The 72,089-nt window shown below is 34.3% G+C and overlaps 4 protein-coding genes across 11 annotated transcripts in view; 2 read left to right on the forward strand and 2 right to left on the reverse strand.

Annotated features, from left to right (window-relative positions):
- The first annotated feature begins 26,004 nt into the window (after positions 1-26,004).
- LOC133801510 (VQ motif-containing protein 4) lies at positions 26,005-27,168 on the forward strand. The gene has a single exon (XM_062239735.1). The coding sequence runs from the start codon at positions 26,175-26,177 to the stop codon at positions 26,943-26,945; it is 771 nt and encodes a 256-aa protein (XP_062095719.1). The 5' UTR covers positions 26,005-26,174; the 3' UTR covers positions 26,946-27,168.
- Positions 27,169-32,759: 5,591 nt separating this feature from the next.
- LOC133800411 (protein RALF-like 4) lies at positions 32,760-33,116 on the reverse strand. Its single transcript, XM_062238369.1, has one exon. It carries the CDS (start codon positions 33,114-33,116, stop codon positions 32,760-32,762), a length of 357 nt encoding a protein of 118 aa, XP_062094353.1.
- Positions 33,117-34,972: 1,856 nt separating this feature from the next.
- LOC133801512 (putative F-box protein At3g23950) lies at positions 34,973-37,721 on the reverse strand. 3 transcript variants are annotated; one of them, XR_009876885.1, is made up of 3 exons: positions 37,530-37,706; positions 36,014-37,292; positions 34,973-35,222 (listed from the first exon to the last, which is right to left on the reverse strand). XR_009876885.1 is itself a non-coding variant. In XM_062239738.1 (2 exons), exon 2 carries the CDS (start codon positions 37,262-37,264, stop codon positions 36,134-36,136), a length of 1,131 nt encoding a protein of 376 aa, XP_062095722.1. In that variant the 5' UTR covers positions 37,265-37,292; positions 37,592-37,721; the 3' UTR covers positions 35,917-36,133. The 3 variants fall into 3 exon arrangements, 2 of the variants coding, with proteins under 2 accessions (XP_062095722.1, XP_062095721.1); XM_062239738.1 differs by lacking the exon at positions 34,973-35,222 and having other exon boundaries at positions 35,917-37,292; positions 37,592-37,721; XM_062239737.1 differs by lacking the exon at positions 34,973-35,222 and having other exon boundaries at positions 35,917-37,292.
- Positions 37,722-67,886: 30,165 nt separating this feature from the next.
- LOC133801513 (nonsense-mediated mRNA decay factor SMG7-like) overlaps positions 67,887-72,089 on the forward strand; it is a 5,386-nt gene continuing 1,183 nt past the window's right edge. The window contains exons 1-6 of one of the 6 annotated variants that reach the window (XM_062239740.1): positions 67,887-68,041; positions 69,183-69,329; positions 69,438-69,998; positions 70,121-70,243; positions 70,331-70,539; positions 70,966-72,089. The exon at positions 70,966-72,089 is cut by the window's right edge and continues 1,183 nt beyond it. In XM_062239740.1, the coding sequence (XP_062095724.1) occupies positions 69,267-69,329; positions 69,438-69,998; positions 70,121-70,243; positions 70,331-70,539; positions 70,966-72,089 (2,080 nt within the window). In that variant the 5' untranslated portion in view covers positions 67,887-68,041; positions 69,183-69,266. The other 5 variants (XM_062239742.1, XM_062239739.1, XM_062239741.1 and 2 more) reach the window with 5 other exon arrangements.

Below are 72,089 nucleotides of genomic sequence, written 5' to 3' on the forward strand. Positions count from 1 at the left end.
TGATGCACGATCCGAGACGGTCTTAGGGAGCAGTTTAGCTAGAAAGTCACAACGGGGTCGAATACCCGGCTTGGGAAGAGCCTAAAGGTATTTTGGGAACGTAATATGTGTTCGAGATTTATCAAGTAATGTCTAGCAGTTAAGTAATGATTTGGACATGTCGGGATTAAACAGGGATTTACAGGAACACTCGAGGAATAAGCAGGACATGGCTAATGACGAAATTGCCCTTAGTGGCACTTGAGGGTTAAGGATAGGCTCATGGGTATATTAGACTTTTTGGCTAAGGGATAGGCTTATGTCTAGGCAGCTGGGATTCTAGGAGGGGTTAGAAACAAACAGAAGGAACTTTCTTTCTCTCTCACGTGTAACTCTCTCTCTCTCTTTCTTGGGTGTTTGTGAATTTTTGAGGAATCTTGAGGATTTGGGTTGAAGAATTGGTGGTTTGCAAGCTTGAGGAGTTGAGGAATTAGTTCAGGTTGAAACTATCTCAAAGGTAAGTGTTATCCCCAAAAATTGGAGTTCGATGACGTGGCAATAGAAGTGACAAATGGCAAGGAATGGCTAGGTAATCTGGCTTAGGAGTGACCCGGTAGACCAGCGAAGATTTTTGACTGACCAGTCAAGTGTCATGACCGACCAGTCATGACCTTGGCCGACCAGTCATGTGCTTGTCCGCCCAGTCAGGTGCTTGTCCGACCAGTCATGTCCTTGGCCAACCAGTCAGGTGCTTGTCCGACCAGTCACTGGTCTTGGCCGACCAGTGAAGGTTTGGCCGACCAGTGAGGAATTTTGGTCCTTTAGTTCTCCTCCTGAGTGTGATGTGGGGCGACTAGACAGAACAGTGCTACGCAAAGGATCCCAGTAACAGTTTCAACAAGAATCGGTCATACATGTGCGGGAATCTCTCAGATTATCCCACAAAAATAGTGTATTGTTGTATTATGAATATTATTATTAACTGAATATAGTGAGAATAGCGAAATATCCTGATTATGGGGGACATCATTTGTACGATCATGAGCCTATAAATACAAGGCCCATGGCATCATAAAGGGGATTCGATTCTAATTTTCTGAGAGAATATTTGTATCTGGAGAGAAATATTGTATTCATTTCATCTACACTAAAGAAACTCAGTTGACTCAAGTTCATCTGATCTTGAGTGCAGATCTATAATCATAACTCTAAGTGGACTAGGCTATTACCAACACATTGGGGCTGAACCACTATAAAAATTGTCTGTGTCGTATATTTCTCTTGAAGGTTTTTGTCGTTTTTACGTCTACACGTCGTTGGCAAAAAACGTGGTCAGCATTTTGGTGCTTTCATTGAGAGCCTAAAGAGAAGAAGCACACGACTATCATATCGAAATGGCGCCCAAGAATACCAATGTGGCATCCAAAAATTCAGGCACGTCAAATGAGCTTGCTAGATCTGAAGAGCCTGGACCGCAAAACCCAGAGACTGAGCCCAGGGTGTTTCTCGAGGAGACCACTCCAGAAGTTGAACAACTCCAGGAAGCAATAGGCGCTTTCCAAGAGGAGATGATGCAATTCAATGCTCGGCAGGAGTCTTTCGCTGAAGAGATGGCCAAGCGGAAAGCTGTGTTAGAGCAGCAAAACCACGATATGGAGGCCAGAAGCGAAGAGCTCATACAGCGGCAGGACGAAGTCGACCGGAGACATCGTGAAGCAACACTTGCTCTAGAAGCGGCTACCCAATTGGCCCAAGCCAACGCTCAAGCCGCAGCACAAGCAGCCACCCAGGGAGCAAGAAATAATAATGCTGATCGGAGGACCACTGACAAAACCAATTCTCATGGACCGGACAGAAGCAAGAGTAAACCCCCTGGTCGGGAATATGATGGGGTCCGCTCTAGAATTGCATCAACACAGAGGGAGAACTCTAGAACTCCCTCCAGGAGCCAACGATCAGAAACTTCGAGATTAGGAAGTCACCGATCGGGCAGTAAAAGGACTCCACCCAAGCAGGATCAGACCAGGACTCCTCGAGATAAGAGGACTTCACAATTCAAAGATGGGCATGGTCGTGATGAGGCCGATAGTCATCACACCGACCAGTCAAAGGAAAAGGAGGGTCATGACCAACAAGGAGGAAAAGACTGCTCGGGACGTACTAAAAAGCCTCCACTGCACCCCAGCCAGCAGTGTAGTAGAAGAGAGCAAGTCCCGCGTAGTAAGCCCTTTGGAAAATCAAAGAGTACGGTGTTCGATCGGGCAGGAGAGCATGCTTCCTGGAAGGATCTAAGGGATGTTATCACCAACAAGAGGAGGACCGTCCCGGTCGAAGGGCAAAATCTGAACCGCCCTGCCAGTCAAGTAGAAATACTTGACGACAGTGCACCAGATGGTAATGCCCGACCAGGCGGTCAAGACCCTGGAACTTCGTCAGTTGCACCAGCCATCCAAGCCCAGCTTGACGTGCTAACAGCTGCAGTGCAAGGTTTGTCAAAACGACCTTCCAGGATAGATGCGATAGACCACCGGAGTGGCAGCCCATTTTGTGCCCGAATTAGAGCAGCCCAGCCGCCGGCAAAATATAAAGCACCGGTTCTGCCAGTATATACAGAAAAGGCAGATCCCATCAGACATGTTGGGAAGTTCGAGGACCAAATGGAATTTCTCGGAGTAAGTGACGATTATCGGTGTAGAGTTTTCCCGACTACATTGTCGGATACTGCCCAAGAATGGTATTGGAAGTTTAAGTCGAACTCCATTACCTCTTGGGAAGCATTCAGGAAGGAGTTTTGTAGACAATTCAACACTGTCCGGACTCCACCAGTTTATGCCAACCACTTGGCAAATATCAAACAAGGAAAAGATGAGTCTTTAAAGAATTATATATAAAGATTCATGAGAGAAGCCAATAGACCAACTGATGTAGGAGACGAGGGGAAGATGATTGCAATATCCGCTGGGATAACTTATCGGAGCCCTTTGTGGGATAACATACATAGAAATCCAATTTCAACACTTCAACAATTTCTTGACCAAGCAGATAAGTATATGAAATTGGATGATGCAATCGAAAAAGAGGAGAATGGCATAAACAATTCGGGCCGATCAACTGACCCTCCTAAGGATGGTGGCAAGAAACATGGAAATAATGGGTCTGACCACCATGAGGAAAAGAAAGCAAAGTTGAGTTCAAATGAAAAGCCAACCAAGTATGAGCCTCAGTTCACTAATTACACCACTCTCTTGGCCAGCCGAGCAGAAATATATCTTGTTAGTCATGAAGAGGTTCCCTACGAGAAACCTCCACCCATCAGGAAGGAGATGAGGAAGAGAGATATGAATAAGTTTTGTCGTTTCCATGGAGATTATGGTCACGACACGAATGAATGCAATCACCTCAAGGATGAGATAGAATTTCTTCTCTGGTCGGGCAAGTTAAGGAAGTACCAGGTAGAGACACCCCAAGGAGAAGAAGGCAGCAACAATCCTGGGTTCAAACGACAAAGATCTCCACCCTTGCAGCCCGAACCTGTGGACTTTACCTTAGACACTATATGTGGAGGTCCACACTTGGCTGAGGAAAGCAACGAAGCAAGGGAGAAGTATGCTGAGCGGGAGTGCTAGGATCAGGAGCCACTGGAATGGCGAGCGTCTGTGAATATATTATTTCTAAATACTGCTTTCAGAGTGGTAGTTTAATTTCAAGTTGTTTAACTTGTTATTTAAATTTTGGTTTATGAGCTGGTTATTTGTTGACCAGTCATCTATTTTTGAACAATTTTTGTTGTTTAAGACTCGTTATTAGACACGTATTGTCCTTTTTTAATTTACGAGTAATAAAAGAGATTACACGCAACGTGGTCGATTCTTGCTACAAATGTGCATGTGTGTTAATTATTCGAACAATGTTCAACTGGTCGGTAAAATCGGACAGTGTTCAGCTGGTCGATACATTCAAGCAGTGTTCAACTGCTCGAATATTTTCAATATATTCTATGTGTTTCACGAGCAATTAACTACTCGAACAAATTCGGTCAAGTAGCAAGTGACTAGAATCTTTCAACCCTCGATCGATTGGGGGGCACATGGGGTATGCTGGTATATAATTTAACACAAGCAATAAGAGAACGAGTTAAGATATCTGTTTTTAGGCTAACTTGTAAATTTTCGAAGTCCAAAAAGGTCATTAAGCTAACTTGTTTGACAAAGCTTAAGTAACTTTGAATTTTTTTAAATTTCAAGTTAGAAGCAGATATTCGTGTGACAATAAACATTATGATCATAAAATGTTAGAGCAATAAGAGTGTGAGAAAGTATACTTAGTATGGACTTATGAAATGTCTAGAATTTCAAAGTTAGAAAACTAAGTACTCATGCGAAAATATAAGGCATACATCAGAGTGACTTTACTATCACAAAAAACTTATAACTTTATAAGTCTAAAAAGACTTAGAATGTTTTAAGTTAACAAAGAAAAGTAAAGTATAAATGCCAATAGCTTGACTGTACGAGAAAAATATCAAAGCTGCTAAGCAACAATTGTCTTCACAAGAAAAAAGAGTAAACTACTGGCCAGGTACAAAGTCTAGCTGATCAGATGCAAAGTTTTCCTGGTCGGGAGAACAGATACAACTTCCCTGGTCAGCTGAGCATGTATCACTGGTCGAGTAGGAAACTCTATTGTTGGGCATGACTAACAATGATGAGTCCCTGGAGTGAATCAAACAAACACGAACAAATGCATGCAAAGTAAATACTACATAGTGAAAAAATGTCTTTGAGAAGAGAAGTCAATTTTTCCCCAAGATTGATTGAGAGAAATCAATCTCTCAAAATACTTTTGGGAGATTCAAACAAGGTGTTTTAATGGTTTTTGGAGAGATAAGTTTTAGGCATATGCTTGAGTAGCTTTGCCATATGCCCGATCGGTTGGGTGATGATCGAGCAGATGCCGAGTGTGCCGAAGCAGGCTCGCGCGCGCGTCCGAAGGCTGATGTCCAAGCAGCTGGGGGTTGCATCCGAGCAGTGTGTGGGCTGCATTCGAGTAGCTGGGGCTGCATCCGAGCGGGTGTGGGCTGCATCCGAGCGGTGTGTGGGTTGTCCGAACAGCTGGGGCTGCATCCGAGCGGCGTGTGGGCTGTGTCTGAGCAGCTGGAGGCTGCATCCGAGTGGTGTGTGGGCTGCGTCCGAACAGCTGGGGGCTACGTCCGAACAGCCTAGAGTGCGCATCCAAGGAGCTGCTGTCTGCGTGTCCGAGGGACCTGGCACATCTGTAGAGTTGTGGTTCGTGTGTCCGAGGAGCCTGGCAGGCGTCTGAGCAGTAGGAAACAATACACCCAAGGGTTAGCAGTTAAGAAATTATTTGGGTCCCGGGGACTAAATAGGCTTTTCAAATCAGCTATTCAAACAAGCTCAAAGAATGGAATTTGAAGAAATCAAAAGAAAAGTTCGACCATGGGTTTATTACAAAAATGAAAGTTACCGACTGGACGGAAGTTTTTGGATGACCTCAAAAACATTTTACTAGAAGAAAAGTTTATCATACGAGTAAATCGTATAATAAACTTGGGGGGAAAATGTTATCCCCAAAAATTGGAGTTCGATGACGTGGTAATAGAAGTGACAAATGGCAAGGAATGGCTGGGTAATCTGGCTTAGGAGTGACCCGGTAGATCAGCGAAGATTTTTGACTGACCAGTCAACTGTCATGACCGACCAGTCATGTGCTTGTCCGACCAGTCAGGTGCTTGTCCGACCAGTCATGTCCTTGGCCAACCAGACAGGTGCTTGTCCGACCAGTTAGGTGCTTGTCCGACCAATGAAGGTTTGGCCGACCAGTGAGGAATTTTGGTCCTTCAGTTCTCCTCCTGAGTGTGATGTGGGGCGATTAGACAGAACAGTGCTACGCAAAGGATCCCAGTAATGGTTTCAACAAGAATCGATCATACCTGTGCGGGAATCTCTCAGATTATCCCACAAAAATAGTGTATTGTTGTATTTTGAATATTATTATTAATTGAAAATAGTGAGAATAGCGAAATATCCCGATTATGGGGGACATTATTTGTACGATCCTGAGCCTATAAATACAAGGCCCATGGCATCATAAAGGGGATTCAATTCTAATTTTCTGAGAGAATATTTGTATCTGGAGAGAAATATTGTATTCATTTCATCTGCACTAAAGAAACTCAGTTGACTCAGGTTCATCTGATATTGAGTGTAGATCTATAATCATAACTATAAGTGGACTAAGCTATTACCAACACATTGGGGTTCAACCACTATAAAAATTATCTATGTCGTATATTTCTCTTGAAGGTTTTTTATTGTTTTGACGTCTGCACGTCGTTGGCCAAAAACGCGGTCAACAGTAAGAATCAGAACTGGTTTTTTGTTGAATTTCTCTGTTTTGTTGGAGTTTTGGAGGGGGGGGGAGGGGTTGGAACCTAGATAATTAAACTTGGAATGTAGTAGGATTTTGTTTAGTTTCTTTAAGTTTATGTGCTGCTATGAGTTTGGTATAAGTGATTTGGGGCTGAATTCTAGCTTTAGCATAGGTTTGAGTCAAATTGCAGGGGATTTAGAAGTATGAAAATGGAGGTATTTTCTGGGTTTCAAGCTCGAGTCGCAGCCTTATTCATCAGGCACCGCAGCCCGCTTGAGTTTTTAGGCCAGGGGACTTTGGAAAAAATTGCCCAGGGGTCACGACGCAAGGTTTGGGCGTCGCGGCCCGTGTCTCCCAGCAGAGAGGCATTATGGCCTCTGACTTGTGTGCGCCACGACCCTTAAGGGGGGCTGGGTCGCGGTTCAAATGCAGAATTTTGGTAGTTTGAGGGTTTTTAGTTCGGGAACTCAAATGTTAAGGCTCGGGAAGGATCCTACTACCCGGTTTAGTAGAATCCAAGGTCCTAGAGGCTAGGTTTATATTCCAAAGTTATTTATTTGTTTAGGACTTGATGGATGGTTATTATGAATGCGTTATGACTAGGTTTTCAATGAGGCTCGGATTAGAGGACCGTGCTTGGGATCGCATTGACTCAAATAGCTTGGGACACAGGTAAGAGAAATGTTGGTACCCATAGAGCTACGTTGTATGTGTTGTTTATAACTGCTATGCCAAACATGTAGATGTGATTGACTGGCAAGAGCCGGGAGCGGCAAGGGGCCAGGATCGGCGTTAAGCATGCTGAATGCAAGCCGTCAGGGCGAGACCCTCTAAGGGTGCTGTACACACCCATTCGATTAAGACCGCGGACTAGGTGCCTGGAAGCGCACCTTGAGCAGAGGAGACCGCTGCCCTAATATTATACTGCTAAGATGTTATGCTATCGTGCTTATGTGTTGATATATTGCTATGATGCTATGTTGTTGTACTTATGTGCTATTATACTGCTATGATGTGATGTTGTTGTGCTGTCGTGCCATCGCGTATTCCAATAACAGTTTGTAAATTGTTTACTACCTCGAATTAAGTATTTATTTATTGGGATAAATTATAGTATATTTGCTTTAAGGTTCTCTTGTCGGGTATCGGCTCACGGGTGCTCTGTGGTGCAGGTAATGGCAAGGAAAAGATCGACCAACCATGAGTTAGAGGGCATGGAGCGGTACGTACATGTTTGGCCTACCCGGCCGCCACGGCTGGGGTATTTTGAGGAGCTGGTTATAAATGTTGATTTTGTCGCTTAGGCCGACTATAAAGTAACTTTTTGAGTGTAAATATGTTTCTAAATAGTTTTTTTTTTTTATCCCAATGTAACCCTTTTCATAATTTAATGGAATGACCGACCTTTTACACCAAAATCTTATTTAAACGAGTTTATATTTTAATTAACTACACTTTTTGGTCTAATACCTCGATTAGCGAGCTAGTGGCACATTTTAAAATCACATGGTAACGACTCTAGGGAAGTAGGGCGTTACAGATTCAACCCCACTATCTAAATTAAAAAAGAAAGCTAAATTCAATCCTCCCACTTGTACATCCTCGGGGGATGACTCTGTTGAAAAAGAAGAATCCATTCCAGAAGAGATCGAGCCTTCTATGTCTGAGCCAATCCATGAGAAACCAAAAAATGATCTTCTTTTAGAAGAATCAGAGGATGGATCAGAATCCGAGGAAGACCCACCAGAAAAAATTCCTATTGCATCAGATCCTAAAGGCAAAAGGCCAATGGCCTTTCCCGAGTTGTCTACCAAAAGCAAAGACGCCCAAGTTTGTTCTTCAGGTGTATGTCAAAGTGTATTGGTATAATTTTAGTTATGTTGAAATTGCTAGAGTTCTCAATCTAATCTCTATAGGCGATGATGATTTTGTTGAATTTGCTAATGACCAAGTTCTGTATGAATTGGTTGGCCAAACTATGGTGTGGGAACCAAACACTTCACTCAAAGTCTCTAACCTCACGCATTTTTATGCGGTCCTTTTAAAATTTGCTATGAGCAATTGGCTTCCCACCACACACTCCTCAACAATTACTCAATACATGGCCTTCTTTCTTTTCAAAGTCGGGACAGGTATATCTATTAATCTTGCATTTGTGATTTTTGATTAAATTGTCTCCTTGGGTAGTGCAAAGCGAAAGGGACAACGCTTGCTATTTCCTCGTGTGATTTACAAATTGTTGGACACACAACGTCCATTCAAGCTGGCTTATCAGTTTGTGGTCTCTCCTTTGGCTGGATCCACCTACAAGGTCAAAGATGACAGCAACACCACCTCGACTAAAAAGACCAAAGGAATTTCCTTGACTATTTCTTGGTCCGGAGATGTCGAGACTGATTCACTTACTGTTTAGACCAGCCTTACTGTTGTTTAGATAGGAATTTCCAATATTTCCGAGTGTTTCATGGCCATGGAGCAGACTTAGTGCCACATTTTGGCTTCCTTGGAAATTCTCATTGCCTCCACTGCACCAGCTCTCTGACGGTTTCAGTTACTCTCTCTTTATTTTTATATGATTTTAATAAATGTAAAAGAACACTAAAAATGTATTTTTCTTGGTTTCTTTATTCTTCTTTGGCATTTTTTCTAGACAGTGAGGGAGAGAGAGCGTATACTATTTTTTTTTGTTATTTCTTGTTTTAGTTTGAACTATGTTGGTTGCTCGTTATTTGTGTGCTCTGTTTATGTTTGAGAGGGGGAGTCTTTGTGTGTCTCTTAATCATGTTGATTGGATTGAGTATTAACATGTTATTTGAAGGTTTTTCTTAAAAAAAAAAATTAGATATGTTTTGTCTATAAAATTGCCAAAATGGGAGATTGTAAAATCCTAAATTGGAAAATTTATGGAAATATCTTATTTTATCTAAAAATTGATTTAAATTCTGTTGTATTGTGATATTTTGTTTTACTACCTCAGAATATTTGGTGGGATTTGCAAATATTCTTCATTCATTCATTTATCATCACAATATCTTTAAAAATGAATGTATATCTTGTTTTTATGAGGAAAATATTTTGTGATTAATTGAATTCATTTATAGATTTTCTTGTAATATTTTTTGTACTCTCCAAGGTTGGTTTATAGTAGGAAATAATATTCTTGGGTGTTTATTGCACTTATTCTATTTTAGGAAATTCTATTATGACACATGTATAAGTTGTCCCTGTGGATTTCACGGCTGTCTGCAGATTGACAAATCTTCATCAATCAAGAATATTGTCAAATATTCTTGCATTTATTGTGGATCCTCTCTCAACCTTTCTTAACACGAAAGTGTCTCTATAAATATGATGATAGGGTTTTGAAAATCATTGAACTCTTTGGTGTAATGGTTTGAGTGAATTGTAATATTTTGTGAGAGTTCTTTGTCTTTGTACAAGATTACCTTGTTCATGTGATCTTGTAATAAACCAAATGTTTAGTTTTTTTTTTTTGGTGTGTCTATATCACACTCATGTTTTGAGTATATGTTGTATTTTAAACACAACTCTTAATGTTTTTGGGAGAAGACTTCCTCAAGCCTTGCTTTGGGAGGAAGCAAGCACTCGCTAATCATTGAAGGGAGTTCAAGTGGTTAGGCGTTTCAACCAAAACCAGATTTGTGAAGAGAAGTACAACAAAATTGCGTCAAATCTTAAGAGATAGTCTTGTTTTGTTTAAGTTAATATTTTTGTACTTGTGATTCTTTACTAATTGGTTTTATTTTTCGAGCATGGTCCCCAAGGAGTAGGTTATCCGAAAGGGTTTCTGAACCTTGTAAAAATTCGTTGTGTTCTTTATCTCTTATGCACCGTTTTTCATTGTGTTTAGTTTCTTCGCGACCAATACTCATTCTGTCATGACAGAGCTGAAATCTGTTTTAACATTCAATTTTCATTTCACATTTTAATCAAACTTAATGATTTAATTAATTTGGTAATTATTAAAAACGGAATTTCAATCTCCAACCACACTTGTGTAATCTATGCTGGAGTGGTAAAAAACGTTGACACCTACCTGGTTTAGCGCTAATACTATTTGACCATTTGACCAGACTTGTCTGATTCTTGTATCTAATTGTAACTGTTATGGGAATCCTGGAATTATGTAGGTTGTCATTAAAGTACACCCCACTATGTCTATATTCACTACCTCGTCTTGATGTTGATAATATTTTGACATAGATGAAGTCTTTAATCTGAGAAGGATTGAATCTTTGTTGAGGTCAATGCTAAAGACATCCTAAATTTGTTGGGGTAAGTTAATAAATTTAAAAGTTGGACTTCGGGAGTCGAACAAGTAAAAGCTTCTGACTACTACAGTATGTCACATTCACACCATTCATCGTTACCTTGTGTTTAATTTTTTATAGAGTACAATTATGATCAAGGTTGAAAATTTTACAATTTACTACCATTTTGGGATAATTTTTTTTCTTTTGTATTATTTTGGTTACTTCTTTTTTACAAACTAAAGTATGATTTATTGTTTTAGTTACCTTATTTTTTTTGTAATTTATTACTTTGATTATCTTTTTGTAACTTTTTGTTCTGGTTACTATTTTTATAATTTACTGTTTTAGTTATTTTTAAAATTATTGCTTTGATTACTTTTTAAAAGTGACTTCTCATTTTGGTTACATTATGGTAACTATTTTTTTTTGTTACTCTTTGAAATATCCCTTATTGTTTTGATTGCTTTCTGGTAACTTTTAGAATTGAAAACAACGTAACGAAAGTCGAATAATACTTTGATATTTTAGTTACTCTTTTTAAAATGTACTTTATTGTTTTGGTTACTTTATGATAACTTTTATATTGAAAATAGCTTATCAAAGCGAAAGTAGCATCATCACCAAAAAAATACTTATTCTTTTATTACTCGGTAAAATGTCTAGACAAGCAACAGGAGCAATAGGAGGAAGAAGAAGAAAGATCGATAGCGATCAACGAATGTTAGAGACATAAGAGGAATGGAGAGATCAATGTCGATGGAGGAAGAGATAGAAAAAATGAGAAAGAAATTGGAAAATGAGAATGTCTTGTAGTGTATGAGGGGAGGATGGGGAATAAATATTGTTGGGTATTAACTTCCAGTAGAAACTGAGTATTAAATTTATAAAAATTCGGGTCTATACTTTTTTGGACTCTGTGTTTTTTTCCATTATCTGTTTGGATCCTGTGTTTTGACAAATTATTTTTTGGACCATATGTTTAGTAAAATAGTTAAAATAGAACCCTAAACTCAATTTTGATAAAGAAAAAATTGAATATAACAACACAGTTTTTAAGCAGAATTATTTTATTTTTGTTCTGAATTATTAGTTTGGTAAATTATTTGTGATTTTAATTGAGAAAACATTGACCAAAATCGGGTTTAGGGTTCTATTTTAACTATTTTACAAAATATAGGGCCCAAAAAGTAATTTGTCAAAATACAGGGTCCAAACAAGTAATGGGAAAAAACACAGGGTCCAAAAAAGTATAAACCCTAAAAATTCAGTGCATGTATGCAAATAAAATATTTTCAATTAGTTTGTAAATATTTTGTTGATAATGTTTCATTAGAGCACTATGAGGAGTTCATCTACTACATCTTTTAAAATACATTATTAAATTCTCATTTTCTCAATTTTATATCAAAATTTTACAGTACATCATATATCAGCTTTTCTATATATTTCTTTACATTATTTAAATATTATATCCTCAAAAATTTATTAATTAAAATAATGAAAAAGAATAAAAAAAACTAATAAATTTGGAAAAATAAAGAAAGAAAAATGAATAAAAAAATAGAAAATAATGTTTTAAAGGAGTTCTTCGAAATATATAAATGTAGAGAAGAAAATAAAGAAATTTCATTTTTGAGAATTAGTTTAAAGTAATTTTAATAATTTTCTCTATAATTACAATTATTGGGAATGCATTGTAATTGTAATTGATCTTCATTTTGTCTTTTATCTTGGGACTCCACCATTATGGGCTTTTCCATAGCTATTTTGTACATGGGTTTTCTATAACACTTACATGGGCTTTGTATAGCTGCTTTTGACATGGGCTTTCTTGGGCCGAAGTTCATCTCAATCCTATCATAGAAGTATTATTTCCATTTCCTTGTGTCATAGTCTACTAATACTACATAAGCAAATAAGATCAAATCATTTGGAAAAAGTTTAGAAATCATGTTTTGTTTTTTCAGGAAGGTAATAATTGGTTTGGTGGCATTAAATATATGCATGAACACATACAAAATAGTTATCCAAAATCCAAAAAATTTTAAGCTTGTGTTGATATATGCTATTCAAGTTTTTCTATTAAAAATTTCTCTCTTTTTTAAATTTTGTTTTTGAAATTATCATTCTCATATTCCAAGTTTTATTGTTTCATTTATAAAGAGCCGTAGTGGTGAAGGGAGAGAGAGCAATGGTGGAATCGAAAAGAGATGGTGATGGAGGAGAAAGAGAGCGATTAGTGAAAGATAGTGATTTTTATTTATTTATTGTTTTAATTATGTTTTATTTTATTAATAAAAATAGTTTCTAGTTGCTTCATGTGTTTATAATCTAATAATTTTGTTTATAATAAACTAATTAGCATAAATTGTCTTATTTGGAAAAAGTTTGACTAAATTCCAACTCAATGGACAATTTTTAATCAGATTACAAAACACAATGTTTTTTTTGTTTTTGAGAATGTTATCAAATAGTCTAAACTTAAATTTCAATGAACGTAACAACAACGTTGGTAGTTTTTGAGAAAGTCTTAATCGGATATGTCATTAGTAACTCAAAGTGACCAAATCTGTTAGCAAATTAGTAACTATTTTAGTTACTATAAAAATGTAAGGTGAATTAGTAACAATATATACAGGGAGCGACTACAATGCATCAACTTTTTTAACAACATTAGTGCATGTATTTTATATTTTCGGCACCTGGATAGATATAATATCAAATTTTTGTATATGATAGTGTACATTATAGCTAACTAGAACATCCTACAAATTATGGTACTGAAACTAGGGTTCAAACTATCTGTTGCACGCGTGCTTGTTTTTTTGTGTACACATATAAAATTTGACAGTTTGAACCCTGTTATCAATTTTGTAAATTATTCAGAATTTTTTGAAAATTTGCGGGATATTCTAAATAACTACAATGTACACCGTCATATAATTTTTTTGGGGACTATATCTATCTAGGTGCTGATAATAGAAAAATGATGCAACGATGTTGTAAAAAAAATTGATGCATTGTAGTCGCTCCCTATATATACATACCACATTTTAAAAAGGGTTTATACATTTTTTGACCCTTTATTTTGTCACATTACCTGTTTGGATCATGTGTTTTGATAAATTACTTTTTGGACCCTATGTTTTGTAAAATGATCCCGATTTTGGTCAATATTTTCTCAACTAAAATCACAAATAATTTACCAAACTAACAATTCAGAATACAAATAAAATCATTCTGCTTAAAAACTGTGTTGTTATATTCAATTTTTTCTTCATCAAAATTAAGTTTATGATTCTATTTTCACCATTTTAGAAAACATAGCGTCCAAAAAATAATTTGACAAAATACAGGGTCCAAACAGGTAATAAGACAAAACACAGGGTCCAAAAAAGTATAAACCTTTTTAAAAAAAAACAATTCTTTTAGCAAATGCTTATCTATCTTAGTAACTTTCAGAGCAACTATAAATTACAATCTTTTGAGGGGGTAAATTTTTCAAAAGACTACTATGAGAAGACAAGCAAACAAGAACACATAATTGGAAGTAATAAGGTACCAAGCAATTTAGTGGCACTAAAGTTTCTTAAAAGCTTGTCTAGTTTTGTAAATGGATTTCAAAGAGGGCAACATAAAAAAAAAAGTGTATAGGTAGCCAAACAAAGTGGTACTACATTCGAGTGGTTTCAACTTTCAACCAAGTTCCTCTTTTTAGAAATTTTTGTCATTATCTTTTCTTAGAAGAAAGAAAAGTAGAAAAGAAGTTTTATGGCATCGAATCTAATCTATGCATGAACTGATCCAAAACAATAACAAAAATTGTTTTGTCATTTAGTTAATCAAGGCTTACAGGTTGTACTGGTAGAGTTGTTCAGTCTTTCAATAACTCTCTCCATTTCTCATATGAATAAAATCTAATGCCCATTAGTAATGGCTTAACGAGCTCTCTGAATACTAACAATAAACAACTTGCCAACGGTCATTTAACTCACTATATCTTTTTGTTTTCAATTAAAGTTAGTTATATGCATTGATGAATAATAAATGAGTCGTATACTAAGTAGTTCTATTTTTTTTTTCGAATTAATTATTAAGTAGAGTTGTAAGATCACAATCTCAAAAGATCCCAATACTATTTTCGATCGAGAATTGTTAAGGGTAACCTGTGATACCTAACACCACAAGGAATCTCACACACTTCATGTGGTGATGGACAATTTAAGATGTCAAATAACGATATTTTTTTTTTTATTCGACTTGAAGTAGCACTTCTTACATTTCTTGGGATCCTTTTCTGACGGGCTGCACCAAAGATACCATAGAGCACTAACTTGTAATAAGAAAGAAGAAAAGAAAAAGTTGCTTACAACCATAACCCCATTTGACATTCTTCTTAAAATTCCCACTGAAACTCAGTTGGATTCAAAATATGCAGCAAATAACATCAGATAAATACATCACACGCATTTTGTCGAACACTTGGTGTACAGCTTGTCAACTCATTATTTTCTTACTTCTAAGAGAGACCCATTTCTCTGCATCTCAACCACATTCACTCAGTAGCCCTAGCTTTATAATGGCTTCTTTTGTTTTTCTTCCTAAGTTGCAGAAATGAATGAATGCATTACATCAGATAATGATGTAAATGCTTAAAGAACTCAGTACTTGTTTGGTAAAGTCCCAGTCATGGAAATTGATGTTTTTATCAAAAGTACCTAGTGGAGGGCCCTCGAGGCATCACAAAAACCATTCTCACTTGTTGTCATGGTATACAGACTCTCATGAAGCCTCAATGTATTTTTTTTATTAACTACATAAATATATAGGGTGCGAATTCAACACATTCATTTTTTTTGCAATACCGATGCATATTTTTTCTATTTTCAGTACTTGGAAAGATATAATTTCAAATTTTCTTATATGATTGTGTACATTATAGCTATCTAGAACATCCTACAAATTTTCAAAAAATTCCGAATAAATTATGGTACCGAAAACATGGTCTAAAATGTGTGTTGCACGCGTGCTTGTTTTTTTGTATACGCATGTAAAATTTGACAGTTTGAACTCTGTTTTCGACTTCGTAAATTATTCAAAATTTCTTAAAAATTTGCAGGATATTCTAAATACCTAAAATATACACATTTATATAAAAAAAAAATTGAGATTATGTCTATCCAGGTGCCGAAAATAGAAAAATGATGCACCAGAGTTATAAAAAAAAAAAGAGGGATGCATTGTAGTCGTTCCCTAAATATATAAATATAGGGAATTCTATAGTTGGGGTGCTACTTAAGCCCATACTAGTATAGGTGTCTTTGTTTTCGGTACGTTGAAAAATTATAACCCAATTTTTTTATGTGACGGTGTAGTTATAGCATGCATACCACGAGTTATCGAAAAATTATGAATAGTTTATGGTACCGAAAACATAATTCAAATAGTCAATTGCATACAAATCTGTTTTTTTTTTTATCCGGATGAACTCTGTTTTCGACACTGTAAATTATTCATAAATTTCTTAAAAATTAGTAGTATACCTATTAATAACTACCAAATACACCGTCATATATAAAAGAAAATCGGTTACAATTTCTCAACACACTGAAAAACAAAAATGTTCCTACCGATAGATACAAAAATAGCGACCCTACTATAGAATTTTTCGACAATATTTGTGGTCCCTCCTTACCACCTCTCATAGCACTACAACTATTACTAATAGCTTTTAGTTAAATATGAATGAGAATTTGATTCACCTCTCACTTTCACTTTTCTTGAATTTTCTCTTCTTGTTGGGATCCTACCATAAATATCAACTTCAATGTGGGCATCCATTACTCTGACTTGTGCTAAAGGTTAAAGAAACCCTAATAGAAAATAGATATTCCTATATCTGTCTAATTTTAATGCAACGGCTATGGAATTTGGATCTTATTTTATTTTATAAATCTTAAATAAAAAAGTGATTTAAGTGAGCAAGGTACACTTCTAACCCAACTTTAGGTGCTTTGATTTCTCATATATTACATTATTTAATGTAAAAGTCATCAATAATTCAATTGGGTTTTTGAATATGTGCCATCTGTAGAGAATAATTTAGGGCATTGAATAATATATTATTGGTAATAATCGTTTCATTTACTTTATATCTTTAAATAGAAGAGAAAACACAGCACATTTGTGATTTTAATTTTAATTTTTTAAATGCTAAAAATATTGTCTAAACTCTAATAAAGGTATCTTTTTCTCACACTCAATAGGGCAGAAGTAGTGTAGTGTGTAGTACTAAGTACTATACTAAACAATTATTTTTCCAAATCATTATAGGATAATTAAAAGTAATATATCTTGATTACCACTAATAAAATAGAAAATGTATTTATAAAATAAATAAATAAATAAGCAAAGACTGAAAATAAGAGTACTCACACTAGCTATTTCCTTAAAAATTTGAAGAAAAATCACTAAATTTTCTTTCACTAAACTCTTTTAAACCAAAGCTTCATTATGGAGCTCATTTATATTTTTTATTTAATTTTTTTATATTTATAGCTCCTTTAAATTTTTATTTACTTTTTTTTTATTTATTAATTTTTTATTATTTTATATTGATAAACTGACATGTGATGTAATATAAAAATTTGATGTAAAATAAATAAAATAAAATTTTAGTGATATATTTTGAATAATAAAATAAATGAGGTGCTAGGATAATAGTTTAGTTTGTGGAAATTATTGTGGTCCGGTTATGAAGATTTTATATTCCCTATTGAGTAGATAAATTAATACTACTTTTTTGTTTGCCACATTAATAAATTAGTCAAGAATAATAGTTTAATAAATATAAATATATATATATATATAAGACTAAGTTATGATCTACTATTAAAAGTTGAATACATTAAAAAAAAAACATCATCCTTTGGACTTTGTAACAAGCTTAAAAAAGAAAAAGAGTTTTAATAATAAAAAGAAAGACATTGACAATATTTGTAATGACTTGAATTTAATTATTGATGGATGATATCACAAAACATTGATAATAATATGCCGTTATAATATTTTGTACTTAGTGTGACATTTTATAATTGGTTAGCGATATTTTATAATATTTATTAAATTTAAATATATAAAATTTAATATTGAATTGCACCAATAATAATACACCAACTCATTATCCAATTCTCTATTATTTAGTGGATCATGAATGGATTTGTTCATGCCTTAAAAAATAGGGAAGAGGGTAAAATGGTAAAATAGGTAGAGGGTTGGACTTGGATTTGAACATAAACCTATTTTTAGTCTGAGAAAAAAAAAAGTAATAATTTAATTAAAAGTAATTAATGAGATATTAGGAAGATTAAATGCACCGGCACCATAAAGAGCGGTATACGTAATTATCATGCGTAGTAATAGTATTATTATTTAGTAACCGTAGTCAGACTCAAGTGGTTCGAAAAGTCAATGAGAAAATTTTGAACTTTATTTTGACGATTTCTCTCGTTAGCTCCCACTTTCCCATGTTGTCCAAAATTCTAAACTCCTCCAATGAATTCTTGCCACCTGGACTTCCCATTTTCTCAAACCCCACTCTCTTTCTTGGAGCGTTTGATAATCATGACTTGTGAGGATATATGTGTGTCATCTTTGGTCTTTTTGTGGTAAAACTACAATTTATGAAAAATGTCTTGCCATTTATGGAAATAAGTTGAGGGCAAAAATAACTTGAAAGAATTTACCTAATTTTTTGTTTGGCGGCTAAAATGCATTCTGTTAAATTTTTCATTTGATAGTCGTAGATACTTGGTCGTTAGGTAACAAGTAATTGACTATGCAAGTGCTTTTGATTGGTCAAGGTAGATATTTTTATTTGAAAATTATTTAAAATCTAACAAAAATTAAAAATTCATTTTAAATATTAAAAAAAAAAAAAATCAAATGTACTTGAATTAAATTTAAACAAAATTTACAATACAAATTAAAATCAATAAATTTGTTAAAACCCATTTTGATTAATGTTCTTCTTATTCTTCTTCATGTTCTTAATATTCATTAAACTCCCCAACCAAGATGTTCATTGTGCCCGACATCATCTTCCCAATTCATTCATCTTTTTGGTGTTTTTAATTTTTTGTTCAACTAACCAACCAATCCAAACAAATTTCACAAATACAAACTCAAATTCAGCTTAAATTTCGCAAACTCAGCTCAAATTTCACAAACCATACTCAAATACAAAACACAAATCCAGAATCACAAACCCTCGACTCCTTTGTTTAATCACAGGTTAAGTCACCAAACTCAACAATACAATCTTTTAAAAAAAAAATTACATAAAACAAACACAGATTCAAGCGAACACAGAAAAATTGTAACATTTCAAACTCTGAGCAGAACTTTACTATGATGTTTAAATTTTTTTAAGCAATTATGATGTTTAATTGTTAATTTAACTTGTTAAATTATTTGGCGATAGGTGTAAACTGCCCACATCATACTATATTTTTGTGGTACAGTGTAATGCAATTTGAGGTCTATGTGGTGCAGGTATGATTTGGAAAACTGCTTAAACTGCATGCAATGCGGTCTAATAAATTGGAAAAAAAAAGCATTGCAAACTACTCTAACTATATTGTATATGTTATCCCCATTTCCTGCCTTGGGCCCGAAACCGCGATCCAGGCCCACTAGCCGAGCAATTGAGGTTGGGCCCAGCCCAAGCCCGTTTGGCAGGAAGTATGATTGACTTCGACAGCCCAAGTGTGGGCCCAGACTGGGAAGGTGTCCGGGAAGAATGATCTAGGACCTTCATCCGGGAGAGGTACACCTGTTTGGGGTTACAGTCGGGATGTATGCAAACGGTCCCGAAGCCTGGTAAACGATCCGGGCTTGCGGTAAATGAACAGGGACAGAGGTAAACGAACCCGGGTCGAGCCCTCAGGGTTGGCAGAATAAAGCATCCGTGAACCTGACTCCACCCCGCAAAGCGTGGGAGTTGTCCCCACGTTTCACCTACGGAAAAGGCCACATCGGGATTGTATGTCGCTGGTTCAGACCTGTGCTGCCACTACTCTGACTAATCTTGTCCCCTGAATCTGCCTCGTAACTCGAAACGCCCACACCAAAAGCCCAAATTTGTCAGGTGATAAATAGGCTTTGGGCTGCCCCAATGGGCTCTGGTTAATGTTTGTCTTTTATGTTTTTATCCTTTGTATTGGGCTTCCGATAGAGAAGCCAGTAATATTTATACCTTCATTGGGCCCGGGTCAGCCCGGCCCAAACCTAGTGCTCCTGTGAACCTATAAATACATGTGACAAAGCACTGGGAAAGGGATCTATTTTTGGCGTGTATACAGTTACTCTGCTAAAACAAAGAGAAAACCCCATTGTTATAGACTTTCCAAGCTCTAATACAACTGTCTCCTGGACTAAGGCTCATAAACGCCCCAACCACGTAAAATTATTGTTTACATCTCCTAAACCCCGTATCATTAATCTCCCTTAACTTTTATTAATATAGTTTTCGAAAATCTCGGTAAACATTTTAGTGCTTTCATTGAGAGCCTGAGAAAGCTAGTGTTGACATCAGACCTCTGTAACAATGGTGAATACAAGACACACCACTTTCGGCCCTATTAACCCTGAGCAGGGCAATGGAGAGCCGCTGCCCTCCCAACCTCTTCCTCAGAATCCACCTGAGGACGTTCCTCATCAGACGTCCTACCTTGACGAGTCACAAGACTATGAAGGTGGAACAGAGTACGAGGAGGAATATTACGAAGAAGAGGGGAATGAGGGGGAATACCACGACGAAGCTGCGGATCCCAAGATCCCAGGAGTGGACCCCAACCAGGAGGATTTGGAGGTGAATAGACTGAGGCAGCAAGTCGTGGACCAAGAGACCAGGATTACTGAGCAGGTAGAGGCATCTCGGCGGATGTAAGAGTCCCTCCAAGCCCTGCAGGCATTCATAGCCGCTTAGGGCCCGGCGACCAATCTCCTAGCTGGCCCGCCCCCAAGAGCGCAACAGCCCGCTCCGCAGGCCAGAACCGGAGCCCCCGAAGATGCGAGGCCAGCCCCTCCCTCGGAGCAGTTTCCTGAGCTAGGCCCAGGAAACCCGGATCGGGAGAAAATGAAGGTCGGGGGAAAGACCCAAGGGAAAAATACCCCCGTCCCAAGAGCCAGGATTCGTTCCCGGCCGCTCCCTAGGAAAGAGAAGGTGCGCCTCGTTCCAGGATGGGCCTACCCGTTCGATCCGTAAGGGACGCGGCCGCGGGATGCCAGGCCCCGGTATGCCCCAGGGCAAGCCGGACGGGAAAGGTCTTTGCACCCCAGTGCTTCGATGAACAAGAATCGCCGGGAGCGCCCGCATAACGATGAGCATCACGCCCTAGCTCTGGGGATGACACGTCCCAGGTAGACCTACGCGATGGGCTGAACGCTCGGAAAGAGCGGGCCCATAAGGAAAAGATCCTCCCCCAAGGTGGCGACCTTAGGAACAACATCAACGACAGGAGGAACGAAAGAATCCCCCTGGAGGATGGCGTGGCCAGGCAGCTCATGGAGCAACTGGCTGCTTTGAAAGAAGTCACGGACCGCTTGGTCCGCAAGCAGGAAGGAGCTTACACCAACCCCCGGGATCATCTGTCCTGGTACAACTGACTTATGACCGTGGCCCACGTTAGTGATGACGACAAGTGCCTCTGTTTTTCGATCACTCTAGGTGGTCCCGCCGAGGAGTGGTGGGAGAGACTTAAGCCAGGATCCATCCAATCCTGGTCAGGGCTGCAGCCAGGAAGCTTCAATGCCAGGTCCACAGATATGTCATGCTGGGGAGTTTCCATTTTCCTCCAAAGAGTTTATCATAAAGTTGGTTGACAATGATAGACAAGATGGGACCTCTAGGAGGGAACGTGAGTTTAAAGTCATGCGCACAAAAAAAATTAGTCACGCGTGCAACAACATTGAGTTTGCTCAATTGTTGCTCGATACTAGCTCGATGGGGTCTTCAAAATCAAGATTTTCATGAAAAAATCGACGTTGCTCGACGGTGGTTCAATGCAATTCTTGTAAAAGATATAGTTTTTCACTTGGGTGTCCGTTTTTTGTGATTTTTTTTTATTTTGGGTATTTTGTTGAGATCTATACGTTTTAGATGTTCAAATATACATTTTCAAATTTTAGACCTTGAAAACATACAAAAACATATATTGAACATGAGGTATGTTTTGCATTTGTCATTTTTTTTTCAAGATTTACATCACCCAAATGTGTATATACACATCTCAAACGTGTAGATCTTGAAAACATACCCAAAATAAAAAAAAATCACCCCAAACGGACACCAGAGTGAAAAATTATGTATCTTGCAAGAATTGCATCGAATACTATCGAACCACCATCGAGCAACATCGATTTTTTCATGAAAATCTTGATTTTGAAGGCGCCATCGAGCACCATCGAACCATGTTGATTTTCTGCAGATTTCAAAGTTTCATATTTGAAAAAAATCGCAAAAAAAACCCAAAAATTATGCCAAGATTTGTTCGAAATGCAGTATTTTAGTGTCCTAAGTAAAGAATACTTGCTATTACATTGAATTCTCTTATATTTTACCTTACCCATGGATTTTTTTTTCTAGAGAGAGAGTTGAGAGGAATGGGTTGAGGGAGAGAGAGGGAAGAGAGAAGAGGAAGTGAATGAGAAAAATTATGGGAGGTGTATTTTGGGTATTATCAAAAGATTTGACATTTTTTTGAAATGACTAGAAAGCCTATCATTTTTTTGATTTAGGACACCTCATTAAGCATAAAAACTCAAATTTCCCATAAAATAACAATTAAAGCATATAAGACACATAAAAGACTTGTGTTGTAGATGAAGATTCTACTTACCTCGCGTCGTGATAAAAACACAAACTATTAATTTACATAAAATTTACGTGATATTATTTTAATTTATAATTGTTATTATTCTCTTTTTCATATTTATTTATTTTATGTTCAAGCGTATATTCATACTGTAATTGTCTATGGTAAGATCTTTATCTAATAGTCGTGGTCATGATCATACGGAAATGTCAAAGTCATAATACCAGACCATGATAATAGGGAACAAGTTCATATAATAAAAATCCATATAATAGTCAACATAAGTGTATAAAAAGTCTATAATAGTCCAAAGTGTGACCGTAGCCTATATAAATTTTAGTATTATAATGACACATTAAAAATAGTTTATATTTTAATTTTTGGCATTGTAACGACATAGTAAAATAATCTATATATAAATTTTAGCAATATATTAACATAGTAAAATAATCCAGATATAAATTTTGGCATTATAACGACATAATAAAATAATATATATATATAAAATTTAGTATTATAACAGCATATTAAAATAATCTATATATAAATTATAATATCATAGTAAAATAATCTATATATAAATTTTAGCATTATAATGACATATTAAAATAATATATATATAAATTTTGGCATTATAACGGCATAGTAAAATAATCTATATATAAATAATAGCTAAAAACTGAATAGAAAAGTTCAGGAATGAGCTTACCTAAAAAGTCTTTGTAGGCTGGCGCTACATACAGAACTTCGCCTAGATTATAGAGATCTAGAATTTTAAAAGAGTATTAAGAAGATTTTTATGCAAAGTGAGAGAAAGAGCCTATTTATAAGAAATCATTGGTTATTATGCTGCATAGTAAAATAATAAAGTATCTAAAATATCAAGCATAGTAATTTGTTGAAGTCATCACTACACAAGCACTACATCATCATGTGAGAACCATGGGATGGACCCCGCTATGGGACCCTTGCGGACCCCGCCGTGGGACCTAATATGAAATAGTGCAATGAATAGTACCTGGTGAATAGTAACAAAAAAATGAAAACTTCCCAATCTTCTAATATTACTTAGTTCAAAATTTTTTATTCACAAACTTTTCTAACATTTATAAATCAATTATTCTCATTTGTTAGTTACTTCAACAACTAAGAATTGTTAAAATCCCCGCAATAGAAAAATTGTTTACAACAGCTATATCCCCAACGGTCATAAAACTGTTTCCAACGGTCGGATCACTATTCACCAACAGTCATAACGACTAGTTTTTATCCTATAAATACTTGTTCCTTCAACCATTTACTTGCAACAACTTCTTCATCTCTTACCCTTCTAGATAAATTCACTCTATAATCATGAATTTCTTTATATTGCTCATAACTTTAATGATTGTTTGCTTGTACTTTGCATCATTCTATGTGCATTATACTAATGAAGTCCCCATGGATATTATAGTTGCGTTTTCATTAGTTATTTTTTCACTTTACTTAATAGCTCTAGCCTTCGATTAACATTGTATTGTACTCAAAAGTATGAATAAAAAAAATATATTCTCTTATATTTTATTACTGTCATAATACATTGTGAAAATGAGTGGAACTTACAGATGCACTCTTAAGCGACACTGTAACAACCATTGTAACGCAGAGGACATTTGGCCCCATTTGGCTAAGCATCTATAAGCTCTTTTTTAGCTTATAGAATTAAAAAAAATAATTTGGAGGTGTTTGAGTAAAAAATAAAAAGTTATTTTTTAATTTAGAAGTCCTTTTGGAAAAAGCTTGGAGACCCTAGCTTCTCCCAAAATAACTTTTAAGAAGTTGTTTTCTAAATTAAAATAATTTTTATGATTCCTAATTTACTCATAAAAGATAATTTTTTTTATTAACATCCAAGCACTTTGAAAAGTTTTTTTCATTAAAAAAATATATTTATGCAATAGTTATTCAAATACAAAAAAATAAGCTACAACTTATACTTATCTTGTACTTTTAATTATAAGCAAAAGTAAAAACTTAGCCAAACAATGCATTTATCTCGTGTGGTTGATAAGTGCCTACATACCTTGCAATAGCAACAACAACATGACCTATTGAGTCATTTAACACACTAATTCCCATCTACATTAAGTTTGTAGCATCCCTGTGGTGGTGGAGACCAATTAGTCCGAACAATAATTAAAAATTAGTTGACTATTTTTAATTACTTTTTTCTTAATATTTTTTAACTTACATTATTTTACTAGAGGTGTGCAAAAATCGTCCAATTCAATTAGAATCGACCGATCCAATTATAATCGATCACTGAAAATTAGATATCCAATTATGATTGGTTCAGATCAAATCGAATTTTGAAGATCCAAATTGGATCGGATCGGTTGTTGGATGAAATATGCAAAAATCTAATAAAACCGAACCGATCAAATTGTATATATATATTTTTAAAATATATTTATTTATTTAGGATTATGCTTATAATTTATGTTGTATTTGTATGGAGTTGTATATTTTTGAACAAACCATTCTTTCTATTTATAATACTACGAATTATTTGTACAAATTAAGCTAAATAAATGCTAAAAAATATTGTATAGATCAAATACATAAACAAGGAGACACATCCAATGAATAAAACCCATCCAATCCAATAGATAATTGGATCAGATCAAATCGTTTGAGACATATTAATTTGATTGGATCAGTTATAAAAATTCTACATCTAATAGATAATTGGATCTGATATATTAGATATTCAAATTTTAGATGTGATCCAATGAACACTCTTATTTTTTTACACCAAATTTTAAAATATATTTTTGCTCATTCTAGTAGCATGGTATCGGTTGTTAGTTTTATAAATTAAATGGAAAAAAGATATATATTGATCTTTTTGTGGAGAAAAATAGATCCCAACTTTTAATAATACTTTGTTCTTGAGACTCTATTTGCCTAAAATTTTACTTTTTCCTTATAACTAAAACCATAAAATAAGTAAAATGAGTGACTTATCTTTTTTGTTTGTATAACTATCCTTTACGAGTATAATTGTAATTATGAAAGTTATTCAAATTTAGAAAATATATTCTCAAAAGGACTAAAAGCAGATTTTTTATTTTTTTACCCAAATACTTCCAAAATCACTTTTTAATTATAGAAGCTAAAAAATAACTCAAATAAGCTTAGCCAAACAGTGTCAAAAAATCAAGACATAATTAGAAAATGTATAAGATAATTTTTTTTTTTTAATAGGCATGAAAAATTGTATTTCTACAATTCCATGCTAATAATTGGGTAGGTAAAACAAAAACATTTTTTTTTTACAAAAAAATTAAAACATTTTCAAAAAAATATATTTCTTACCTTCTTTTAAAAGAAACAAAAAAGACCATAAATAAAAAGTGATGGAGCGTAATACACACGCGCGCAGCAAGAGGGCGTGGAGAATTTAAATATAAAAAAGTCCCCACCAAAACATTTCTTACCAAACCAAAAGAAAGTAACAGAGTCTCTCTCTCTAAGCTCATCTAATCTCATCAAAGGTCTCTCCTTCCTCCATTTCTCTCTCTCGTCTTCTTCTTCTTCGACTTTCTCTCTCTCCTGTACCAGAGAGAAACACAAGGCAAGATTCGAAACAAGAGAAAACCCATATCACCCATCAATGGAAATCTCACCCAGACATCAATTAAACCCAAACTCATCTTATCCTCCTCTTCCTTCACCAAATAGCCATAGCACTACCAGTACCACTAGTTCAAGCAACAGCAATGGCGTCCAAGCTTCGCCCTCAGCCACAACCACTGCAGCGCCGCCTCTCGCGCCCCATACTCCAAAACCCATCACCAGATCCGAATCAACTAACCCGTACCCGACCACGTTCGTCCAAGCTGACACCTCCTCCTTCAAGCAAGTGGTCCAAATGCTGACCGGGTCAACCGAAACCGCCAAGCAAGCCTCTTCGTCTTCGGGTAAACCCTCATCTGACCCGTCCTCGAGAACCCATATACCTCCTGTGAAATCCACGCCCAAGAAGCAGCAACAATCCGGGTTTAAGCTCTACGAGCGGAGAAACTCACTCAAAAACCTCAAAATCAATCCTCTGATCCCAATTTACGGTTCCAACAACTCTGGATTCTCTCCTCGAAAGCCCGAGATTCTCTCCCCGAGCATTCTGGATTTTCCATCTCTTGTTCTCAGTCCGGTCACTCCCCTTATACCCGACCCGTTTGATCGTTCTGGGTTGGCTAGTTTCGCCTGTTCCAGCAATGGGAACGCGAGTTTGGACGCCCAAGCCGAGGAGAAAGCCATTAAAGAGAAAGGGTTTTACTTGCATCGCTCGCCGGCGACTACTCCGAGAGACCCAGAGCCGAGGCTCTTGCCTTTGTTCCCAACAACATCGCCTAGAGCTCCAGGTTCTTCTTTGTCTTCTTGAAATAACAAATTTTAGTATGTTTTTAATTTTTATTTTTGGTGTAATTCTATATGCTATTGTTGGCATTGATCATCATGATCATGATGAAGAGAGAAGGAAGATAATATATTTGAAAAAAAAGTATTGCGATATTTGCAGAGAATGAGATATCAATCACTTGCTTTAAATGTAAAAATTTGATGTATGTTTCTTCTTTGTTATTATTATTGTTATTATTTTGTGACTTCTCATGCTTGGTTGCTAAGAAAAATTGATCAGAAATGAAAAAAAGGAAAGGGAAAAAGCAACTTTGAATTTGACATACACTATCTTGAATTCCTCTGTTTATGATCATATTATGCCTTGGTGGAAAAGTCTCTCAATGCTTTGAAACTAGTGGTGGTGTATCTAATAATCTAATAGGCCTATCTCGGTTTGGTTTAACTCTTCAACTTTGGCTATTTCTTTTTCTTTTTTCTTATCTTTGATCAGTCAACAATTGAAATCCTTAGCATTAGGGTGCTGAAGTCTTCAAAAGCAAAAATCTTAAGTTGTCAGCAAAAAGTTGCATGTGAGAATTATTAGTATTATTGGCTTGAGGGAATCATCTTGCTCCATCCATGTTGTCTCTCCACTCTTTAGTAGTGACTCCATTTTCAGATCAATTGAATTGCTTTTTAGGCATTGATTAATTAAACATGTAGGAAGAAGTGTAGATGAATTGCGTGAGAAAAAAGAGAAAGGTATTGTTTGCATCAATGGCAAAAGTAGCTTTGCTATGCTGTCATGGAAAGAGTAGAAGAATGGGCAAGGAATCTTGACCCTTTTGTTGTCTTTCCAAGTGAGGAGAAAATTGCCAAAGGTTGGCAGGCAGGTACTCTGTGTGTGCTTACGTTGTAAGGACTGTTTCCTTATCTGTTCTATTTATTAATTTTTTTTAATAGGGCACTAGAGACTCTTCAAATTTAGGTCTCTTTTACATGGTAGATGAGATCTACAATAAAGTTTGTGACCGGAGAAGAAAGTCACCACTTGATATGTTGATTTATGGGTCCCCCAAGAAATTGCCCTTTGATATAGTTAAGCTAGGCTCAGAGCACATGATTTTTTCTAAGTTGATGTTGTTGATGTTGTCATAGTTGTCCATTTCTTTGGTGGGTTCTGTTTGTGGGAGGTCAAAGTGGGCTTTAAAGAAGGCAATAAATTCAATGGTATTGATTACCAAAGATTAGTACAATTTCAGCCACAGGGTAGTCTTTTTTATTTAATAATTTTGTTGGGACCCAATAAATATAGGGAACCCACTTCGATGTGGCCATGGTCCTTAGAATACAAAACTTTGAATTGCTGTAAAAGCAATCATGCAAAGGTAGCCCTTCTTTCTTTGAATCTAACATTGTTTTGAGTCTGCTTTTTGACCCCAAAAAGACCAAAACTGTAGTGAATGGAGACACATGAGAAAGTGAAAGTTGTGTGGGGAAAGTGGGACTTGTGATGATGAAAGGAATGGAAAAAAGAAAGAAAGAAAGAAAGAAAGAAAGAGAGGGCCAGTGATTGATGAAAATTGAGAAAGCTTTGTAGAATATGTAGGCGGTTTGTGGCTTCTTGTGTTTTGTTTGTTTCTCTCTTTGTATGTCACAACAATGGCCAATGGGGTTTCTTCTTGTGGACTTTGCACCTCTTGTGTTGGTGGGTCATACAATGAGAATTTGGGATTTTCAAGTTGCATGTGCTCTAAGTCGGCTTGTTTCTCTTTATCCTGGTTTTCTAGTAAATCTGTTCTGAAAAGGAAAAAGAAAAAAGGAAATTTTTTTAATAGGCTCGGAAAAAATATAAAGGGAAATAAAATAAAATAAGGGTATAATCCAAAACACTAAAATATTGTCTTATTTCCTTTGCCTAGAAGCCCCCATGTCAAGACCAATGCTACTAAGTGTTTTTTATTTGGGGTTTAACCAAAAATTAGAATAGGTCCCAGCCCAGCAGGAAAAGGATAGGCCAATGGTTTATTCAACTTGTTCTAAGTCAGTGCTCTTTTTTCTTTTTTTAAAAGAAAATTTTCAATGCTATGTGTTTGATTTATGTATTTGGCCTTGCCTAAATAAGTGCTCTATTCTATTCCTCTCATGCTTGAAATTCCATTAGTTTGTGCAATTGTTTCAATGTTAGTGTCACCCTCATGATCTCAATCCGGATGTTTTTCTCTCTCAATATTATCCTCTTAGCTCATCTCACTCAATTCTCATCTTCTTCACTTTTGGACCCTAATGGGGTCCACTAAGGTGTGGCCAACTTTCATTATTTCATGTGAAAAGTCTTGGGCACTGCCCAAGGGCAATCTCACAACATAATTTGTGTTTCACTTTCACTTTCACCTCACTTTTCTCTCTCTCCCTCTCTCTCTCTTTTAAAGGATTATTATAAAAGGAATCCATATAATATCAACTAGAATAAGATAAAAAATGGTGGTGGGCAATGGTTGATAGGAAAAAAATCCAGACAAGTGCCCTCATGTTATGATTGATGTGCAAAGAAAGAAATTCACATAAAATGCCATAGTTGAAAGGTACTTCTCCCATTCATTGACAGACAATGCGCCCAAAATTGGTGCCACGCGTTGATCCCCACTCACCTAAAAGTATTCACACTTCATCACTATTGGCATGACCTTTTCTACTACCTATCACCACCATTGCACTATTAGAAAAATTATTATCGTTGCTTTTAAGCCAAACCTAATCATATGTGTTGAAACCAAGAAATGCAAAAATCCCACAAACTACCAAGACTATTGGGAAGATTATTGAAAATATTAAGTTAGTTTGATTGGTTTCATTTCATATTACGAATCAAAAAGCACTGAAATGGTATCTTGTATACTCTTCTAACCAAACGTTATTATTCAGCTATAGTTAGCAAGTGTACCTTTATTAAGTTCCAAAAAAGTTTGAAACCGAAATATTGATTGCTGGTCTTTTACCCTTTTCAACCACCCAAAATGGATAACTCATAATTGTGACATCTCACGTTTGGATATAGATAGGGTTTGGTCCCAATTCACAAGATTGGGGATTGTTCTACTTTCATGATATTCGTAATCGATAATGGGCGAGAGTAATTGGTGAAAATAGATCATATTTACGCTACGAAATGGTCTGAAATCCACACATTTTCGATCTGGGTGTCTGGTATTTCGAGAGGGTGTTAGGGGTATAATTTTTTTTTTATCAATTATTAAATTGATTACAATCATTGAATAAAAATTTAACTACGGAATATACAAACTCTTGTCTATAAATATATATCAAATTGTCATCATACCTTAAACTAGATTGCATATTTGCCCATCATATTACCTGATCTTGACATGAAATCGTAGTTGTGATGCCAAAATCTGAGCAAAACAAACGCCCATTTGATAAAAAGTTTGGATAGGTGACTTTTAACATAGATATAGTTATAGATATAAATATATTTATAGGGAGCGACTACGCATCCACGTTTTTTATAATACCGGTACAATCAATTTGTGTTTCTACTCCTCGATAATTTTGTACATTGTAATCATTTAAGATACCTTGCAAAATTTCAATAAATTATGAATAATTTACAGTGCCGGAAACAAAATTCAAACAATTGACTTTTACACCCGTATACAAAAAAATAAGCACACGTGCAACATAGTGCTTGAATCATATTTTTGGTACCATAATTTATTCAGAATATCTTGAAGATTTATAAGATGTTCTAAATAGCTACAATATACAATGTCATATAAATTTTTTTTTGAGATTATATCTATCAAAGTGCCGAAAATACAAAAAGAATATTGTAAAAAAAATGGATGCACTTGTAACCACTCCCTATATATAAATTGTAATAAACTCTACTTAAATAACCGTTTTATATTATTGAAAAATTAAAATAATGATTGGATGTTTTCATGTTATTATATATTATCCTAGAAAGTTTTTCCAATCTTGTTGTCCTTGGTAATAAGTTATCAAGTGGTATACTCCTAGTCCTAGAAGTGACTCTTTTTCTTTTCCAACTTAATGTGTATTTTGGTTTAGGACCTAATCTTGCGTCTTGTTAGAGTAACTAACTACAATTCATGTCAAACCAACCTTGAAGAAGACGTCATAGTCAGTTATGGCCCCATATATTAAAATTCAAAATCTCTTTCTCTTTCTCTTTCTCTCTTGTTTGGTTAGGAATATAAGCAAGTACACTTTCCATGTTCATATAGTCTACCACTACTGCTAGCTAATAATCTACTAATAATACAGATAATCACTTTTAAATTAGCACCAAAACAAACAATTAATCATTGTTAATTAGGGCAACCTCATAAGAGCTAGGGTTTCTGTTGTGATATTATTCTATATTATCTTATTAGTCAAACGAAAGAGACTAATTTAATTTAATTTCATTTATTAGCTATTTATATGTGCAATATAGTCAAATTATGAGGGCGCCTTTTTCATCGAACCATTTGTCATTATTTTTTTTTTGGAAATTTCCTGAGCTGTTTTCTCAGCTTATTAATAAATATCTTAAGTGTTTGACCAGCTGATCCATCTAACTCAAATAATTAAGATATATATTGGGGACAATTCTTATGCGGTGTTCTAAATATACTCGATTCGTGAATAGTTTTTTGTGTGATTTTTTTTTATGATTGTGTATATTGTAGCTATTTAGAGTATTCTGCAAATTTTTAGAAAATTTCAAATAGTTTATGATACCGAAAACTAAGTTAAAACATGTTGTTGCACGCGCGATTAATTTCTTTTTTGCGCTTGGAAAACAACATGTTTTAACCTAGTTTTCGGTACTGTAAATTATTTGAAATTTTCTGAAAATTTGCAGGATGTTTTAAATAACTACAATATACACAATCATAAAAAAAAATCGTGTCAAAAAATATTCACGAGTCAAGAACACTAAAAACACCACCGATAGAACTTAAAGTGAACTCCCTGTACAAAAATTTTCCTCTATAAATTTGAACACTTGCAATGAAACCTTCAAAGTGGACCCTTCTTGACATATTGAAAAAATCAAATATGTTATATATCGTAGAAAACTCAGAATATACGAATAATAATGGCTGTTTACTTAAACAAGTTCTGCCTTAATTAATACCTAATTTTTGTTCATCTATCATAGCATGGCCCCCATGTGTACTGGAACTATTTATGTACCAATAGGCACAGGTACGCAACAAAAGTTTTATTCACACATATATATATATATATATTTATAACACAATAAATTAAAAAAGCCTAGCTACAAATTGAAAATAAAAAGAGAATAAAGTACACAATAAAGGCTGAAATATATTCTCGATATCGTAATCAAAATCAAAATATATATATGCATATATTCAAATTACAAACATGACATAAAAAGACAAAAAGGCAAATATATAAAAATAATTAAAAGTGAATCGCATACATATAATTAATCAGATTGAAAATGACCCCCTTTTTGCCCACTGTAAACCAAATTAAAAAAAAATACACAAAAAGAGAAGAAAAGGCTGGAAAGAAAAGAAGAAAAAAAAAGAGACAACACATTTTATAAACACTTTAAAAAAATAATATTAAAAGGAGGCTAGGAAATAAAAACAATATTCGAAATTGATGAATATTCAAGAACAATATATAAATATAGTCATAAATATTCATCAATACTCTTTTCATGGCAGCAAATAAACTATCTTTATTAATAAAACACAGTATTAATTACTCTTTTTTTTTTTCTTTCACTCTGGTCATCTTCATCATTATCATCCATGCACGTACGTAGTTCATGTTCATGTTGATCATCTCAACCGGTGTATCTAGCGCAGTGAGTAATGGCACTGCAGCCACGCTTGTACGGGTTAGCCCTATGCCTCTTCTGGCAATCGTAGTAGGACTGGCCGCGGCGGCCGCAGGGCACGGCGTTAGCCTTGAGGGCTCCGTAGCCAATGTAAGAGCGTCCCCTGGCCAAAGCTCGGCGGCTTGCCTCGGAGTCCAACAAATTCTCATTCTCGTCACCAATGTAATCTCCAACGACGTGGCTGCCGCTCGACACGGCGTGGCTGTAGTGGTTTAGGCCCCAGCTGGGCTCCGAGAATGAGTAGGCCTCGGCCGCTATGGCCACGCCCAACAGAAGCAAAACTAGGCACAGCTTCACCTCCATATATATATATGTTATGATATATATCTATATATATATATAGCTCAATCGGTCTCTGGTCTCTGCCCTTCCTGTTGGAGGAGGGGACGAAGATCGAGATGGATATAGGATTAAGTTTTGGGATAGAAAAAGAGTGTGGAGAGAGAGAGAGTTTTTGGGATTTGAGGCTTTTTTTGTGGCTGTGTTTTGGTTTTTTTTTATTTTGATGCTAATTATGGGTTTTGTTGGGGTTGCATTGCCCGTTTGTTTCTCACATTTGTCGATTTGTTTGTGGTTTGGCGATTAAATAGATCGAATTGAGGTTGTTCTATTAGCTTATGTGTGTGTGTGTGTTCTTATTTCACGGTATGGCTTTGGCCAACTGGTTTTCTTCAACAGACGAATGACCATGCAATTATTAGCATATGGCTAGTTAAATGCATTTTCGACAATTAATTTTACATTATGATTTTAAGTGATTAATATAATAATGGATATAGATAGATAGACACTATAATGTGTACATGTGGTATATATATAGTTCAGTTGATTTTTTTAATGATAGATCTGATAAAAAAAAAAAATTGCTAAATTTGATTAAATGTTCATTTTGCATATATTTTATTTTAAACTAATCTGAAAAGTATTAAAAAAAAATAATAATAAAGAATTCAATTCTTCCAAAGAGATTGAGTACTTTTATTAAATAAAAATCTAGGTATTCTAAATTCTAATAATGAGAGAATAATATAAAAATAGTGAGAAGAAACACACTAAACAAAGAGACAAAGATTAGAGAACCACAACATGATTATATATATGAGTTCAATTTTAGAAAATAATATACAATAATTGTATATTGTTTCGGTAGAATGTACATTAAAAGAAAAACAATAATTTTAAGTGTGTTTGTCATGCTATGAACTCAATTATTGTTTAGAAAGTCATTTGAGTTTCTTGACACATGCTTAATAATTATTTATTTATTGTGATCGTTTTTCTTTTATTAGATGTGGTAATATAATTATGCTGAGTTGTGCTTATTAATTTCTTACACGTAGTATACTATAAGAAAAATATTTTTTAGCGGCAACTCGTTGCTAATGACTATCCGTGATGACTTTGAGTATTATTAGAGACCACATACGTCACCCCTAAATAAATGCCGCTTTTGTTGTACTGGTAGTATATATACAATGCTATGATTTTTTTTAATAGTATATTTTCGCAGAGGAAATCAGTACAAGAACATTGCAAAACGTTCAAAGCTTCCTGTGTACCCATAGTAGTCTTGATGATCTACTCAAGCATAAAGAGCTTAAGTTCAGGTGGAGAGAGTTCAAAACCAAGAGGAATTCCAATTTGTTCTTCATCACTACTGTGAGGCTTGATGACTAAAAATTTCTATGCATGAAAAAATAAAGTGGATCTACAAGATTAAAAAAACAAATTAGAAATGAGTTTTAATTTGTGTTATGTTGTATAGTTCTTTCCTGTAGATGCAAGTCTCAAGAGATATAATATCTTGGCTAAACCATGTAAATATGATCATTTGTTTGCTTTTTACGAAAGTTTTTCTTAAATGAAAATATGATCTTATTAGTAATCTAGCTAGGTTTGATTGGTCATTGTGTAAAAGTAGCTAATCAGACTTGCATATGGTATTAGAGCATGGTTAATTAATTAGTTGATTATCTAAATTTTTGATAGAACTCAATTTTCTTCTTGAGTGATCACCTATGCTTGATGGGTCACCCATTTGTATTGGAAAGTTTTCGAGACTATTCTACCACTGATTAGTGAATTCAGTTATTACTGTTGTGAGTGTCATTAACTGTTAATTGGTTAGTTTGGTATGGTAGTTAATATATTGGTTAATTTTTTAGGCTGCACTACTCAACTCTATAAATAATACATCTCATGCTCAACACATGGTTTATCTGAGTTTCTTTCAGAACACTTTCTCTTCTACTGTTTACAGGGTATCAGGCCAAAATCGATCCTTTACCACTTTCTTGGTTCTTGCTCTCTTCAATGGCGACCAAGACATCTGCAGACTCATCTTTGGTCCCTCCTCCATCTACTACTCCCATTCCAGTGGCTTCTTCCTCTACTTTCTCTGCCCTTACACTACAACGACAACAATTTATGGCACTTTCACAGCATAATTATACTTCTACATCTATTTTGTGTGTAAAATTCAAAGTGGAATCTGTAGTTAGTGAACCAAAGAAAGAGAAATAAATGCGGTAATAAATAAAAGAGGGACATGTTTATAATTGTTCAATCGAAAATAGATGAATTGCGTCCACTTCAGTCAGTAATATTTATGATAAACTTTAAACCATCAAGAGCAGTATTTATGATGAACTTTGAACCTTCAAGAGCAGTTACACTGAGTTTGACTCCGTTCTTGAGGCAGTTACAACAATGGAGAATAGGAGCTCTCTCAAGATGAACTATTAATAACTTGTTTATCTCCTTAGACCAACCCCTTGTACATTTTGCGGAGATGAGGAGAGCTGATGGTGGTTTACGATCAGGCTAATTTCAGGGATACTCGGATAGATGCAGGATTATATGTCACCAAAAATGGTAATCTATTATGATCACTTATGTTTCTTTCAGCTTCTTTGAATTTGTGGCACGAGCGAATGGGGAATCCCCATTCAAATTTTAAGAAAGTGTAAATCACTTCTGGTTGTCTATTTAGGCATTATATTTGTACTAGTTGTTAATTAGGGTGGCGCGGCAAATTTCTATTTCATGATAGTAACAAGTTATTGGTTGCCACAAATGCACACACAAACAGGTAAAAAGGTGATTAAGAAAAAAAAAGAATAACTAGATTCCAGCTTCTTTGGAACACTAGTTCAAGAATAAGCTTTATTAAAAATAAATAAATAAATAGAAAGTAGTACCTAGAATGTAAACGGCCAAGAACAATGGGGAAGAGCATGGGCATACAAGTACACAGAATCACTCCTTCTGATATCTGGTAGAATTTTGGCAATTCTATCATCCTCGTTTTCCAACAAATGTTATCGACTTACTTCTTCATCACACCACAAGAAAACAACACTGATATTGTCTGGATGTAAAGCCAAAACAAATACCAGCTTCGCCTTAATCTCTAACTCCACACTGTGCACCAAAGACCATGAAGCACCAGCATAGTCCTTCAATTCCCAAACTCTCAAAACAAAACAATACTCCTTCACTTTATGAATCTGAGACAACAGGAGCCTCCCCTGGCTCAATCCAAGGCGAAAATAAAGCATGGATGTAAAGGGCAATGTCAAATTAGTTTCAACTGGTAGAGCAACAAACTGCAATCTATGTTGGTCATCGTTTTCACCTATAAAAGGGTTGAAAACAACCATGCCTTGGCAACGCTCCAAAGTCTCACTGTCTAGCCAGTGCATCCTTCCTTCCCAAGCAACAACATGGTTGCGATACCAAAGCTGTCCACTGAAGTGAGCCCATCTCTTGAGTGGAGGCAGAGGCCGAGTCACTACTAGTTTGCTCCACTCCCCTGTCTCTGAACAAAAAACGCTGGACACTGGAAGCTGATTATTATGCTCACCATATCCAAATACAGCAACTTTGTACCTGTAATTGCTGCAATTATAGGGCAGGCACACCAATCCACACCTTAAACGGTTAAGGAGCAGGCCGTGAGGGGCGTTGGGAAGGCGCCGCCACTGCCTTGTGATTGGATTGCAGATGTAAAGCCACTGACAAGGTTGTTTAGACACAAGTAGTAGATTATCATAGGAAGCTCTTATGTTGACATCTTTTTCTTCAATTGGTAAAAAATTAAGAAACTTGGCTTTGAAACAAGGGAAATTCCAATTCCAATAAGATTTGTGCTCAGGAAACACTTCATATAATAGGGAATCGACACTGCCTCCACCTGATCTACTTTTGAATATATGGTTTTGTATCACCAGAGTCGTGGGAGAAACTTGTTGCTGATTGTGGTTTGTGATGAATCGATGAACAAAGCTATGACTAGAGACTAAAGAAAGCCAGCGTTTACAGATGGATCCGCAGCGGATTGCTTCTCGACAATCTGGAAGTCGAATTAATATTTCACCCAATAAATCGTCTGGAACATTGTCCATAAATTTAGATTCAAAATCGACAGGTACCTGCAATGGCTTGTTCATATCCAGGTTTGTCCTAAGTTTCTCTACCCTGAAAAAAAAATGAAAGATTTGTCACTATGATTGAAAACTATTATTTTGAGTGCAGTCTCAAACCTTTCTTATGTAAAATACATTCATCAAATAAAATAAGTCCTTAAAACAGGAAAATTTCAGCATCTAAAATGGCACAAATTTACAATTACACACCATAGAGTTTGATACATATATACATATCGTGATACACTGATACGTATGCAAAACTAAACACTAGAGAGTGGAAACTCACATATATGTCCTTAGTTTCTATTATCGACAATCTGGAGGGATAAACAGATAATAGAATCTTACTGACTGAAGAACGCAAGCTCAGAGATTGAAAGCGTGAGTTATGGTTCTGTATACCCCATATCCATGGCGGAAGAGCGAGGGAGACTGAAGCAACCCAATTCTTTCTTTCTTTCAATTTTTTAGGGATAATATGAGTATTATCAAAAAATAAAAGATAGGGTAAACCTTAATTTAAAATCATTTGGTATTTTTTACACTAGGTTGAGCATAAAATCCGAAAAACCGTGAATACAGCCCTTTCAAACACTGAAAAAATTGAAACCAATTAAACCGAACACCGAAAAAACCGCCAACGGCGCAAATCGCCATTGTTCGGTCGATTTGAAAATTTTGTATGAACCAACCGGCGGCGGAACCGAAACCGACCGAACAATATAATATATAATAATATAATATTATATAATTATTAATTATTAAAATTATTAAATAAAAATAAAAAAATATTAAATTATGTTCTATATATTTATGTTTTAAAAAAGAACAAAAATGGATTCCAACAATTCAAAATTTTTAGTTTTTTAACTAAAACTTTAAAAAAAAAATTAATTTTTTTAAAAAAAATAATAATAATAAATTCGGTTTGGTCGGTTTAACCGACCAAACCGCGATCCAAACGGTCGATTTTTTCTTTTAACTGGTTTGGTCGGTCAATTTTGGATTGCACCAATCCGAACCGAAAACCGAATTCTGGATTTTATGTTATGAAAAACCACCCAAACTGACCGATGCTCACCCCTATTTTAAACCTTAATTTAAAAGATGGGGATGTGTTTTATCGAAATAGATATTTTTTATCTTATGTTTTCAATAATGCTCATTTGATACTTTGTAATTTAAAATCATGCATATTTGGTACTTGAACTCAATTTTGATTAATAAAATTTTATCAATGTGAACAAACTGTCATTAATTATATTAATTAAGTAATTAAATTTGAATTTAAAACACGTATAATTGATGACAGTTTGATCATATTGATAAAATGTTATCGTTCAAATTTGAATCTAGGGTACTAAATATGTACAATTTCAAAATTATATTGTGTGAGATGAGTATTATTAAAAACTAAGATATCAAGTATGTATGTAAAAAAATATCTATCTTAAACATTAATTATTATAAGAAAGGGTATTTTGCAGCATAAATACATAATGTTTCATACTTGCCACATCTAAATACTTAATCTCTTTTTTTTTTTACAGCAAAAATATTAAATATTAAATATATGTTAAAGATAAATGCTTAATCTTTTTTCTTTGCAACAAAAATACTTAAAGTTGATAATTACTTCTGTAAGTACTTCCTTGGTTAGAGTTATTAAGCATGCTGACTAAGCAGATATTTATCACTTTGTAATCGATCCATTTCATATATTTTATTATTTTTATAAATATTTTAAATTAGAAAAATGAATAAAAAATACATATTAAATTAATACAAATTAAAAAAATACCAAAAATTATGAAGTGATATATGTGTGGCGAGTCAACACTTAACAATTCTAATGTTTTAACAACTTTGAGTATTTTTGCCGTAAGGAAAAAATATTAGGTATTTATCTATAAAATATATTGAACATTGTGTATTTTTGTTGTAAAAATAAAAAATCAGGTATTTAACTGTAAAACATTGTGTATTTATGCCATGGATGCCCCTTATAAAAAATATAAAATTATTATAGAATTTAAAACCATTTTCATAATTAAAAGAGAATGTAGTTTTTTTTTTTTAAATTTGTAAATAATGTTAAAAAGGAGTAAATTATTTGTTTATAATTGATATGAAAGTTATATAATATTATTTAAAATAATTTTAATAGAAGTTAAGTTTAATATAAATTTTGATATAGTTCATTTAATATAATAGTATTGTTTTAATTTGACATTAATGAACAAATTTTGCAAAATAAGTGAATAAAAAGTATTAAGAAGAACTTAAAATTATTGCTTCAAATTGTAATTCTCATTCACTTTCTGTAATGCCCCAAATTTCCTAATAAGATTTATGACATTGATTAGGAGGCCGAGAGGACCATAATTGATTTATTGTGTTATTAAATGATAATATGCATGTGTTAGGAGTATTAAATATGCATGTGAACCCATTTCTGAGTAATTGGGTGATTTTCATATTTTGGGCATATTTGGCATATATATGTGGTATGTGTGTGGTGCTTTATTATTATTTAGTTATGCTAGGGTTACCCAGCACGAGACGATCCTAGGAGGTAAGCTAGTGAGAAAGTCACAACGGGATTTAAGTTTGACTCGGAGTAAGTCAATGGGTATTTAGAACATTAACGAGTTATTGGGCAATGGGAATAAATATTTGGTGATAAATTGGGAGTTAGTAAGATCATGGGGAAATTCTAGAGGTTTTGACTATTTTGTTCCCGGGAGTGTTTTCGGGACCCCAAGCGTTAGGATTTGGTTGAGGCTACTTAAACTTAAAGTAACATTTTAAAAGAATAAAAGAATGTTTCGTACGTTCTCTCTCCCTCTAAGTTCCATTTTCGTCTCCCGATCGTATTTTCGAAGGTAACTTGAGTTCTAGGACTCGGATTCAAGCGATGATCGAGGCATAGAGATCCTAGGAAAGATTAGAAGCTTATTAGCCGAAGGATTTAGTTGGAAACAACTCAATCAGAGGTAATTCAAGTTTTAAGTTTTAAGTTTTTAAGCTTGAATTGGACTTTGTGTTTTGATGAGTTTTTATTAGATTTGAAGCTTGGGTTTTATGGGTTTTGGATCATGGGGATGTTTGGGAACTTTGATTTTTGAGTTTGGAGATGTTTGGACATGTTTTTGGGAGGTTTTAAAAGGTTAAAATCGGGGTTATGGCTGGTTTCTGGGTGGGGGCCACGGCCCTGTTCTTGGGCGTCACGGCCCAAGATCGAAGAAGCTGGTGGAGGCTTTTGGGTGTGTTGGGTGTGACGTGCTGCGTCATGGCACATCTCCAGGGGACCATTTTGTATGTATGAGCATGCCTTGGTGCTTGATCATTAGTCAAGTCTTGCACCAAGTAACCTCAGGGGTAGGGAATGACACTTTTGTAATTATGCATATGTCTCCCAGACAAAAATCATATATGTTCCTGGGAAGACTTCATTTGCTTAGAATGCTCCTTAGGGGGGGGTGACCTGGTGACTTAAGGAAGCACCATGGCCACCAGCAGATAGGGGCTTAAGTTGTGTACTCCCTTGCCCTATCAAGGCCTTATATGAATAAAATGATGCTTTGTCATGTCCCTTTGTGTATGCATTCTTCATAGTCTATGTGTTGCTTGTTTGTTACCTTCGTTGGGCCATTGCGTGCCACTTGAATGTGTTGTTCGCTCTGATTGATGTGTGGGATGTTGCCTCTGGATAGCTTGCCTCGTGTTTGCTCCCGCTTCATAATTGCCCTTACTTGTGTGAGACTTGTAACGTGGCTAACCATTGAGTTTGCTTGCCGCAGGTGTGAATTCTAGGCTGACTTGCTAGTTAAAAGTGCTAACAAGTGCCGCACGTTCCGCCCATTCGAGTATCGAAGTTGGCGGCCCGTGACAGTTGGTATCAGAGCTTAGTTTGAGAAATCTTGGGGACCCTGCAGGATGGTGGGCAACACTCAACGGATTGAAGCGCTGGAGAGGCGCGTTGGAGAGCTTGATGGCCTGGACGAAAGAGTCAGGGATCTGAGATCTGCCAGGCTAGAACCAGAGACGACTAACGCACTAAACCGCGTGGCTGTGTTGGAGCGGGATACGACCAATCTGCTGGCCCGCATAACAGCAATCGAGAGGAGAGAAAACCTTTCAAGCACATCCCATAGTCCTCCGAGGGAGGAACGTATGGAGGCAATGGAACGAGCGGTGAAGGACCTACAAGAATCATTAAATGACCTTGTAGAGAATTGCAAGGTGTCGGTTGAGGCAATTAGAGAGGAAATGTTGGATATGAACACCAAGCTGAACCTCACCATGAGGGCAGTTGGGAGCCAGCCTGCAACCGGACCCATTGGCATGGAATATGGCAGAGTAAAAGTCCCGGAGCCGAGGCCCTATGGTGGGGCTAGAGACGCGAAGGACTTGGAGAACTTCCTTTTTGATATGGAGCATTACTTCTGAGCCGTGAGAGCTGAATCGGAAGATGGCAAGGTGGCCATGGCGACGATGTACTTGTCTGCGGATGCCAAAGTGTGGTGGAGGACAAAGTATGACGATATTCAGAACGGCAGATGCACCATAACAACCTGGGAAGATCTCAAGAGAGAGTTGAAGACACAGTTTCTCCCCGAAAATGTTGCCTACATAGCTCGACGCCAGTTGAGAGAGCTGAAGCACACTGGCACAATCCGAGAATATGTTAAGAAATTCTCTGGATTGATGTTAGATATAAAAGACATGTCCGAAGTGGACAAACTCTTCGCGTTTTTAGAGGGTCTGAAGCCTTAGGCAAAGCAAGAGCTCGAGAGACAGAGAGTGGCTGACCTAGCCACTGCTCAGGCTGCTGCCGAACGATTAACTGATTAGTCATCAGGGAACATTCAATCTAAGAAGACCAATCCATCGACTAGTGGAAGTAATGCTGGGAGTAAAAAGTTTGGGAAGTCTTGGCAGAGCAAGAGCGGGGGAGGAGAGAAAAGGATTGTGGAGTCTAACACTCCTAGCAAAGGTGGCAACCCCTAGTTCAAGAAGCCTCTTACATGTTGGATCTGTACCGGGCCTCATAAGTCAATAGATTGCCCTCACAAAGGCCAGATGAGTGCCCTTCAGGCGACATTTGCCCAAGCAGAACAAAACAACGCAGAGGAGGAGGAGTATACGCACATGGGTGCCCTCCGGATGCTGAATGCTCTCAAGAAACACGGTGCGAAAGTGAAGAAGACCCCCGGAAAGGGACTAATGTATGTGGACGCCGCCCTAAACGGTAAGATGGCCGGAAGTGTGATGATCGACACGGGCGCCACTCACAACTTCATTTCGGAGATCGAAGCTAAACGTCTGGGACTAAAATGGGAGAACGACCATGGCCGCATGAAAGCGGTTAACTCAGAAGCCTTGGCCACAACCGGCGTGGCTAAAAAGGTGAACATGAAGATTGGCTCGTGGGAGGGGCAGACTGACTTGGTGGTCGTGCGAATGGACGACTTTGAGGTGATCTTGGGTATGGACTTCCTTACGGAAAAGGGAGCAATTCCCATCCCAGCTACGGGAAGCTTACTCATAATGGGGGAGACACCTGCAGTGGTGCATGCTAAAGTAGAGCAGCCCCCAGAAACCAAGCTGCTGTCAGCCTTGCAGTTGAAGAAGGGCGTGAGAAGACAAGAGCCCACGTATATTATCCTACCCACAATATACGAGGATACGGTGGATGAAGTCATCCCACCAGAAGTTCGAATGGTCTTGAAGAAGTATGGGGATGTGATGCTGGACCAACTCCCCAAAGCCTTACCACCCAGAAGGGGGATTGATCACCAGATTGAGCTGGTGCCGGGAGCCAAACCACCTGCAAAGGCGGCCTATAGAATGGCGCCCCCCGAACTAGCAGAACTGAGGAAGCAGTTGAAGGATTTACTAGAGGCAGGCTTCATCAGGCCATCGAAGGCACCATATGGTGCACCCGTGCTATTTCAGAAAAAGCACGACGGGAGCTTGAGACTATGTATTGATTACCGGGCTCTCAATAAGGTGACAGTGCGTAATACATACCCCATTCCCTTGATCGCCGACTTATTCGACCAGTTGAGTGGAGCGAAATTCTTTACGAAACTGGACTTAAGATTAGGCTACTATCAAGTGCGGATAGCAGAAGGGGATGAGCCGAAGACAACGTGTGTGACTCGATATGGGGCATACGAGCTCCAAGTCATGCCGTTTGGGTTGACAAATGCACCAGCCACATTCTGTACGTTGATGAACCAAGTTTTCCAAGAATACTTAGACAAGTTCGTGGTAGTCTACTTGGATGACATTGTGGTCTATAGCTCTACAATAGAAGAACATCAACGACACTTATCTCAAGTGTTTCAGAAATTGAGAGAGAACCAACTCTATGTGAAGCGAGAGAAATGCTCCTTCGCACAAGAGAGAATCAAGTTCCTAGGCCACATAGTAGAACGTGGTCGGATCCGCATGGATCTAGAGAAGGTGCGGGCCATTCAAGAATGGGAGAACCCCACAAATTTGAAAGAATTACGCTCCTTCCTTGGTTTAGCCAACTATTATCGAAGATTTGTGGAGGGCTATTCAAGAAGGGCGGCACCCTTAACTGAGTTGTTGAAGAAGGGTGTAATTTGGACGTGGACTGATAAGTGTGTCGAAGCATTTAAGAGTCTGAAGGAAGCCATGATACGAGATCCTGTCCTCGCCTTACCAGATGTTGGTAGGCCCTTTGAAGTGCAGACCGATGCGTCTGATTATGCTTTGGGAGGGGTGCTTGTACAAGAGGGCCACCCCGTAGCTTATGAAAGCCGCAAACTCACAGAGGCAGAGAGGCGGTATACTGCACAAGAGAAGGAGCTTCTCGCAGTAATTCATTGTCTACGAGTGTGGAGGCACTACTTGTTGGGGTCGAAGTTTGTGGTGAAAACAGATAATGCAGCGGTGAGTCATTTCCTCACCCAGCCAAAGCTTTCCCCTAAACAAGCACGATGGCAGGAGTTCATAGCAGAATTCGACTTTCACTTCGAACACAAGGCGGGCCGTCTAAACCAGGCAGCTGATGCCCTGAGTCGCAAAGCTGAGTTAGCGGCTCTAAAATTGCTAGCAAATATGTCAGCTAGCATGATGACCACTCCACTTCGGGAGCGCATTAAGGAGAACCTGGTGAAAGACCCGGTGGCGAAGACCATCATGAATCTCGCAAAAGAGGGGAAGACTCGCCGATTTTGGGTAGAGGACGATCTTTTGTGGGCCAAGGGTGGCCGCTTATATGTTCCAAAGACGGGAGATTTGCGGAGGACACTAATGAGTGAGTGTCACGACACCTTGTGGGCGGGTCATCCAGGGTGGCAGAGAACCCATGCCTTGTTGAAGCAGGGGTACTACTGGCCACAAATGCGCGATGATATCGTGGAGTATACCAAAACCTGTCTCACCTGCCAGCAAGACAAAGTGGAGAGACACAAGACGCCAGGGTTGTTAGAACCTTTGTTAGTCCCAAGTCGACCATGGGAGAGTGTGTCGCTTGACTTCATTACTATTTTGCCGAAGACGGGAGACTTGAGTGCGATCTTGGTGATCGTGGACAGATTTTCAAAGTATGCAACCTTCATACCGGTGTCAAAATATTGCTCGGCAGAAGAGACAGCGAGACTTTTCTTCAAGTATGTAGTTAAGTATTGGGGAGTACCCCAAAATATAGTTAGTGACCGTGATGGAAGATTCACAGGGACCTTTTGGTCGGAGTTATTCAACCTTTTGGGGTCACAACTAAATATTTCCTCGAGCTACCATCCTCAAACTGATGGACAAACTGAAAGATTCAATGGGATGCTAGAAGAGTATTTGCGTCACTTCGTCAGTGCTAACTAAAAGAATTGGCCGCAACTACTAGATGTAGCTCAATTTTGTTTCAACTCTCAGAAGAGTTCTTCATCAAACAAGAGCGCTTTTGAAGTTGTTAACGGTCAGCAACCGCTATTACCCCACACAGTGAATGAGTATCGCGGAAGGAATCCGAGAGCCTTCAATTTCACGAAAGACTGGAAGAAAACCACCGAGATTGCCCGAGCCTACCTGGAGAAGGCATCAAAGAGAATGAAAAAATGGGCAAATCAGAAGAGACGACCGTTGGAATTCAAAGCAGGCGACTTAGTGATGATCAAGCTGAGGCCCGAACAGTTGAGATTCCGAGGGAATAAGGACATCAGACTCGTCCGCAAATACGAGGGTCCTGTTCCAGTCATCTCGAAAGTGGGCCTGACCTCCTACAAAGTCAGCTTACCAGAATGGATGAAGATACACCCGGTCTTGCACGTCAGCAACCTCAAACCGTATCACGAAGATCCAGAAGAGCCAGCGCGCAACCAGTCTACCAGAGAAGAAGTCAGCGTTAAGCCACGAAGCAGCAGACAACCTGAAGAAATCCTAGCAGAGAGGACCGTGGTCGTGGACAGAAAGAAGAAGAAAGAGTTTCTGGTGAAGTGGAAAGGGCTCGGAGATGAAGAAATTTGCTGGGAAAGGGCGGAGGACTTGCACAAGCATACGCAGAAGATTGGAGATCAGCATGGGGCAAGTTCGTCGAGGACGCCGAAGATTTAAGTGGGGGAGAGTGTGACGTGCTGCGTCATGGCATATCTCCAGGAGGCCATTTTGTATGTATGAGCATGCCTTGGTGCTTGATCATTAGTCAAGTCTTGCACCAAGTAACCTCAGGGGTAGGGAATGACACTTTTGTAATTATGCATATGTCTCCCAGACAAAAATCATATATGTTCCTGGGAAGACTTCATTTGCTTAGAATGCTCCTTAGGGGGGGGTGACCTGGTGACTTAAGGAAGCACTATGGCCACCAGCAGATAGGGGCTTAAGCTGTGTACTCCCTTGCCCTATCAAGGCCTTATATGAATAAAATGATGCTTTTTCATGTCCCTTTGTGTATGCATTCTTCATAGTCTATGTGTTGCTTGTTTGTTACCTTCGTTGGGCCATTGCGTGCCACTTGAATGTGTTGTTCGCTCTGATTGTTGTGTGGGATGTTGCCTCTGGATAGCTTGCCTCGTGTTTGCTCCCGCTTCATAATTGCCCTTACTTGTGTGAGACTTGTAACGTGGCTAACCATTGAGTTTGCTTGCCACAGGTGTGAATTCTAGGCTGACTTGCTAGTTAAAAGTGCTAACAAGTGCCGCACGTTCCGCCCATTCGAGTATCGAAGTTGGCGGCCCGTGACACTGGGCGCCACGGCACTGGGTAGTGGGCGCTGCGGCCCTTGCTCCTGGTATGGTTGGGGGTCGCGGCTCAAGGTGCTAGGGCCACGGCTCAGGCAGGGTTTTGAGGCTGTTTGAGTGTTTTGATCTCGGGAACTTGGTTTTAGGCCTTGGGATCATTCCTACTACCCGGATTGGTGGGGTTTGATGTCTTGGAGGCTATGTCTTGGTTCCGGGATTGGTTTTAGAACTTGAACTCATTGGATCACCCTTTGTGGTTGTGACTAGGTTATCACTAGAGGCTTGGAATCGGGATCGTGCTTGTGGCTCGTTTATTGGTAGCCTGTGCTTGGACCAAAGGTAAGAAAACTGCACCCTATGTATATGACATGCATGGCTATTCTTGATGCATGTTGGGTGTTTAAATATGACATGCATGGTTATTCTTGATGCATGTTGGATGATTAAATGCGACATGCATGGTTATTGTTGAGGCATGTCAAGTGATTAAATGTGATGCATGTGATGCATGAGAAACATGTGATTAAGGCATGCTATGAATATTGAATATGAGATTGTTCAGAGCTTGAGTCTCTGTGTTTATGCATGATCCTAATTATGCTATAAATTTTTAAGTAAGCATGTTGAATGCCCTATATTCAGATATTTGACATATGATATATGTTTGGTAGCATTGCTTACTTGTGTATGGCACTGACTAGTCAGGGACGGCACTGGTCGCGTAATACTAACCTGTGAGTCAGAAATGGCATAAGCGTCCTGAACGCAGGGCCGATAAAAGATTAAATCTAATCGATATCAGCGTTGAATGACTCTGGGAGCATTGATGCTGGACTGACCCTAAGGTCGATGAAAATTATAAGCGCTTGACTAGTCTAGGCTAGTTACTCAGAGCCAGGGCCAGAGGCCTAGGTGACTGCTTGTCACATGGCTAGGGAGCGGAATCCCACGGTTGTGACTCTATGGTCATGCGGTAGGTTATCTTGGTGACTAGTTCATCAAACACCTATCTTGGTTAAGCTAGTGAAATGATCACTTATCTATAAAACCCCGGTGACTCTATCGTCACATGGCTATTGGGAACGGAACCCATCTTAGTGACTATTACAACTGTCACTCTTCTATTTGGGCTAAAAGCCCTGGATGATTATTATGATCATCAGTTGATGTTGTATATTCATCATTATGTGAATTCAGTTGCTTGCTTGAATAGGGCTGTATTTGCTAGGTGTGTGCCTTATGATTTGATGACATGTTATGACTGTTCATGAGCATATTGAGTTTTCTTGTTGGGCTTCGGCTCACGGGTGCTACGTGGTACAGGTAAAGGCAAAAGAAAGTTGGACCATCTTTGAGTTTGAGAGCTTAGGTGATGATGTGTACATATGCAGCTGCTCGACCACCACGATCGAGGTTTGAAGAGGAACTAGGGTTAAACCCTGTTTTGCCGCCTAGATCGGCTGGTTGTAAATATTTTCTTGTAATAGACCTTTAAATTATATTTTTGGGATCCCAATGTATACAGTAAACGTTCTAATGAAACGTCACATCTTAACCAAAATTTTTAATTCCTAAACCGTTAATCATACTTAGTTACACGATTTTGGCCAAATGACTCGATTAGCGAGTTTAGCACTGTTTGCAATGTGCACTGTGACGGTCCTTGGAGTTTAGGGCGTTACACTTTCATTGCCCTTGCATCTCCTTCATATTTAATCTACATATAAACAAGGGTATTTGTAGCATAAAAATGTATTCAGTTTTATACACTTATATACCCAATCTTTTTTTTTACGACAAAAATATCGAACGTTACGTTTTAACAGTTTTGTCACTACAAGCTTTGTTAAATACACCTAGGATTGATTGAGTTGCCACATGTCATTCTACTATTTGTCTACCATATAATATTTTAAAAAAATATTATTAATTGATTTTTAAATAATAAATAATTATAAAAAAATAATTAATTTTAAAAAATAAAAAAAATTTAATCTTTTTTCTTTATTTTTTTTTCTCTCCGTCTAACTCTCTCTCTCTCCTTCTTTCCATATATTTTTTTCTCGGTCTATCTCTCTCTTTCTTCCCATAATTTTTTTTCTCGGTCTCTCTCTCCCTCACCTTCATCTTCTTCCCCAGAACATCTAACCCATATCTATCCTCTTCCTCGATCTATGTTCTTCTCCTCGCACCACCAACATATCGGCGATCTTCGCCCAAAAACCCAGATGAAGGACTCGTCGCCGCCTAGGTTGTGGTGGTTCGTCGCTTCAGGGATGGTGGGGCTGGTTCTTCAAGGAGGGACAAGAATATTGGGGATGAGTTTCATTAACGTGGACAAAGTGTGGCTGACCTCTCTTCTCTATCCTCTTTTCTTCATTAACGTGGACAAGGTGTAGGTGACATTGGAACTTGAAAGCATACATCAATGAAAAATTTTGTTGACTGAGTTGATTTGTGTTGGTTGGTTGATTTTTCGTGTTTCTAGATTTGGGTTTGGATTTGCTTCACTGTGGACTTAATTTTGAATTGATTTTATCTAATTTTGTTCTTGACAATTAATGAGTCATTCTCCATCTTATTACCTAAGTAAAATTGTTTATCATTGTGCAAATTCTTTTAACAAAATTCTAATTTTGTAATATTATAGATATTGACTAATAACTCAACCTTTAGTGCTTTTAAACATTAATGTTTTATGTGGTTAATATACAAAATATTATTATAATCTCGTCAAGCTCTTCTCTTACCCTTATTGAATAGAACATGCTAAGAAAAATATTTTTCATGTAAAACCTGCTTTATTTAGATCAGGAAAATTGCATGATAAAATAGAACCCTAAGTCTCGATCAGTGATTGGATTGATGATAAAGAAAGAGAGCTCTTGGTTCAGTTCTCCGCCTTAACGACAGTGAAAGACCCACATTCTGATTCCCAATCATGGATGAGCCACCTATATGGATGCAAAAATCTCACTATTATAACTATAAAACAGTTGCCGTAATCATTAAAATTTAATCAATTCAATTGTTTTGAATTAATGCATTTTGACATTTAACCAATTTTATTTTCATGCATTATTATGTTAGGTAAAAGACAACCTAGAAAACAAATTTTATGTAACCTAGAAAGAAGGAGAGAAAACTTTTCTTTTTAATGTGGGACAAAAAACAATTTCATTTAGATGTGAAGGTGAAGAAAACGAGAAGTAGAAAAAGGAATAGATATGGTGACAATTTCTTAGATAGGCCTATTATTATATTTACATATGAAGTAATGGTAATGGTAAAGATAATGGTAATAAGAATAGAATAGAATTTTGATTTTTTTGTTTGGTGGAAATTTTGAAATATAATGATTATTATGTTTGATATATTATGTAATGGAATAAAATAGAATGAAAATTTTATTATATTGACCAAAATATCCTTACTCTACTTTTATAATTTTTTTAATTAAATTATCAATATTTTTCAATATTAGTTTTTATTATATATAAAATTATCATTTGTATTCTAAATCATATTTTTTTTATTAAATTACCATTATATTCAAATTAAACAAATAAATTATATAAAATGTAATTTAAATATTTTGTAGAAAGAAGTATAATCAAACAAAAAAACTATTATCATTATTACCGGTCTTTACTTTGATACTTATCCATTTTATTTTATAAGGCAAATTAAAAATCCAATATCTTTTATGTACAACAAACAACATATGCAAGAATATATATTGTCTTGGCTGTAAAAAAAAAAGGAATATTAGAAAGGAATGAGTTTTCAACTCATTTAGTTTAGGAATAATGAATTCAACCTTTAAATGAATTATAATTACTATTGGAATTACAATTAATATCAAACCAAATAAAGGAATGAGCCTACTTTTGGAAAACCAATTTCATTCCAGTAATGATTCCTTTAAACCAAACGTTACATAATATCCACTATTTGCTTAGCAAATTTTGAGTGGTCAAGATTTTTGGATATAGATCGGCTTGATTAGTTGAGCTTTTGAATAAGGAAAAATAAGAAGTTTTGGGTTTGGCTTTTATAAAAAGGATAATTGGGTTTCAAAAGAAGTTTGTTATAGAAAAAATTAAATTAAAGGTTAAAAAAAACATTGTTTTTTTGTTGTAAAAGTAATAAAAAAAATCAACTATTTCTGTTTTAAAGAAAGAAGTTTTGAGTTTAAACAAATATTGGATTTTAAAAGAGTTTCTTCTATAAGTTTTTAAGAAAAGTGTTGGTTGTTTTTATTATTTTCTTTTTAAAAAAAAGTCTTTAATTGGTTTAAAAGAAGAAAATGGAGCTTAAAAAAGGTTTTTAAGAAATTTGTTGATTGGTTCTTAAAAAAACTTTAAAATTTTATTGAAGTAAAGGGAAATGTAATTGTGCATTATATTGATACTATTAGAAGAGTCATTAAGGCTAGAGTCTTATTATTTCATTCTCATTCTTTGAACAACAGAGAACAAGCAGTGCTTATTTAACTAGGAATGTAGTTGTTTTTGGTTGTCTGCTTTTTAGCAGGTTGCTTTAGTTGGTTAATAAATTATTTTTTTCTTGAGCAAAAAAGAAAAAAGAAATGTAACTAGGAAAGATTTTTTTTTAAAAAAAAAGAAAAAAAGAAAATATGCTAAAAGTATTTTATATTTTTTTAAAAGTGTTTGTTTTTAGAAATATCAAAGATCAACGGCCCATTGAAGAAATTGGAGCTTATTGGACTGAATTGATTGGAATTGAACCCATGTTTGTGAAGAACTTTAGGCCCACCCTCCCTTGGATTATGTATGTGTGATATAGTCAAAGAAAGAGAGCCCTGGGCTGACTTGATTGAAAAGAGAAGCAAGAGAGCTGGGCTTGCTTGACTGGAGAGAGAGTACTAAATGGGCTTTGATTGGGAGATCCTTTAAAAATGAATGGGCCGTGATGAGAGGAGTCTATATGAGGCCCGCTGCCTAGGCATCAGTCTGGACTGGGCCGAGGCTTGGTCTTATTGTAAGTTTCTAAAAATGACATAAACTAAACTATAATTAAATAAATGTTTTCCATAAAATAATTTTGCAATGAAAAATAATATTTGATTAAAATTTAATTTATTTATCGATTTACAATCATATAGAAGTGTATTTTTGTACACTTATCACAATACTCAACCAACTTATTATTAATCTCTAACAATCAAAGTAAAACTAAGCAAACGTGCATATTGCACGTTGTTTGTATCTAGTATATATAAATAACGTGCATTGCACGTTTGCTTAGTTATATTTATAGAATATATTAATTATTTTTATTAAATTTATATTAATATCATATAATTTTTAAAATAAATATTTTATTTTAATAAAATAATTTATTTATTTTTGTTTAAGTTTATGTTTATTATAATTTTTGAATTTAGAAGTGACAACAAGAGATCATATATTATATGTTTAATGTAATACTAAATATTATGCATGGAATTTAAATTTAAGTTTCTTGCTAGTTTTTAAAAAAAAGCAATTTGTTGCTAATTCACAATAAATTATATTATATATTTAATATGATATTATTCTAATAAGTCAGTTTAAGTTTTATTAAATTGCATTTAAGTTATCAAACATATGATCTTATTATTTTTAAATAATTATTATTGTAAAATATCTCAAAAATATCATATTTTAATTTGTTTAATTATTTATTATTTTTAAATAATTATTATTGTACAATATCTAAAAAATATCTCTTTTTAATTTTTTATTTTGTTTTATTTAAGTTTAAGTGTTTACAAACTACAGTTAAATATAAGAATATTCTATTAAATATAAAAATATTCCGTTAAAGTTAATCTTAAAAAAATAAAAAACCCTTAAAACTAAGAATTTATGTTATATACACACTTATTATATAGAAGTGATATTTGTTCATCTTTGAAACCTATTCATGGATTAACAACTCAAATTAACCAAAAAAATCCTATAAATATATTATTGACAGATCATATTAAAAAAAAATATCCCACCATGGCTGTGTTTATGCTTACAAATTCAACCGCCAATAAAATACTAGATGAAATTTCAACTCCCAAATTTGATTCCTTCATAGAAAGTGAAAAAAAAAATGTAGATTTTGATCACCTTTTGCCAAAAATATAGAGAAAAATATTAGAATTTCTAATACACTCAAATAACATAAACAAATATTAATCTCCAAATAACCAAATACATAAATGTCTGAAATAAACATAAAGCAAATAAAATACAAACTCTCACTAAATCATGATATCCTCAAACAATACCACACCCATATGAGCAATGTGCTCATGAAAGACCTTGGGTGGTAATCATTTTGTGAGCAGATCCGCTATCATGGAGTGTGTCCCAATGTGCTCTATGGATATTTGTCCACTTTGCACTCTTTCTTTCACAACTAGGAACTTTATGTCAATATGCTTTGACTTGGATGAGCTCCTGTTGTTGTTGGAATACAATACTGCTGAATTATTGTCACAAAATAATTTGAGTGGTCTTTCTACATTCTCCAAAATGCGCAGCCCAGTGACAAAGTTTCGCAGCCATATTCCATGATTCGATGCCTCATAGCATGCTACAAATTCTGCTGCCATAGTGGAAGAAGCTACAAGTGTCTGTTTGACACTTTTCCAAGAAATAGCTCCTCCAACTAACATGTAAATATAACCTGATGTAGACTTTCTGCTATCTTGGCACCCAGCGAAATCAGAATCAGAATACCCTACGACCTCCAAACGATCTGATTTCTTATATGTGAGCATGTAACATTTTGTTCTCTGAAGATACCCCATAACCCTCTTGGCTGCTATCCAATGGTCCATACCAGGGTTGCTTAAATATCTGCCTAACATTCCAACAATGTACGCAATATCCGGACGCGTACAAACTTGAGCATACATCAGACTCCCAACAGCTGATGCATAGGGAATCTTTTGCATTTCTTGAATTTCAAGGTTACTTTTAGGGCACTGACTGAGACTGAATTTGTCTCCTTTAGCAACAGGGGTATCACTTGGTCTACAATCTTGCATGCCAAATCTTTTGAGTACTTTATCGATATAGCTCTTTTGTGATAATCCAAGAATACCTCGAGAACGATCTCGATGTATCTGAATTACAAATACAAAAGAGGCGTCCCCAAGATCTTTCATCTCAAAATGCTTAGATAGAAATCTCTTGGTTTTGTGCAATAAGCCTATATCATTAGTGGCAAGCAATATGTCATCGACATATAGAACCAGGAATATATACTTACTCTAACTGAACTTGTGATATACACAATCATCAACAACATTTATCTCAAAACCGAATGAGATAACTACTTGGTGAAATTTGTGATACCATTGACGAGAAGCTTGCTTGAGTCCATAGATGGATTTTGTCAATTTGCAAACCATATTCTTTGGGTCTCCCGACACAGTTTTCTGGTTGCACCATATAAATTGTCTCTTCAATGTCTCCATTGGGAAACGCAGTTTTAACATTCATCTGATGTAGCTCAAGATCAAGGTGAGCAACAAGTGCCATTATTATTCTAAAAGAGTCTTTCGATGAAACTGGAGAGAAAGTCTCTGTATAATCAATGCCTTCTTTCTGAGTACAATCTTTAGCTACAAGACGCGCTTTATACCTCTCCACATTACCATTTGCATCCCTCTTGGTTTTAAATATCCATTTACAACCAATTGGTTTTGCACCGTCTGGTAATGGGACAAGTTCCCAAACTTTATTGTCTTGCATAGACTTATACTCTTCTTTCATGGCATCAATCCACTTTTGAGAGTTAGAACTTTTAATGGCCTGATGAAAATTGATTGGATCATCTTCCATCATTCCATTGTCATCCTCATGTTCTTGAAGAAATACAACATAATCATTTGAAATGGCATTTCTTCTTTTTCTTGTGGACCTTCTTAATGGCTCTGGTTCTTGAGGTTGTTGAGTTTGTTCTTCTGGAACAATTACCTCATCTTGATTTGGGGGTTGTTCAACATTGTCCTGTTGAGGTTCTGGATTCATTTCTTGAACAATGACAGGTGTAGAAGCCTGAACATTGTCAAAAATGATAGTAGGAACTGAGTTTGAACTCAATTCCTCCTCAAAAGCAATGTCTCTAACCTTATTTCTCCCCCTAAACTCAACATCCTCAAAAAATGTTGCAGTTCCCGTCTCAAAAATATTTTTAATTGTGGGATCATAAAACTTATAGCCACTAGATCGCTCAGAATAACCAATAAAGTAGCTGCTCACTGTTTTGAAGTCCAATTTTTGTTCATGTGGCTTATAAGGCCTTGCCTCAGCTGGACATCCCAAAATGTGAAAGTGTTTTAGATTAGGCTTTCGACCTGTCCAAAGCTCATAAGGTGTTTTTGCAACTGCTTTAGTTGGTACTCTATTCAGAATGTAAGCTGCTGTCTTTAATGCTTCTCCCCAGAGGGACTCAGGTAAGGTAGAATGAGCAATCATACTTCTTACCATATCCTTAAGAGTCCTATTGCGTCTTTCAGCAACACCATTCATGCTAGGTGATCCTGGCATGGTGTACTGTGGGACAATACCGAATTCCTCTAGGAATTTAGCAAACGGTCCTGGACGTTGTTTTCCTGAGCCATCATATCTACCGTAGTACTCACCACCACGATCAGATCTTACATTTTTAATCCTTTTGTTGAGTTGATTCTCAACTTCAGCTTTATAAGCTTTGAACACATCCAGAGACTGGGACTTTTCATGAATGAGATATAAGTACCCATAACGTGAGTAATCGTCTATGAATGATATGAAATATTGTTGACCATTCCATGATGCTGTAGGGAATGACCCACAAATATCTGTATGAATCAATTCTAAGACATCTGAAGATCTGTTGGCACCTAATCTCTTAGTTTTGGTCTGTTTTCCCTTGATACAATCGACACAAACATCAAAGTCTGTGAAGCCAAGAGATTCTAAAATGCCATCAGACACAAGGCGCTCAACTCTACCTTTTGAGATATGACCTAAGCGTTTATGCCATAATGACGCTGAATTGTCCTTATTTAATTTGCGTTTAGTACCACGTGATTCCACATGCAAGGTTTCATTATAGGATGCAATTGTTTCTAGCAAATAAAGGTTGTCATAAGCATTCAAGTAACTAGTTCCAATAACATTTGAATTTAAAGATAAATTAAACTGATTGTTTCCAAAAGAACAAGAATATCCAAATTTGTCCAACAAAGAAACAGAAATTAAATTCCGTTTAAAAGACGGTACAACAAAAGTGTCTTTCAAATCCAAATAAAAACCAGTTCCTAACAACACCCTAAAATGCCCAATTGCTTCCACTTCCACTTCCACCGATTTTCCATCGCCCACGAAGATGTGTCCTTCACCATCACTTGGCTTTCGGAAGCTCAGGCAACCCTGCATAGAAACACTTATGTGAGTAGTAGCACCAGAATCTATCCACCAAGTGTTCGTAGGTACTGAAGCTAAATTAACCTCAGAACAGACCAAAGTAAGAATCATACCTTTCTTTGCACGCCATGTGTGATACTTGGCACAATCTTTCTTCACATGTCCAGGCTTGGTGCAAAAGTAACAACCTTCTGAATCCTTCTGTTGTTTCTTTTGGGCTGGACCCTTAGCAGCTTCATTCTCAGATTTCCTTTTCTTGCCCTTATCCTTAGAGGCAGTGGCCAAGTGAGCACTTTCAGTTTTGTCCTTTTTTAACCTTTCTTCCTCTTGCACACAGTGAAAAATGAGTTCATTGAGAGTCCATTTCTCCTTTTGACAGTTATAACTAATTTTAAATTGGTTAAACTGTGCAGGAAGCGTTAACAAAACCATAAGTACAAGCACATCATCAGAAAGCTCGATCTTAAGTGTCTTAAGTCTTGAGACAATATGATGCATTTCCATAATGTACTCCCTTACATTTCCTTGACCCTTATACATATACATATAAGGGTAGCCGTGTAAAACAAAAACCATATCATATATATATATTCAAGTTACAAAATATATATAACATCTCCTATTATCAACCCAATCAGAAACAAAGACCCAATATATATAACAAACCTTTATGCATATGCACATGCCGCCGAAAAAATAAAAAAATTGAAAGCAGAAACTTCTTTGTTGGAGATTACATAGAAGATTTAGATCTTCCTATATAATATGTATCTCTATGAGAGAAGAGTCTCTCTTTTCTTTTCTGTTAATGAGATGACAGACAGAATAGAATAATACATATATATGGGACCACAACCCTAATTTATAATTAGTAAATTCCAATTTTGCCCATTATAAAATTAAAAATTCACTTTCCTGTTTCTACACATTAAATCCATGACACTTTAATACCCTATGATATTTATAACATAATTAGTCACTTAATTTTATATTACACTTTATAATAGCATTATACATTATACATATGTGCCCATAAAATAGGCTTTTAATCCAACAAAAAAAAAAGTTTGGGAGACTAAGTACATCCCAAGTGCATTGTTGCATTGGCCTTCATGGTCATCAAAGAACCTAAAAGTGTTGTCATTTCAACCTTATCGTTTTTAGCAAAACGTTCCTCAATTTGTTCAAGGAAATTCTTGGCCTTATTAATCCCTTCGGATTCTATGCCCCAAAAGGCTTCTGGAATGCTGTGTTTCATAATCATTAAACTCATGCGATTTGAACGGTCCCACCTCTCAAAATCCGTTTTCTCATCACGGGTGCTTTCCTTAGTGAGAGGTGCATGTTGTTCATCCCTTAATGCATGGTCTAAATCCATACATCCCAGAACTATAAGTAAGTTTCTTTTCCAATCCTTGAAATTGGTCTCATTAAGCATAGGAATAGAATTAATATTAGCAGATATTGAGGCAGCAGAAGATGAACTGGCTGAATATAGAACAAAACAAACAAAACAAGCTCACATCAATATGCATAATCAAACAATAAATTCAAATTTTGGTTAATCTCATCTCAAGATACCAAGCACAACATTAATATTAAGTCTTTGGACAATAATATTAATTGTAAGCAATACTCTTGTTGTAGCAATCAAACATTGACAATAAAGTATGTCAAACAATAAGTCAATCTTTGGACTAACATATTGCTCACACAAAATACCTTATAATTGTCACACATTTATTACCACAGGTGTGTATGAAATTCAACGAAATATTCACTTACCTTTGGGTTAGTTAATATATGCATATATTACAAACACACAAGCATCTTGATATTTTAAATAAATTAATTTACACAAAAGAAGTCACTTTGGCAATATATTGTTTCAATTAATCTATTCAAAATATTAGACATCCTTAAAAAAAATTCTAAACACCAAAACTTGAATTTAATTGTCACTGGAAAATATAAATATAATACCAATCATAACAATTGAAAAACAAACTATATATAAAATCACATATTTAACAAATGTATGTTATATGTGTATATATGAAAACTGAAAGCTGTGTGTTAACAACTTGTTAACATGTATATACATATACGACTAAATGAGGAAGAAAACTAATGAGAACAAAGATAATTGCTAGGAGATATTTACATACATCATATTAAGTGGGGTCTGATGTATACATTATATATATATATTTGATAAATAGCTACAGTAGCAATTATATATATATATTTGAAGTCAATTATTCAAAACTATGAGTGTAGCCGTGTAAAACAAAAACCATATCATATATATATATATAGATATATTCAAGTTACAAAATATATATAACATCTCCTATTATCAACCCAATCAGAAACAAAGACCCAATATATATAACAAACCTTTATGCATATGCACATGCCGCCGAAAAAATAAAAAAGTTGAATGCAGAAACTTCTTTGTTGGAGATTGCATAGAAGGTTTAGATCTTCTTATATAATATGTCTCTCTTTTCTTTTTTGTTAATGGGATGACAGACAGAATAGAATAATACATATATATAGGGGACCACAACCCTAATTTATAATTAGTAAATTCCAATTTTGCCCATTATAAAATTAAAAATTTCACTTTCCTGTTTCTACACATTAAATCCATGACACTTTAATTCCCTATGATATTTATAACATAATTAGTCACTTAATTTAATATTACACTTTATAATAGCATTATACATTATACATATGTGCCCATAAAATAGGATTTTAATCCAACAAAAAAAAAAAAGTTTGGGAGACTAAGTACATCCCAAGTGCATTGTTGCATTGGGTCATTCAAGTCTTCTTGTCTTTTCTTTAGAGGCCACTACAAGAATGCCTGCCCATTGTTGTAAGTAGCCCAAGTCCCTTTGTGAGAAGAGTAACGATATGTGCACCCAAAATATATACCAAAATATTACACACAGTGATGTGGCAGTTTAACCTAGCCAATCACATTTATTAAAATTGGGACCCACTGTTTTAAAAAGCAATGACACGTCACTTTGTGTAATGTTTGGGTGTATATTTTGGGTGCACATATCATTACTCTTGTGAGAAATCTAGAAAAAACATCAACAATAAAAGAAGAAGAAAAAAAGGAAAATTTAAGTTTTTTAGACTTTATTTTATCATTTAGTTTGTTAATTTAAGATTTATAGTAAAATCTCTATAAATTAATAGTGTTAAGATTGGATTAAAGTATAGTTTGACTGAGGTTATTAATTAATCGATTGTTAATTTACACTATTTCTCTTAAGTTGGACAAGATAAAAAAATATAATTTAACCAATGTTATTGATTAATTGAGTATTAATTTATCAATGTTATGTTAGAAATAATATAGTGATGAAGAATAAAATTATATATATATATATATTAATATATTTAATTGAAGAACACAAATAAAAAAATATAATACAAAGAATAAAGCAAAGTCGAGGCACGTAAAATACGCTTTTCTTAAAACATATTTGCCTCTTCTACCTAAACAGTGCTAGATGATTCATGAGCAACTACTTCCCAAGATACAACATTTATCAAGCAGGACGAAAACACCACCACGTCTGCTTAGACGAATTCGAAACAAACATTCCTTCTATCACAAGAAAATACTACAAAGACAGATGAGAGAAAGAGACCAAGACTATTGTGTGTGGTACTTTATATCTGTGTGTCTTAGAATGAGAGCATAAACCTCATTTTATAGGCTTCATGGAGGGTTGAAAATGTGTGTGAATCAAGTGCATTAATGCCTATATTTCCCACAAATTTGGGATCTTAATTTATGAAAATCAATCACAATTAATCACATTTATTCTGGTAATATCAGCTGTAATTTTATCAAAATCAATCAGAATTAATCACACAATAATCTGATATCTCAATTTTGATCAAAGTGATTTACTAAAATCAATCAAAATAAATCACATAATATTATTATAATCTCATCATTAATCAAAGTGACTTGTTGAATCATTAACATTTTAGGCATCAATTTCTCATTCACTCAATTTTTTCAACATGTTATACTACATTTTTATATTTAATCTAATTTATTTAAAAATTAAATGAGATTAAGTTTTAGTTTTTAATTTATTTTCATTAAAAATATTTTTTTTTAGTGTCTGATTCGTTAAAGTATTAGTTATATTATTTTAAAACAATTTATTTATTTCTAAAAAAAAAATATATATATTTATATATATATAGGTTAGGCCAATTATAGGGTACATGTGCTAGTCTAGTCAACATTCAACCAAGCTAACAAACTTGGCTGTAATGGTGGCACTATTTTGACAATATTGAGTAGTTTCTCTTGAAAAAAGTCGTAAATATAAAATTACAAGTTTGCAACTATTTTGATAATATTAGGTTTTTATAGTGCAAATATATATTTATACTGAATATAAGCATAGTGTATATTGCTTAATTTTATTTATAAAATTTATTAATTATTTTTATTAAATTTATATTAATGTCTATAAATTTTGAAATAAATATACTATTTTTATTAAATAATTTATTTATTTTTGTTTAAATTTATATTTGTTATAGTTTTTGAATTTGGGAGTGATAACAAAATATTATATATTATAGATTTAATGTAATATTAAATATTATACGTAGATTTTAAATTTAAGTTTCTTGCTAGTTTTTTTTAAAAAAAAAAATTATTGCTAATTCACAATAAATTATATTATATGTTTAATATCATATTATTTTAATAAGTGAGTTTAAGTTTAATTAAATTTTATTTAAGTTATAAAAAATATAATTTATTATTTTAAAATAATTATTTTTGTAAAATATTTGAAAAATATATTATTTTAATTTGTTTAATTATTTATTATTTTTAAATAAATATCATTATAAAATATCTTAAAAATATTTTATTTTTATTTTTTTAATTATTTTATTTTATTTAAATTTAAGTGTTTACAAACTACTGTTAAATATAAGAATATTTTGTTAAATATAAAAATATTATATTAAAGTTAACATTAAAAAATAAAAAATTGTTAAAACAAAAAATTTCTATTACTTACGCACTTATCATATAAAAGATATATATATATATATTGTGTAGTATGTAACAAATGTACAAAATAACATATGTAACAAATGTACAAAATAACATATCAACATACAAAAGTAATGCTTTATCATTGGTAAATGTGGATAACTTTTTATTTTATTTTAAATAACGTGGAATAGCTTAGTACATAAAGAATTTAATCACATATTTATAGAAAAATCATACATTTTTTTGTATGGATACACATTCAATACTATGTATATAGAAAAGAATGATTCTTCAATAAAAAAATTAGTTTCCATATTTATCATTAATTCTCAAACAACCTCTAGAATCTGAAGTCTTTTCTTGTGAATGTATCATCACTAGTCGTTGATACTGTTTGTGCCACTAATGGAGCCATTATTAATATCAATAATATATCATCATATTAAAAATTCTCTTTTGACAATAAATTTGCACTTATTTGAATATGCCAAAAAAGAGAGGTGTTACTCCACTCCACTATAATTTAACATATATCATAGTCAAGTCGTTACTTGGGGAAATTGCCAATCTACCAACCATTAGTTTTCACTTCAATTTCTGTTTTTGTTTTATTTGATTTTTCAAAATATTTTCACAATTTCCCATACACCTAACCTATCATGTTGTGGTCCACGTAAGATTCACATCATTGAGAAAAATATAAGACCTATTTTCCACATACCCTATTGTATTCACTAGGTTTATTACTCCATACTCAATAATAATTGCATACTCTTTTTATTTTAGGGCAGGTAACTTTTGATATAATGTGTTTTTATAAAGTATTATTTTGGTATCCTCTGTTTTTAATAATGCTTATATGGTACTCTGTATTTTAAAATTGTACATATTTGATACTCTAAACTCAAATTTAATTAATAAAATTTTATCAATTTAATCAAACTGCTGTCAATTATGTAAGTTCCAAATTTAAATTTAATTACTTAATTATATATAACTGATGACAGTTTAATAATATTGACAAATTTTATCTATCAAATCTGAGTCTAGGGTATCAAATATGTATAATTTTAAAATACAGGTACCATATGAGCATTATTGAAAACAGAACGTACCAAAGTAATACTTTGCAAAAATATAGGATACCAAATAAGTAAATTCCCTTTATTTAACTCACATTTATACATATATCAGCTACTTTACATTATATTTGTAACAATTATTTATTAGTTAAAGTCAAAGAAAAACATTAAAAATGAAAAAAATAATAATAATAAGCAAATAGCTAATGAGAGAGAGAAAGGAAAAAAGGATAAAAATATATATTAAAATAGTATATACATTCAAGATTGAGGCTTAGCTATATCTAGCTTTATAAATATTGGTGTTTGTGCAAATGTATTATACCTAAATATTTATTTTAAGTCTTTTAGCTAATTTTTTTTACATATTTGCTACTTTACATGAGTCATTGGGACTGCTCTAATAGCATTATCTAAAACCAAGTGATGGAGCTAGAGGGAATGGGGTGACCCTCTTAACTTTTTATTCTATATTGTTATATTATATAATTTTTTTTCAAATATATTAAATATATGTATAAATTTGTATTGCTCTATCCAAAATTAAAGAAAAATCATACATTTATATATTTTGTATATATATATATAAGGGATATTTGCGGTGGAAGTACTTAAATTATTGTGTTTGTAGCACTTAAGTATCTAAATTATTTTTTTGAGTAGCAAAAGTATCTTATGTCCATGTTTTGGTACAGTTTAGTGCATCTATTTGTTTCGTCGTTAAGTCAGCTATCATGGTGTGAAATTTACTTATAAGTTTGGTCCTTGCGCATCAAATATTTCTTAAATTTGGTACTTTCGCCACAAATGTTTCTTTAATTAGGTATTTTCGCCGCAAATATCCATTTAATTGATGTATTTTTGTCTACATATTGCAATCTAACCTAACGGTAAAAATAGATGGTTGAATTAAATTGCACCAAAATATGGACGAAATATACTTTCTCTGCTAAAAAAATAACTTGAATACTTAAGTGCTATAAACATAATAAATTAGATACTTTTACCGTAAATATCTCTATATATTATCATAATTTTTATTAATATTTTGTTGCCCCTTCTATCTACAACTATAACTCCATTCCATCTAATAGAGTGCCAAATGAAATCAGAAGAATTAGCATATGTACTATACCATCATAGCCGATCTCAAACATTATTTTTTTTTTTATATATATAAGGGAAATTTTTTTTATATATATATACAATATACATGGTCATAAAAAAATCACACAGAAAACTGAAATCGAGAACAATAAGAGTCCCACTAAAGTGAAGCCCAAGAATGGACAATTGATCATTCCTACGAATTTGGCTTGAAATTGATTCAAATCAGAAACCTAATAACAACTTCATAGACCCAAATTCACAGCCATTTATTTGACCATTTTGGCAAATTATTAATTCATATTTCAAATTTTTTTTCTCTATAAAGTATATTGTTCTAGAAAATGTGCGCTATCAAATCAAACGAATAAGATAATTTTTCCATTATTATGATCTATAATGTAGGACCCTATATAAGACTCTTTCGTCCACTTGTTCACACCCAACCTCTCTAATTCCATGGTGGTTTTATTATTTTATTTAAATAAATCACCGAAACCCAGAGTAAGAAATATCCACGTCGATAAATTGTACTAAACAAATTCTTAATTAAAAAAAAATGTTTGAAAAAGATGGATATCTACTCTTTGCTATGGGCTAAAGAACACACATTTCCAATATTCATACATCCTTGTCATAAGCGTCACGAGCTTATCATATAGTAATTATAAGGTTGTTTGTCAAAATCACTTATTTTTTAATAATTCTTTTAAAATAATTTCTTATAATTTAGATAGTTAGTCGAAAATTTAAATAATTGGTCGAAAAATTCAAACAACCGTTCTATAGTTTTAGTCAGTTGGTCGAAAAATTTAAATAATTGATCAAATTTTAAACAAAGATCATTTTGTAAAAAATTATCAAAAGTATGTTAAAGTATAAAATCATTTAAAAAAATATGTCATTTTCACCAATTTTTCTAATTATAATTATATAAATATATGTATATAAATTAAATATATAGTAAAAATAATTCTATAAATAAGAAAATAATATAATCATATATTTGAGAAATATCTATACATAATTTCCTTGTTTTTTATTGGCTCTTCTAACTCAGCTCTAGTGGAACGTTTACTAAACTATAATCATAATCGGAATAAATCTAAGAGAGAAATAAATAAGAATAAAATATTAAAAATCAAAATTATTATTTTATTAAGTTGTTTACTAAATTGGCCGAAAAAAGAATTAGAAATATTTTATTTTGTTTAGATAACTAAGAAAGATAATCATAATACTTTAATTTGACTAAATTACTCTTTATAAACAATGTATATTTTTAAAAAAGAAGAAATTTTAGAGTAAATTTGTTAATTTTTAATAATAAAAAATAAAATAAAACATTTAAAAATTGATTGCTATTAATATCATTACTTCAAAAAAATAAGAGGATACATATTTTTATTATTTTTTTCCAAATTCATGTAGACGGCATAAAGTATTCTTATTACTAAATAAAAATAAATAAATAACAATAATTGCAATAAATGTGATTATCGTTACTGATTAGTAAACATGCTCGTCTATCAAATTTAAAAGAAAAAAAATGTGGTGGAGAAATCATCTGTATCAAATAAAATTCTGTCAACCTAACTTTTTTTTGGTTGGAATGTTTTTTTTGTCTAACTTAAGAGTTAAGACCATCCAAATTCAAAATATGAGTACAACCAATATGAGAAAAAGTTAACTCCTTTAATACCGTTAGTCTTACTAATAATGATTAATACAATTACTTTAGGATAAACGGTTAAATTTAATAAGATTTAAATGATTATATATAAGCATTCATTCATTTGTCTTTTTCTTAATTTTGTTTTTTTTGAGAAATTAGTGAAAATTTACCCTCTAACTTATTTTTGATATGTTTTTTATAAAATAATATTTATCTAAAATTTAATTAGTTGTTTAAATTTTTCGATTGATTATTTGAATTTTTCAACTACCTATTTAAATTTTTGACTAGCTATCTAAATTATAATAGATTATTTTACAAAAAAAAAAAAAAATATTAAAACTTAACTAGAGTCCAAAACAACTTTTAAAAAAGTGGTTATTTTGCCAAATCACCGATTTTTTTTTTATTTAGAAATATAATTACGGCTAGAAGAACCAGTGGGGCAAAGTCAACTGATATAGAATTAAGAAATGAAATGGATATGGTGTCCAATAATTTATGTCCCACAAAAACTAGAAGATCCAAAGACATTGTGACACTTCATGAATTAGATAGCCACAATACATTACTTGACACCATACTATCCATTTCTTCACGCAATATAACCTAATCCACTTTCAATTCCTCTTAAGTTTTCATACACAAAATATTTTTTTACACTCAATATGTATCTTGTATGTTATGAACATCAACTTTAATATATATATATATTTTATATACATATGTTTTGTATTTTTGTCCTTATAGAAAATGACATTCCTAAGTAGTATTTACGGTGAAAATACTCAATTTATTATGTTTGTAGCATTTAAGTACTCAAGTTAATTTTTTAGCGACGAAAGTACATTCCATCCATATTTTGATGTAGTTTTGTGCAACTGTCAATTCTCACTGTTAAGTTCGATTGTGACACGTAGGCGAAAATACCCAATTAAATTGATATTTGTGACGAAAGTACCCAATTTAAGAGATATTTGTGGTGAAAGTACCCAATTTAAAAGATATATGCGGCAAAAGTACCCAAGTTATAAGTAAATTTCACATCATGATGATAGACTTAACGGTGAAATAAACAAATGCACTAAACTGCATCAAAATATAGACGGAAGATACTTTTGTCACCAAAAAAATAATTAAAGTACTTAAGTGCTACAAACACAATAATTTAGATATTTTCGCTGCAAATATCCCTAAATTTAAATTAGAAGTACTTAACTTAAGTGTTTAATAATTAAAAACCATTCAATTAATTTAAATACTAATTTGACGACTCTAGGATGAACAAGATATCATCTCTTAAGGGATATAATCCAAACTCATATATATGAACGTAATTAGTTAAGTTTTGTTAAAGAATTATTCTCCAACCAAAGAGTTTAATTATTAGGTTTCTATTGTCTAATCAGATTTTCATAGGAAACTAACTAGGAATGACAACCTAAGATATTGTTATTAAGTGTTTGGTAATTAACACTAATTAATAACTAGAACATATTAAGTAAAGCTTAGTGCTTATATTTACTGATGTAAATTTACTCGTACAAATACAAATTTGTATTAGGGGTGTTCATCGGTCGGTTTGGGAGGGTTGGGTAGATTTTTGACAAATCTAAACTTATAATCAGATTAACTCGCCAAAACTGTCGAAACTTTTTTTTCTAAAAAATCATTTTTCGCTATTTATTTTTTATTATTTTCTCTATTTTTAGTTTGTATTTTTAAATAAAAAAAAATCTTACTTTAAAAGTTTTTTTTATAAAAAAAATAATTTAAATTTAGTTATATATATACAATTAATAATTAAATAAATATAAAATAAAAAAAGTAACCAAATTTTTAATTGGGCCGATCGGATTACATTGGGCGGGTTGCTAAAAATTTCAACCCGTCCAATATAATAATTGAATGGTTTGAATAAATATCGTGTTCTTTAGGTTGTCTTTTTTGTCAGTTTTTTTGGATTGATTTGAGCGTGCTATTTGAGTTGGACAATTTACAAATTTGTATGAAAAATCATATGGTCAATTCTACAAAATAGTCAAAGTTGAATTAGTAATCAATCAAAACATGTGTTATACTTATATGGAAACAAATAAAAAGTTGAACACACTAACTCGAGGTCTTTAGAGAGACTGACGTTACAATAAATACAAATTAAGAATCAATGTTACATGTTTTTTTATTACTATTATTATTTATAAAAAGAAAGGAAAAAAGCACACTAATATGTATAAATATATTTATATATTTGTCCTCAATGTAACATCCATCACCCTCTTATTTTATTTTACATTTTTCCAATAACTTTCTTCCATATATTATATGTAAATAATTTATATAAGTTTGCAACAAAGAAAAATAAATTATAGAAATATCACCAAAACTTAAAATATCTAAAGAAACCACAGGACAAAGTAGGGCTTTTCACTATGTTTAGCTTGGATTGCAAGCCATTCTCTTAATTTAGTTGATTATGTTTTTTCTGGGGAACAAAAAATTAAAATTGATTGTGTGGATAAGGCACTTTACTTTATTCCTCTCTTTTTATTTTATTAATTAATATTTTCTTGTTACTAAATAAATAATAATAATTATTATATAAAAAAGTTTGTACCTTTGGTTTTATCCCATTGTATTTTGTTTTTTTTTTTTGAAAGATTTTAATTTTTGTTTTCAAAAATTACTTTTTATATTCTTTATTTTATAAAATAATTTAGATAAATCTTTAAATTCAATTTTGTTCAATTTTTTTTAACTAAAAATATAAATAATTTATCAAATTAATAATAAAAAAATATAATTATTATCTCATGAATATATTATTATATTCAATTTTTTTCATGATCAAATTTTTTTTAACTAAAAATATAAATAATTTATCAAATTAATAATAAAAAAAATATAATTATTATCTAATAACTGTATTGTCATGTTTTTCTATCTCAAAACAAATTTGTTTAAAATAATTTATCAAATCCAATAATGATCAAAACAGTGTGCAAAAATTTATAATTCCTTACAAAAATTGGGTGAATAAATAGTACATATAAAAGATGATAGCTCTTGTTGTTTGGAGTATCATTATCAGCTGCCTCTTACTTTGTCTGTTTCACAACTGAAATAGTACAGGTGGCCTTGTGTTATTCAGCTTCTCTCTCTCTCTCTCTCTTTCTCAGTTGTGTGCAGATTTTTCTTTGGCTTGCTTGGCCTGAATTTCTACTTCAAACATTGAATGGTAAGGGTTTATCTCTGATCCATGTCTCTGTTACAAGCTTGTGCTTTTCTCGGTCTTTGTTCTTCAGATGGATTCTCTTTGATATTTTTTCAGTAAAATTCTCCATCTTTGGATGTTTTAAAGATGGCAAACTTGTTTTCTTGCACTTTCCACTGCTTAATTCTACATGTGCGTCTTCTTTTCTTGTTGGTTTGTCTATGTTGTATTTACTGTTCCTTGTTTTGATGGGGTTTTGGGATGACTTTCTCTGACTTTCAATTTTTGTTGCTTTTGTCTATCTATATATGTATGTTAATGGTATGTACTGTTGAAAGTATAATTTTTCAGTTTAATGTTGATTTTGGTATGGGTAGCTAAGAACAGTTTGTGCTTGATCGATTTACTATTCAAAATTTGAAAAGGTGAGAACTTGTGGCAACTGATAAAGCTAGATTGAGGGTGAGGGATGAGAATTCTTGCTTTTGGACTAATTTAATGTTTGATCAGATGTGGAGTTTGTATTATCAGTGATAATAGTATTGTTCATTTTCTTGTGGGTAGCTTGAAAAGCAGGTTAATGAATAGTCTTAAACGTGTTTGATGTAATGATTTTTGGATAAATTAACACAATTTAGTTTAGATATGATTGCCTATTTAGTGCATAGATTCCTCTACAAATTTATTCATAACGGCTTTTCAGCTTTCAATTCTGGATCACTGACCTTCTCCCAGTAAATGTTTGTTTCCCTTAGTCTATTGTGCTATAAACATGTTCATACTGAGGTTTGGTTTGTGCTACATTTTTGGTGGTGTTTGTGCAAATTTTCATAACTCACATAAGAGACTTATGCATTGTCAAATTTTATTTATTTACCTCTGAAAGATCTTAGCATAGTTGCTGTCTCTATCCATGGAACTGAGTAAATTGTTCTCTCTCTCTCTCTCTCTCTCTCTCTGTATATATATATATTGTAGACTATATGAGAGGACTACTTTTATAGTTCTGTGGTGATAAATTTTACTTTTAAATATTCTCCTGTACCAGATCATCTTGTACATTTTCTTTCTGCTTAACTCAAATGTTCTGAAACTTGAATTTTGCAATTTGCAGTTGAAAATTTCCATGTTTTGATTTGTTGCTCTCTTTTCTGATGAGTGGCAGTAGTAGCTGATCAGTTAGCTAGGTTGGAAGATACTATAAATGCAAAGAAGATAGATACACTTCACAAAGATTTCGAACATAAACATGACTAATAATTTACGTTCTCCCCTCGAAGATCAGAGAGGAAAGCATGATTTTCTGATTGAGGTGATTATTTGGAACTTTACTTTTACTTTTTTTTGTCTTGGAGTTTCAATTTCTTATGTTTCTTCCGTTATATATTTTCTTGGCTCTTGAAATGTTCCCTTCTTAAAGGTTGCCAACAAAGAAAAACAGCTATGGAGGTTGATCCATGCCAAAGATCTATTGCATAATGATGTTCAGGAGTTGTATCGCAAAGTCCGATCTAGCTATGAGAAACTCATCCTACATGATTATGAACAAGCAGAACTTCAAGATGTAGAGTATTCTTTGTGGAAGCTTCACTACAAGCATATTGATGAATTTCGCAAAAGGATAAAGAAGAGTTCTAATGTAGAGCTATATAAAACCAATCATATAGAAGGATTCAAACTATTTCTATCAGAAGCAATTGAGTTCTATCAAAATTTGTTTGTGAAAGCCAGAAATGTTTCCAGGCTTCCACAAGAGTCTTCATCTTGTAGAAAGGGTGGTGAAACTGGGTTTTCTGAAGCAAAGAAAATGCAGAAATGCCAGTTCTTGTGTCACCGCTTTTTGGTTTGTCTTGGGGATCTTGTTAGATACAGAGAACAGTATGAAAAACCTGATGTTCGAAAACATAATTGGTCAAGGGCAGCCATTCATTACATGGAAGCAACAATGATTTGGCCAGACAGTGGGAACCCTCACAATCAGGTTCTAGACGTTTATCTTTTTTCCTCTCACTTGTCTCACTTGTCTCATTTTGAAATTTTATTTTGTGATATAAAATTGTGCAAATCAGTTATCACATTGTAACCGGCTATGTTTATTTGCAGTTAGCTGTATTGGCAACATATGTTGGTGATGAATTCCTTGCTCTATACCACTGTATAAGAAGTCTGGCAGTTAAAGAACCTTTTCCTGATGCTCGGGATAATCTTATCCTACTGCTAGAAAGGGTAAACCTTTGACACCTACTCGGCCTTATTGATCTTCGATTTTATTACATAGCTTGATAGTTCCCACTTTTTCCTTTGATTCTGCAGAACAGGTCTTCCTGTTTACAATCCCTCTCAAGTGAGGCTGACTTTGATTTCTCGAAACCATCGGAGAGAAGCATTACCATGAAAAGTTTGAAATCAAGTGATGATATGTCATACCAGAGTACATTGAAAGATGAGGATAATGGCTCCTTACCAGACAATTTCTGTTCTCTTTTTATCAGAATAATAAGTTTCTTTTTCATAAAATCCAGGTAATGACTTCTTACATATGATGATCTTGAATTGTATTTTATTTATTTGATTATGCACTTTCAGATTGTTCTCCCTGTTCTTTTTTCCTTTGTGCATGTTCTTTGAATTTATTTTCAAAACTTCACATGCAGCTTAATGCTCCTTTATATTATCTGCCTCTACTTTCTTTCTCCATAATCCTTGCCATTGTGGAATATCAGAGTTTTGATCATAAATGTACTTTCACATTTCTTCTTTAAACTTTCCAAATGTTCACTAAAAACTATCATCTTATTTATGAATTTTAAAAAATCCTTAATATTTTTATGTGAAACATTTTGAACGAGTTCGCTTCTGCTTTTACAGATTCAGCAACTTTTATAGATTGTATCGAATTTGTAGTATCTCGATTCTGACTTCCTCGCTTCATTCTTTATGTGAGACAGTTTGAACGAGTTCCCTTCTGCTTTTACAGCTACTGTAAGAGAGTTGGATGCTCTAATGGCACTAGATGATGCACAACTAAAAGCCTGCCTGGAGTCCTATCAGCATATGGATTTTGTTAAAACAGGCCCCTTCAGAGCCCTTCAAGTTGTTTCAATATTCATCTATACCCTGCACAGTTTAATAAAAACCCCACAAATAAAAGATTTTGAAGGTATGAATGATAAAGAGCTGACTGTGGTAAGGCAATTGGCCATGACAGCTACATTCATTTTCATGGGACGATTTATTGATAGATGTTTAAAGGCAAGTACCTTAAATTCTTGCCCTCTGTTACCTGCTGTGCTTGTTTTCATTGAGTGGTTGGCAATCATGCTCGATGAGGTGGAGTTTTATGGGGTTGATGAGAAAAGCAGTAGTGCCATGTCCTACCTGTTTGCTTCATTTGTTATTCTTCTACGGAGAATTGGTGTCAATAAAATTAAAGGAGGTTCTTCTGATGGTACTCCTCTGTGGGAAGACTATGAACTAAGGGGCTTTGCACCTGTTGCTTCTGTGCATGAATCGTTACATTTCTCATCTCAATCAGAGCGTATAAATGATTTTGAAGATGTGACTGAATCCCGTGCTCATCGAATAATCAATGCTGCTATAAAGATTTCAAGCAGATCAAGTGGTTCTCGGAAATGGATCATCTATGATCAGTTGGGTGGAAAATTCATTAGTGCTCGTGAAGCCGAGTTTAATGACATTCCAGACAAAAGAGATTCAGAGAAGGCAGAGTACACTAGTTCTGATCCTAAAACGGAAGTTTCTAATGGGTGTTCCTTTGAATGCTTGGAAGAATCTCAGAAACAGATGGAAGTACAAAATTTAAGAGCGAGTGGAAGGTCTATTACTGTTGAAGAGGAGGAAGTTATTCTCTTCAAGCCTCTTACTAGATACAATTCAGCGCCACTTAGTTCTAACTCGAGCAATCCAACATCTCCAAAAGAAAGGGAGGATCCAAGTGTACCTTCCGATGACTGCTTACGTCGTGCTACATCACTCCTCATAGCACAAAACCAGACCCAAGGTAGTCCTTTGTCTGAGCAGGCTGACATTAGTAACTTCGGCTACGACAAAT

This window comes from Humulus lupulus, chromosome 9, assembly GCF_963169125.1.
Source record: "Humulus lupulus chromosome 9, drHumLupu1.1, whole genome shotgun sequence".
Classification (NCBI taxonomy): Eukaryota; Viridiplantae; Streptophyta; class Magnoliopsida; order Rosales; family Cannabaceae; genus Humulus; species Humulus lupulus.

Coding starts and splice junctions, on each gene's coding strand:
- LOC133801510 (XM_062239735.1), top strand. CDS start 26,175: ATGGAAATCTCACCCAGACATCAATTAAACCCAAACTCATCTTATCCT.
- LOC133800411 (XM_062238369.1), bottom strand. CDS start 33,116: ATGGAGGTGAAGCTGTGCCTAGTTTTGCTTCTGTTGGGCGTGGCCATA.